The sequence below is a fragment of the Medicago sativa genome, chromosome 4, assembly GCF_051527215.1.
Source record: "Medicago sativa cultivar Bolivia chromosome 4, Bolivia_mono, whole genome shotgun sequence".
Taxonomy (NCBI): Eukaryota; Viridiplantae; Streptophyta; class Magnoliopsida; order Fabales; family Fabaceae; genus Medicago; species Medicago sativa.
In genome coordinates, this window is record NC_140752.1 from 62,943,526 (window position 1) to 63,014,886 (window position 71,361).

Consider the following 71,361-nt stretch of genomic DNA (forward strand, 5'->3'; position numbering starts at 1 on the left):
GTTGTTCTTATCAAAGACTACTTCATAACCACCGTTATATAATTGACATATGGTCAGAAGGTTATGTTTCAGTCCATCAGCAAACCAGATATTTACAATAGAAAGAGAATATGAGTTACCAATAATACTCATACCAATTATCTTTCCTCTATGATTTTCTTCAAATCCCACACTTCTGTTGAACCAAAATCTCTTTTAATGTTTTAAGGATTACAAACATATATTAAATAAATCATCTTGTTATTACTAATGACTTTTGTGAGAATTATTTCATCAAAGAATACTCTCAAGATCGATCTTGTACTGTAAGCAAGCTCATAAGCAAGAAACGCAAGAGGACAAGGTTGAACTTTTTATTTAAGAAGAATAAATCATGAGGATCAAGAAATAAATGTTGTTTCACCATTTTAAGGAATATCTCATGTATTGATTAGGACACATTTATGGGCTTTAAAGGCTTTTGATCCATTAAGGATAAAGACCCATAAAAAGAAATATCTCTTATGACATACACATGATATCATGTCATTACATCACTCAAGATACTTCTCATGAGCTGTACAATGCAAGGCAAACACTCACAGCTTGCAAAGCGTGTGATCTTTCTTTGTTGCACATGCTGAATTGTTTCAAGATCAATCTGGACAAAGCAAGCTCAATCTGGTAGTGCAAATGCTCATGGTTTCTCTCAAGCAAAAAGTTTGGAGCGCAAATGGGATTTGAATTAAAGCAAAGACAGCTGTTTCTTCAAGTGTGGGCAGCAAGCATTTTACTTCTATAAATAGAGGAAGGCTTTGATGTTTAAGACCAAGAGTTTGAAATACAAAGCATACAACTTTCTTAAAGCAAGAAAAACTATCAATCTCTTCATCATCTTTAGTTCTACATCTTTAGTTCTACAATCACAAAGCAAACTCCATAAGCTTTCACTATATTTATTTTCCTTATCTCTTTGAGATAACATTTTGAGTTTGTGTTTGTAAAAGTCTCTTTTGTTTGAGACATTTAGTTCTAAATCATCATCCTACAAAAGTGTAACTTAGATCTCAAGTCTATTGGGCTTAATAGTTTGAGATAGGTGTTCTGGACTGATCTGGTGTGATCAAGACCTTATAGTGTTGGTTAGAAGTTTCTACCAACTGTATACTATAGTGGATAATCTCACACGAGGTGTGTGGGGACTGGAAGTAGCCGGGTTTGGTGAACCAGGATAACTCTCCTGTGTTATTCTTCTTCTCTCTATCTCTTTTAATTTACACAATATACACACACTATCACACGTATTTATTTTTAACTATCTCCAGAACATTATGGTCCTAATTAACTATAATCATATTAATCCAGAGTTCTCTGGTCCTAACTTAATTCGTACTTTACAAATTAAACTGCCTCCAGAATATTCTGGTCCAAGATAAAACAACTGCTTAAATATTTAACTAAAGTTTAAATTCAGTCTATTATATTGTTTTATCATTCTCCAGAACAATCTGGTCCTAACTAAATTAACGTTATAATTCAGCTTAATATCATTTTTCTCATTCTGCTTATATTATCACTCTCCAGAACATTCTGGTCCCTTATATAAAATCAATTAATTATCTATCTATTAAACTAATATTCACCAAGAATTTTTTCTTGAGTATAACTTAAAGTTTCAGGAATAAATTAAAAAGGGTCACAATTCAAACCCCCCTTTCTTGTGACGTTCATTGCTACTTCAATTGGTATCAGAGCCTGGTCTCTGAAAGAAGAAAAGCATTTAACACGTGCTAGAGGAAAAGATTCAGGAAGAAGAAATGTCTTACATACCAGAAGGTCTTTCATGCACAAAACCACCATTGTTCAATGGAAAGAATTATTACTTCTGGAAAGGGAAAATGAAATTATTCCTAAAGTCTCAAGATGTAGATATGTGGAAAGTTATTACTGAAGGTAACTTTGTACCACAATCCACTGATGCAGTCACAGCAGTTGTAAATATTAAACCTGAAACATCTTGGACTGACACTGACAAAAAGAAAGTACTCCTAAACTCTAAAGCTCAACTGTTTTTACAATGTTCACTAACTATGGAAGAAAGTGAAAGAATTTATGAATGCAATACGGCAAAAGAAATCTGGGATACATTGAAAATTCATCATGAAGGAACAAGCCATGTTAAAGAAACAAGGATAGACATTGGCGTACGAAAATTCGAAATTTTCGAGATGAATGAAGAAGAAAACATTGATGAAATGTATTCAAGATTCACTTCTATAGTAAATGAATTAAGGTCATTGGGAAAAATATATTCCCCTCATGACAGAATTAGAAAAATCTTGAGATGTCTTCCAACTACATGGAGACCTATGGTAACAGCCATAACTCAAGCCAAAGATTTAAACTCCTTAGCCTTAGAAGATCTCATTGGAACACTCAGAGCTCATGAAGTCTTACTTCAAGAAGACAAGCCAATTAAAAAGGGAAAGATGATTGCCCTTAAAGCAGCTCAAGAAAATCCAGACGAAACATCCTTACAAATGGAAGAAAACAAAGAAATAGAAGAGGAACAAACTGTTCAAGAAGAAGCAGAAACTGAACTGGCACTCATCTCAAAGAAAATTCAAAGAATGATGAAAAGAAGAGATCAAATAAAAAGATACTTTCCAAATAGAAAAGATAATTCAAAAAGGGAAGTTGATAAAAGTCAAGTAACATGCTACGGATGCAACAAGCAAGGTCACTACAAAAATGAATGTCCACTAACCAAACGGAATCAAAAATCTCCTTTCAAGAAATCAGCACTAATCACATGGGATGACCTTGAAGATTCAAAAGCAGAGGAAGAAGGAGAAGCAAATGTTTGTCTCATGGCAAACTCAGAAAATGAAGAGGTAATTTTATTTGATACACCTTCCTCTAAAGAACTAGAAAACACTATTGATAATCTTTTATCTGATTCAAACTTTTTAACTAATAAATGTTATTCTCTTCAAAAAGAAATTAAAGAATCAAAAGAAGAAAAAGAGAAACTTCAAACTATGAACAATGATCAAAAGAAAATTATTCAAAGTTTGCAAGACTCATATTTTCAAGCAACTGAAAAATTAAAAGATTATAGCCAGACTCAAAATCTTTTAAAAACAAATGAAAATGAATTACTAAAAAAGGAAGTCAAAAATTTGAGAAATGATTTGACTCGCTTTATAAAATCAACTGAAACCTTTCAAAAAATTATAGGATCTCAAGTAGGAATTGGAGATCAAACTGGAGTAGGTTTTGATACCTCTAAACATCAAATTTATGAAAACACACTTATACCAAAAAGGATAAGATGCTCATTCTGCAAAAAAGATGGACATACCGAGTCCTTCTGTTTTCACAAACAAAGGATAGCAGAAAACTATGCTCTAAAAAAGGAACACCCTTTTCAAAACAAAGAACAATCTTTCATAAAATGTGCATATTGTAAAAAGAGTGGTCACTTAGATATAAATTGTTTTCTTAAGAAGAAAGATCTTGAGATATTGAAAACTAACAATGAAGGACCCACAAAATCTGGGGTACCTAAGACACCACTAACTCAAAATGCAGGAATCATCACAAAATGCAAGGAGAAAGCCATGGTATTTAGACAGTGGCTGCTCTAGACACATGACAGGTGACAAACACTGCTTTATTTCCTTCATAAAAAAAGAAGGAGGAGCATTAACCTTTGGTAACAATGACAAAGGTCAAATCAAAGGTAAAGGAATTATAGGTAAAAATGATTCTGCTAAAATAGAAGATGTTCAATATGTTGAAGGATTAAAACACAACCTACTAAGCATAAGTCAATTATGCGACAGTGGTTTTGAAGTAATCATTAAACCCAACATATGTGAAGTCAAACAAGTTTCTACAGGAAACGTTTTCTTCACTGGATCTCGAAAGAAAAATCTTTATGTTTTATACTTAGATGACATTCCAGCTGAAACTTGTTTCATGTCCATTGACAAAGATAAATGGATTTGGCATCAAAGAGCTGGACATGTTAGTATAAAAACTATTTCAAAAATTTCACAACTAGACTTGGTAAGAGGTCTTCCAAAAATTAATTTTGATAAAGATAAAATATGTGAAGCATGTGTTAGAGGAAAACAAGTCAAAAGTAGTTTTAAATCAAATAACATTGTCTCCACTAAAAAACCTCTTGAGCTTCTTCACATAGATTTATTTGGACCTGTTAGAACTGCAAGTCTTGCTGGAAAACAATATGGTTTTGTTATAGTCGATGACTTTTCCAGATACACATGGGTTTTGTTTTTGAAACACAAAGATGAAGCGTTTGAAGCTTTTGAAAATTTTTGCAATCTTGTTCAAAATGAAAAAGAGTCAAACATCATCTCCGCGAGAAGTGATCATGGAGGAGAATTTGAAAACTTATCATTCAAAACATTTTTTGATAAAAAGGGAATTTCACACAACTTTTCATGTGCAAGAACTCCTCAACAAAATGGAGTTGTTGAAAGAAAAAATCGAACTTTACAAGAAATGGCAAGAACAATGATAAATGAATCAAATGTTGAAAAATATTTTTGGGCTGAAGCCATTAACACATCTTGCTATATTATAAATCGAGTTTCAATCAGAAAAATTCTCAACAAAACCCCCTATGAACTCTGGAAAAACAGAAAACCAAACATTTCTTATTTTCACATTTTTGGTTGTTTTTGTTACATTTTAAATGATAAAGAAAATCTAGGAAAGTTTGACTCAAAATCAGACAAAGGAATATTTCTAGGTTATGCAACAAATTCTAAAGGATATAGAATCTATAACTTAAAAAATCAAACTATGGAAATAAGCATGCATGTTGTATTTGATGAGTTTGATGATTTAGTTGTCAACAAAGAAGATGATGAGGATATTTTGAAAAATCAAGAAATTGTAAGTAATACAGATCAAGTTTCTCCATCCCAAACTCCTCCAAAAAGTTGGAAGATTGTTGGAGATCATCCTCCAGAACAGATCATTGGAAATACCTTTGATGGAATCAGGACAAGATTGTCCTTCAAAGAAAATGACAACAACATGGCTATGATATCACATATTGAACCAAAAAATATACATGAAGCTATGTGTGAAGAATCATGGGTAAAAGCCATGGAAGAAGAACTTTCTCAATTTGAAAGAAACGAGGTATGGAATCTTGTTTCAAAACCTCAAGGTCAATCTATAATTGGAACCAGATGGGTTTTTAGAAACAAATTAGATGAAGAAGGGAAAGTCATCAGAAATAAAGCGAGATTAGTTGCACAAGGCTATAATCAACAAGAAGGTATTGACTATGATGAAACATTTGCTCCAGTGGCAAGGTTAGAAGCAATACGTATTCTTCTTGCATATGCATCTCATAAAAATATTAAACTTTTTCAAATGGATGTAAAAAATGCCTTTTTAAATGGATTCTTAAATGAAGAAGTTTATGTGCACCAGCCACCAGGCTTTGAAAACTCTACCAAACCTAATCATGTGTTTAAACTTACAAAAGCACTGTATGGTCTTAAACAAGCTCCAAGAGCTTGGTATGATAGGTTAAGTACATTCCTACTCAAAAATAATTTCTCTAGAGGAAAAATTGACACAACACTTTTTAGAAAAAAATGATAAATCAAATTTTTTTGATTGTTCAAATATATGTTGATGATATCATCTTTGGATCAACAAATGAAAAAATGTGTGATGAATTTTCCGGACTTATGCAAAGTGAATTTGAAATGAGTATGATGGGAGAATTAAGATTTTTTCTTGGTTTACAAATTAAACAAGAATCAAATGGAATATTTATTTGTCAAGAAAAATATATTAGAGATCTTCTCAAAAAATATAAAATGAATGAAGCCAAAATAATGGCAACTCCCATGCATCCATCTACCAGTTTAGATAAAGATGAAAATGGGAAAATTATTTCTGAAAAAGAATACAGAGGTATGATTGGATCTCTGTTATACTTAACTGCCAGCAGACCTGACATTGTTTTTGCTGTTGGTTTGTGTGCACGTTTTCAAACTTCTCCAAGAGAATCTCATTTAATTGCAGTAAAAAGAATTTTCAGATATCTAGTTGGTACTACTGATCTTGGCCTTTGGTATAGCAAGGGTTCTTTTTTTGATTTGATAGCTTACTGTGACGCTGACTATGCTGGAGACAAAATTGAAAGAAAAAGTACCAGTGGAACATGTCAGTTTCTCGGGAATGCTCTAATCAGTTGGTCATGTAGAAAGCAAAATACTATCGCTTTGTCAACTACTGAAGCTGAATATGTAGCAGCTGCCAACTGTTGCTCTCAGGTATTGTGGGTAAAAAATCAACTTGAGGATTTCTCAATAAGGTACGAAAATATTCCCATATTTTGTGATAATACAAGTGCAATCAATTTATCAAAAAATCCCATCCAGCATTCAAGATCAAAACATATTGAAATTAAACATCATTTTATTAAGGATCACGTAAATAAAAAGGAAATTGAATTAATTTTTGTTGATACTGAAAATCAACTAGCTGATATTTTTACTAAACCTTTAGTTGAAGATCGTTTTAATTTTATTAAAAATAAACTACATATTATTCGAAAACCTTGAATATTTATTAATCTTTAGATCAATCTAGAAATTTCATAAGATCACTTGTCTAAGCTTGATCTTCACGTTTCTTTAATACAATGGTAATTACCATTTTATTTTTGAAATTCAAATTAAGAGACAAAATCTCTTCAGCTTCTGCGCATATCTTTGGTATAATACAGCTAATTAATGAAAAAGCATCATTAGTCTGGAAAACCACCCATCAAAAATAAACTTCTATCAATCAAATCAAAAAAACCTCTCCTCTTTCTCTATTTTCGTTTCTCTCTCTCTCTTTCTCTGTACTCAGACTTTTCATTTTCTCTATAAACTCTATTGTTCTTTCTCTAAGTTAACCACAAAACCCACAAACATGGCTAGAACAAAAGGCAAAGGTTCCAAAGCCACCTTTCATCGCTATTCATCTCCTTCCCTATCACCTCCGCCGCAGCGCTCGCCGTCACCACCATCTCCACCATCCAAACCAAACTCTCCTTCATCTTCACTCTCTGCACCGTTGCTGACTCCTCCTTCATCATTCATGAATGGTAGTCCAGAAGCATCTCCAAAATCGGCACATGTATCATCTCCAGAACACTCTTCAGTGTTAAAAGACTCTTCTGAAACCCTAGTTGAAACCAACCCCTTAGCCATGATCATTCATCCTCTCTTTCCAATTCTTTCTTGGAAGAACGAACCCACTAAGGAGGATTTTCAAAAAACTCAGTCTGGTGATGATAATATTGAGTCTGCTGAAGTCGTTTTTGAAGAAAATCAGGTTGGTCAAGGTGAATCAAAGTTTACTGAAGCTGTTAATGAAGAAACTCAGGAGCATTATGTTGAAGGTCAAGATGTTATTATGGAAAAAACTCAAGAGGTCTCTGCTGAAAAACAATCAAAACCTAAAAAACAAAAAGTCTCAAAGTCTGATCCTTCTCTGTCAAAATCGAAGGTTAAGGTTAAAACAAAAAGGTCTCAATCTTGTCAAAACCGTAGAAGATCTACAAGACTTATGTTTGGATTTGGAAAGAAGAAGAAACCTGTCATAGACACCACTGTGTATGATATTTCTGACTCTGACAGTAGTGAAAACTCTGATAGTGAAGATTCCACCTTCATACCTGAAGAATCACCAAAGAGTGATCCAGAGATTGTTCCTCAAAAGGTTCCTATAAAATCTCCTCCAAAGAAGGAAGTTCCTAAAAAGGCTCCAACAAAACAGGAAAAAGGAAAGGGAAAAGCTGATTCCTCAAAGATTCCTGTTGAAAAGGAAAACTCTCCTCCAAAGAAAAACAGAAACATCTCTGGAAACCTATCTCTCTCAAAGCACATCCCATTGATGGATTCTGTTCATTACAAAATTTTTAAAGAAAAATGGAGCAGTCGCCCAATCGTTCCTGGAAGATATTGTGATTTCGAAGCCCTCAAGACAGATAAGATCATTCTTCAAAAGTACACAGATGCAATGGGCTGGACAAAATTTCTTCAGATACGTGAGAAGATTATCCAAAGCTTGTTCGAGCATTCTTCTGTCGTGCCAAGGTATACCCTGATAAGGCTCTTATTGTTTCTAAAATCAAAGAAATAGAAATTTCCCTCACTCCGGAGGAATTAGGAACAATTCTTTCATTACCTACTGATGGAAACTGTCTGTTTGGTGATAACTGGAATGAGAAATTAGGAATAGACATAGAATTTATAAACAACAATGTTTTTGAACCAAACTCCTCTGAACTCAATTCAGCCAATCTCCAAAAAATTTCAAAGATGCTTAACATCATAACTCAGTATAACATCCTCCCTAGGAAAGGCAGTTTCGATATAGTTACCAAAAATGATCTTATGGTCCTATATCACATTTTGTTTGGAGAAAGACTAAACCTTCCTTTTGTACTCATCCAACACATGATTGCCACTGCTCAAAACACAAATAGGCAGAGTTGTGTACCTTATGGAATGATGCTAACCAAGATGTTTCAGAAATTCTTAGTGCCTTTACATGATGAAGAATCTCTTCTCATAATTAAGAAATTCTGCCCTAAGAATGTTAAGCACATGAAAGACTCTGAAGATGTGTCTAAAAAGAGAAAAAGGAATGATGATGATACTGGAAAACCGAAACCAGAAAAGTCTAAACTGGTAGATCATCCTTCAGATCAATCTCCTGTCTTGGAAGAACATGGAGTTTTGCTTTCAAATTTTCAAACTCAGGCTTCTTCTATGATTAAGGCTACTGATGTGCTACAAAGCTTTACATCAAATGTTGTCAAAGCCACCAAAGTGTCCAAATTCTCTCATCTTTTTATTTCACCACCAAAAACTGATTTCTCTGCTCTTTTTAAATCTGATGATGTTAGCAAATTTTTCCATCCACCTGCATTTGAGTCATCTGTGCCCATGAACTCTTTACATTCTGTCCAGTCTGCGTGTCCCTCAAAATTCTCAAACAAACCATCTTCTGATCCTAAAAGCGGGTCCAAAGAAGAAAGGCCACCAAAGAAATCAAGGTTGGAGAAAAGTTCAGACAAAACCCGTGATGCTATGCGCAAACTCTTTGAAAATCAAGTCTACATCATGAATCATCTCTCTTACTATACTCAACACAATCAGGTTCACCAAACTTGGCAAACAAGTGCCTTGAGCATTAGTCTCAACTTGCCTCCACCAACTGACCTTCCAGTCCAGCCACCAATATACAATCTTCATGTTCCTGACATTTCATCTTCATCAGATGCTTCCTCCCCAACCGCACCTTCTGGAACGCCTCCTAGAGAGTAGCTGCTGGTTCCTTTTTGCGATGACAAAGGGGGAGAAGAAAAGAAGAAACTTATTTTGCTATTATCTTGCTATGTTTAACTTATTTTGCTATTATTATGTTTTTTTTTCTGTTAAGAACTTGCTTATGAATTCTGCTGCTACTGCTACTATTTGTGCTGCTGATATGCGCACCTTTTTTTGCTAACTGCTAGGTACTATTTGCAAAATTGCCTAAGTGCAAATCTTTTGTATAATGCTACTGCTGATGCTTTGCTATTTCTAAGTTTATGAAATATTATGTTTCCTTTTTCTAATCAATGCAGGGTTATAAAAAACACATAAATTGTGTTGTGTTTTTAAAACATGAATCATGTTGATATTTGTTTTTGATATACTCAATCATTTTCAATTAAAGATATTGAATGCTGTGATTGAGGGGGAGTATTTATAAAATTATTGACTTATAAAAATAAGAATTTTCGTATGCTTAAATTGAGGGGGAGCAAATCATCAAAAAGATTATTTCCTCAAAAATCAAAGGCAAAATATTTTAAATGTTTGTCATCCTCAAAACGGGGGAGAATGTTGAACCAAAATCTCTTTTAATGTTTTAAGGATTACAAACATATATTAAATAAATCATCTTGTTATTACTAATGACTTTTGTGAGAATTATTTCATCAAAGAATACTCTCAAGATCGATCTTGTACTGTAAGCAAGCTCATAAGCAAGAAACGCAAGAGGACAAGGTTGAACTTTTTATTTAAGAAGAATAAATCATGAGGATCAAGAAATAAATGTTGTTTCACCATTTTAAGGAATATCTCCTGTATTGATTAGGACACATTTATGGGCTTTAAAGGCTTTTGATCCATTAAGGATAAAGACCCACAAAAAGAAATATCTCTTATGACATACACATGATATCATGCCATTACATCACTCAAGATACTTCTCATGAGCTGTACAATGCAAGGCAAACACTCACAGCTTGCAAAGCGTGTGATCTTTCTTTGTTGCACATGCTGAATTGTTTCAAGATCAATCTGGACAAAGCAAGATCAATCTGGTAGTGCAAATGCTCATGGTTTCTCTCAAGCAAAAAGCTTGGAGCGCAAATGGGATTTGAATTAAAGCAAAGACAGCTGTTTCTTCAAGTGTGGGCAGCAAGCATTTTACTTCTATAAATAGAGGAAGGCTTTGATGTTTAAGACCAAGAGTTTGAAATACAAAGCATACAACTTTCTCAAAGCAAGAAAAACTATCATTCTCTTCATCATCTTTAGTTCTACATCTTTAGTTCTACAATCACAAAGCAAACTCCATAAGCTTTCACTATATTTATTTTCCTTATCTCTTTGAGATAACATTTTGAGTTTGTGTTTGTAAAAGTCTCTTTTGTTTGAGACATTTAGTTCTAAATCATCATCCTACAAAAGTGTAACTTAGATCTCAAGTCTATTGGGCTTAATAGTTTGAGATAGGTGTTCTGGACTGATCTGGTGTGATCAAGACCTTATAGTGTTGGTTAGAAGTTTCTACCAACTGTATACTATAGTGGATAATCTCACACGAGGTGTGTGGGGACTGGAATTAGCCGGGTTTGGTGAACCAGGATAACTCTCCTGTGTTATTCTTCTTCTCTCTATCTCTTTTAATTTACACAATATACACACACTATCACATGTATTTATTTTTAACTATCTCCAGAACATTCTGGTCCTAATTAACTATAATCATATTAATCCAGAGTTCTCTGGTCCTAACTTAATTCGTACTTTACAAATTAAACTGCCTCCAGAACATTCTGGTCCAAGATAAAACAACTGCTTAAATATTTAACTAAAGTTTAAATTCAGTCTATTATATTGTTTTATCATTCTCCAGAACAATCTGGTCCTAACTAAATTAACTTTATAATTCAGCTTAATATCATTTTTCTCATTCTGCTTATATTATCACTCTCCAGAACATTCTGGTCCCTTATATAAAATCAATTAATTATCTATCTATTAAACTAATATTCACCAAAAAAAATTTCTTGAGTATAACTTAAAGTTTCAGGAATAAATTAAAAAGGGTCACAATTCAAACCCCCCTTTCTTGTGACGTTCATTGCTACTTCAACTTCCCCCCTCTTTCAGAGTTAGGGTTTGGAACATATGTTTTTCTCCTATAATGTGTTGTGAGCAGCCACTATCCATGTACCATCACTGGAGCCTTAACTTTGTCGTAAAGCATATCTGAAACAAAGAAAATTTCATACTTAGGTACAAATTTTAATGGGTCCTTTGGAGTTAGCTCTGAAGGATTTATTCTTTTCCATGGCTTTAGCCTTAGAAGCTTTTGGCTTTGAATAAGCATTTGGATTTGAACATGATTTCATGTTTTGTCATTTATTTAGACATTTAGAACATGTAGTAGTCTTTGATTTTACCATATTGTGAAACTTTCAATGGGTTTATTTTTTGTGTATCTAATAGATTCTTCCTTGTTCCTACTTACACCACAAATCATGGAAGCTATCTTACTTCTCTCAATAACATTAATGAGAAACTCTTGAAGAGCAATTTCATGCTTTAAGATTATTTCAGAATCTGATTACTGACTTTGAGATCCTCCATCTCGTTGTCCAGACCTTTAGCTTTATCAATAAGTACTTTCTATTGTTTTTGCAAAATCTTAAAGTTTATTGATTTACTCCGATAATTTATAATTAGCTCCTTAACAACAATGATTAACTCTGCATGAGTAAGTTCAACAAATACATGATTACCATTATTTGCATCAACATCTGAAGATGTGCATGCCATCCGAGCCAGATTTGGTTCTTCCTTATCAAAGCTGGCATCTAGATCTCCCTACATTGTGATGAAATTTTCTCGACTATGTTTTTGAATGCCTCCTTCTTGGAACTGTCCTTCTTAGGTATGTCCTTTCGAAGGTCAAGACAATCACCAACAAAGAGTCCAGGCTTCTTACAATTGAAGAAAACCTTTGGATCATCCTTCTTATCTCTGAATCTGGATCCTCTAGCATCACTACTTCGTTCATGAAACCTTTTCTTCTTGTTCAAGTATTGAAACCTCTTAGACAGGAAAGTCATCTCATCTTCATCAGAATCTTCTGCAAGATCTTCTTCTTGAGTGTATTCTTTAGACTCTACAACTTGAAGTGATTTGATAGATTTACCTTTTGACTTGAGAGCAACAAACTTAGACTTTTTTGGATGGATCATCCCTTAATAGCTTAATCTCATGACTTTTTCAGAGAGCTTATCAAATTCTCCAAACTCAGTTTGTTTAAGTCTTTTGCTGCCTAAATGACAATCGCCTTAGGTCTCCATCTAATAGGAAGACTTCTCAGAATCTTCTTGACATGATTTGTTGTAGTATAACTTTTATCCAGAACTTGCATACCATAGACTAAAGTTTGAAACCTTGAGAACATAATTTCAATAGCTTCATCATCCTTCTTCTTAAATAGTTCATATTAATGAACAAGAAGATTTGTTTTTCCTTCTTTCACTTGTTGATTTCCTTCATAAGTTGCACAAAGAGATTCAAAGATACTCTCAGCCATGGATTTATCAACAATTTTGGTATATTCTGAGATGGGGAGAATTCCCACGAAGATGCCACGAACTCTGTGATGCTGCTTGTAAATATTTTTTTGTGCATCTGTTAAACTCTTTCTATCAATAGCAATTCCTTCAGAGTTTACTGTAATATCAATACTATCTTCAATGATATCTCAAAACTATTTAGCATCTCCACTAAAAGATAGAGGTCTAGCTGAGCAAGAATTTTTTGAATCAAAGATGGAATTGTTATAATCATGAGACACAACATGATTAGAAGTGGCAGTGGAAGTGGGATCACAAAAGTTTTTATCAGGATCTTATATTTGTTACACGGTTAAGTGTTGAATCAACAGATCATGAGATCTAGTGCCAACCAAAGGTGAGTAAAACACAAGGGGGTTAAATTGAGTTGACTTTTCTGAAAATCTTTTTCTAAGAGTTTAAACAAAACAGATTAAGCAAGATAGTCATAGAGAGACAACATACACGATTATCATGGTTCGCCCCACAATCCGAGGTTAGTCCAGTGTCTTTGCACTTCCAAGAAATTTTTCACTATAATCCCAGAAGATTACAATTACTAAGACACAAAAATCTAAGATTTCTTTACCTCACACAAGAGGACTTCTACTCTCAGAGTTTACGAATAAATTTGTATGTATTTACACTTTCTACTCAGAGAGTGGTAAACTAAACTTAGAGCTTAGGTGGTTTTTGACACATAAGAAATTCTAAGATATAAAGTTTGTAAGAATTTTTGAATTCTGCTCTTTACCCAAACGGTTCTGCTGATTCCCAAAGTAATTGTCGAAATTGCCCCTGCGTGAGTTAAGTCACGCTATGTACTATTTTCGTTCAAAACTCAACAGACAACCACATAGCTCCATTTTTTCTTCCCCTCCACCTCCAAAAACCCAAAAAGTGCGAATTTTTGGGTCAAAATCTTCATTTCAAATCATTGCAAATCGTCAGGAAACAAGTTTCTACGCTCATCAAGCATCAAAGAACAGGTAATGTACCGTCAAAACTCTTTCATTTTTGCTGGTTTTTCTGGTAGTTAAGTTTTTTATTTCAGTAGGTGATAGGGCTGAGCGTGAGTTAACTCACGCTAGCTGTAACTGCTACGTGAGTTAACTTGCGCAGGAAGATAACACTAGCGTGAGTTAACTCACGCTCAGCCCTATCAATTGGAGTTTAAAGTGAAAATTCCTTTTCAAGCTCACATAGTTCACAACCAAGCAAAACCGGTACCTACCGGTAACTTTGAAGAGAAGCCTAAACCAGTACCTACCGGTGTTCGTGTTATTGAAGTAAACATCGAGTCATTTTTTACAACAATTGAAAGGTGGAGAGATCGTGAAGAATTACTTGGTTGGGTTCGTCGACAAGCGGCAAGGGCCGGATTTACTATTTCTATAGATAAATCTATTACAATAACGCCATACATGATGATGCAATGTGAAAGGAGTGGTGAATACAAGCCACCTAAGATGAGGAAGAAACCAAAGCTTGAAGGCACGGGCACAAGGAAATGTAATTGTCCGTTTAGGTTGAAATGCTTCTTTGATAAAAAAAAACACAATATTGGTGGATTGGAATGCTTTGTGGAACTCACAACCATGACTTGGCGCCAAAGTTATACGACCACCTTCTTGCTGGTCGACTAAAAGTGGAGGAGAAGCAAAGAGTTATCGACATGACAAAGATCTTGGCAAAGCCTAGGAATATTCTCACGAACTTGAAGGAAAGAAACAAAGAAAGTGTGACACTCATCAAACAAGGGTATAATGCGCGAACTAGATGACGCAAGGAGCAAAGAGAGGATAAGACGGAGTTGCAATACTTGATTTCAAAGTTAGAGAAGCATAAATATGTCTATTTCACAAGAGCAAATAGCGAGGAAACCACTCTTGAAGATTTATTCTTTGCTCATCCGGATTCAATTGATATGCTTAACACTTTTCCCACCGTTTTGGTCATGGACTCCACTTACAAAACCAATACCTACTGAATGCCGTTATTTGAGATTGTTGGTGTCACCTCTACCAAAATGACCTATTCGGTTGCGTTTGTCTTTCTTTCCTTTGAAAAAGAGAATAACTTCATTTGGACATTTGAGATGTTGGTTGGTCTTTTGACATCAAAACGCAACATGCCTAAGGTGATTGTCACCGATAGGGACCCCCCTTTGATGAAAGTCGTTGTCGAAGTTCTCCCTAAAACGGACCATGTACTTTGCTATTTTCATATTGAGAAGAATGTCAAATCTAGGTACATCACAGATTGTAGTGTCAATGCCAAGCCTTCGAAAGCAAAAGTTGTTGGCAAAGATGCAAAGGAAGCGGATGATGACAAACATTGTGAGCTTGTTAAGAAAATAGTGAGGGCTTGGAGAGATGTGGTTAACTCTCCTACGGAGGATTCATTTGCAATTGCATGGTTGACATTCAAAGATGAGGTATGCGGACCGTTTCCATTATTTGTTAAATATGTTGAGGAAACTGTTTTGCCCCTTAAGAAGCATTTTATGAGGGCATGGACGAATAAATACTTGCATCTAGGGTGTTGGACCACCAACATTGTTGAATCGGCTCATGCACAATTGAAAATATACTTGAGGAGTAGTGTTGGAGATTTGGCATCATGTTGGGATGAAATTGACAAAATGTTGAAAAACCAATTTGGTGAGATACAAGGGAGTTTTGGGAGGAGCATAACCTTCATGGTGCAAAAATACAAAAAAAAAAAAACAAGTTATTCTCTGAGTTGGAGGGGTATGTCTCTAAGGCCGTTTTGGGTTTCATCGATGAAGAATTTGAACGCTCTAGGAGATTCGGCTTTGCTAAAGAAGATTGTGGTTGTGTGCAAATGACAACGTTTGGGTTGTCTTGTGCTTGTATTCTTGCCGAGAAGAGAAAGAAAAAATTGCCTATTCTTTTGGTTGAAATACACCCTCATTGTTAAGTGTAATTGGAGAAGAGGTTGATGCCAATTTTTCCGTTATGGAGGAATGGAAGGCCATTCAAGAACATCTCAGTAGGGCCCCTTACAAGATGAAACTCTTCATCAAAGAAAAGTTGCGTGAACTAGGATTTCCGGAGGACACAATGTTGGAGCCACCTTTGAGAAAAGTGGCCACCAAGGGAGCACCTAAAAGGGTGAAGTCTACACCGAAAACGAGGTCCACGGGTCGAATCCCTTTTAGGTGGGAGACTATTGATGCTCAAAATCCCGATAGTCAATGCTCACATGCCAAGAGTAATGTTCCAAAGAGTAAAGGTTCACGTCTTGGAACTTGCTCCCGCTCACAAGCTTCGACTCCTACTTCAAAACCAAAACCTTATTTGCAAATACCATACATTTCACAAATTCCACATCTCATGAGACCTTACATTGAAGACATTGTGAATGTTAGAGGGGATGGTAATTGTGGTTTCTGGGTCGTAGCTAGGCACATGGGATTGAATGAGGAAGATCGTGTTTTGGTTCGTCATGCACTTATTAATGAGTTGAAAAATCACAAGAGTGACTACTTGCCGATATATGCTACCGAGAGGCGTTATAAACTTATCTTGGATGGTTTACACCCTCCAACAAGTAAAAGTGGTATTGCGCCTCAAGAGAAGTGGTTGACCACTCCGGATATGAGTCACATTATTGCTAGTTGCTACAATAGAGCGGTTGTTCTATTGACTTTGCCCGAAATGGGTGGTTCATGTGAGACATATTTTTCAATCCGGAGTGTTCCACCACTTAAGCCACATTCCAACATAATGTGCCAAAAGTCAAGGAACAATAGATAGAAATATCAACCATTCATGAAAAGTCAAGGAACGAAGATAATTCAAAGAAAACATCACACAAAGAATTAACGTTTGAAGCTATTCACCAAAAGAAGATTCTCAAAACAACTTCACCTAACAAAGATTGGCCCTAAAACTCAAAACATGCTCAGGAGCTTGAGTAGTATACTTCAGCAAGTAATTTTCAAGCTGAAACTCCCAATAACAGGCAAATATATCATCTATGCTCCAATAAGGCACATTGATAAAATAATGACATTGCAGCAAAACTCTACAACAGAACCAAGTTCGCCCACTCCCCACAATTATATATAATAGTAACAAAGTGCATAAAGTTAAGATCCATGTGCATTGTCCGCATAAACAATTATGAAAAAATGACTAAATGGTTAGTCATCATTTAATGGTACCATATGTTGTGGCCTAAACCATGCAAGTTCAAGCTTAATCTTTGAGTTGCTGAAGGAATGTGGCACAGCATTACAGTCTCAAAAGTATGATAGAATTCAGACAGAGGGTCTGATTGCTAAAAGTATGCTAAAAATCTTTGAGTTCAAGCTTCATTTCTATCATTCTCTACCAAAACACTTTCAAAAAATGTGGAAGATTTATCTATTTCCCTCAACTCCCTTCCCCACAAAGCTCTATCTCCCCTCCCTTCCAAACATTTATAATATTCGCAAAATTAATTTTAAAGAGAGATTTATGGGTAATTTAAACACATTCATATATTCCAGCCTACATGTTAACTTTTTTCTACCCCTATATTCTTGGGAAGAAATGTTCCCTATTCTTATATTCCACAATGTTGTCCATCACAGATCACGGAAAATAGCGGTTTTTTCAAAGTCCGCTATACTACCACGCCATAGCACCGCAATAGCGGCTGACCACACTTGGTACTACAGCGGATAGCGGAACAATACCGGTTTATTCAAATTCAGTACTACCACGCTATAGCACCGCAATAGCAGCTGACAACACTTAGTACTACACCGGATAGCGGAACAATACTGGTTTATTCAAATTCAGCTATGCAATAGCACCGCTAACAGCTGAATTTAAAAGACCCTAAAACAATAATGTTTACATTAATCCAGAACTTCAATATTTAAAAGACACTCTAGAGTAATTGAGCAGAACAAGAGAAGCTTCCATACATCATGAAAATCATTATTTAATTACAATTTTCAGCTATTACAGAGAAAACCACAAACTTTACAAACTATTAACTACATTTTGACATATCAATTAACTCTCGTCTCAGCTTACCAAAGCATACCAAATATAAGTCCGAATTTCATCAAATTAATTCAATAAATGTTTTATTTTCCTTCATAGGAGAATATAAAAGAGACGTTGTTTGAAGAGATGTCAGCTCATCAAATCGTTCTTGAGAAGCTTTGATCAAGTTTGAAAACTTTGCCTCTAATAGATAATTTCGTTGAATCGTACTTATAGAGATCCTTTCCTTCTTTTGAAATGATCTGCTACATTCCATTTGTCTTTGAAATATTTGTTTGTTTCTGCACATGATTAGAAGAAGACAAACAATGCGATCAGAACTTGAAAGCGACGTTAATTCAGAAGAAGACAAAACTGATTAGAGTCTCCCAGACCACTAACATGTCCATCAAAACTTGCTTTCATCGGAACATGTTTCTATCAAAGTCTTCATGTTTGATCCTTTCTTTGATCAGAGCTTTGAATTATTGTTGACCTTCTTCAAAGTTTTGCTTGAGTACCACCAATATGCTTTCCTTTGCGTTCAAAGCTTAATGTTTCAGCAGCAATAACTTGACTTTGATTGAGGTCAGAATTTAATTTTATGGTCTTACACACTTGAACACGCATTAGAGTACTCAATTGTTCTTTCTTACATTGTTGTCATCAAAACCGTGGAGACGTTGATCTAAAACCCACTTTTGTTTAACATAAGGTTGATAATCAAAGTCCCCTTTTCAGTAAAAAAGAAATAAACCTTACCTCAGCCTCATCCCAAACCATCTTCTTGCACCACGTTTAGCATTAGCATTAGGTGTTTAATATTTTTTTTTTTTTTATAAATATACTTCCATGTTAATGTAAATGAACTATGAAAGATATAATCTATTAATAATATGAGAATATGATTCATTTTATCTCTTTACAGTAATTTTATTTTTGGAAATTTAGTCATGTCTTCTTAATATTATGTCATGCAAATTTGGACAATACAATGGCGCATGGTTTAGATCATATAATGCGAGCAAAGAGTATTTTGAGAAGAAAAAAAAGTGCGCATGAATTACAAATAGGGTGGAAAAAAATAGTCTTTTTTTTTTATTTCATTTTGAAAGACAAACATAATACGATCCAAATAGGTATTCAAAATTCTCTAAAAAAGGTATTTAAAATTAAAAAATTTACACAAATTCATCATACTTGTTAATTACTATGACTAATCAAACCAATGAAAATGTTGAGCTTAAGTCTTTTAGATTTCAGTTCAACAATTCAGTTAACGGTCTCTTTCAACCAAAAAAAAAATAAAAACAGTAAAAGGTCTTGTAAATGAACTAGTTAAAATAAATTAAATGAATCGAAATGCATGTAAAATGTAATAATGGGCAGAGGCTGAAGAAGTCACGTTGAAAACATAGGGGTTCTAGATAAGTCATTCTAGTTCCCAAACCATAAGTCATTCATTAACGATCATACTTGCATATATTATGATGCGACTATTTGTATATTAGTGACGAATTATAAAGCAAACAAACAGTTTAAGCATTAAATAATCTGAAACTGGAATGAGAAGAAAAAAAACACAGAACAAGTGTACTCATAATTCCATTTCATGAAGATAATAAGTTAAACTCAAAAGGAAACAAAATTAGAACACAACACCAAATATTTCTAGAACATTGTCCAACAACAAATCGAAATTCATGCAAAATAAAGGGTCCAACATTACGCCTTAATGGCATACTTTCTCACTGGGAAGTAGATTTCCTTCTTCTTCTCACGCTCTGTCTTCAAAGAGAGCTGTAAGAAATACCAAGTAAATTCATTCAGCCATTTTATTAAGAAAGCTTATATAACAGAAATATCAACCATTCATGAAAAGTCAAGGCACAAAGATAATTCACCGAAAACATCATAAAAAGCTATTCATGAAAAGAAGATTCTCAAAACAACTTCACCAACAAAGATTGGCCCTAAAAGTCAAAACATGTATGTACGTGCTCGGGAGCTTAAGTAGTATACTCAAGTTCTATAGTAAACAAAAAGTTTGCACGAGTCATCTGATACTTCAGCAAGTAATTTTCAAGTTAAAACTCCCGATAAGAGGCAAATATATCACCTATGCTCCAATAAGGCACATTGATAAAATAATGCCATTGCAACAAAACTCTACAACGAAACCAATTTCCCCCAATCCCTACAATTATAATTGTAACAAAGTGCATACAGTTAAGATCCATAAGTATTGTCCACATAAACAATTATGAAAAAATGAGTAAATGGTTGGTCCTCAATTAATGGTACCACATGTTGTGGCCTAAACCATGCAAGTTCAAGCTTAATCTTTGACTCGCTGAAGGAATGTGGCACAACATTACATTCAAATCTGCCACGTTCCAAGCTTAGGGAAGTGTTTGTCTCAAGGAGGGGAGGGCTGTAGAAAAGAGGAAGGAGCAAGTGGAAGTAATAGAGGACTTCGGGAGGAAAGGGCTTTGCGGAATATTGTGAAAAAACCACTATTCTTATATTCCACAATATTGTCCATCGCAGATGACGGAAAATAGCGGTTTTTTAAAGTCTGCTATACTACCACGCTATAGCACCGCAATAGCGGCTGACAACACTTTGTACTACAGCGGATAGCAGAACAATACACAGGTTTATTCAAATTCAGCTATGCAATAGCGCTGCTATTTGACAACACTAATATTCCCAAAAATCTACAAAGATAACTTGAAACAAACACACCCTAAACCAATAATGTTTCCATTAATCCAGAACTTCAATATTTAAAAGACACTCTAGAGTAATTGAGCAGAACAAGAGAAGCTTCCATACATCATGAAAATCATTATTTAAATACAATTTTCAACTATTACAGAGAAAACCACAAACTTTACAAACTATTAACTACATTTTGACACATCAATTAACTCCCGTCTCAGCTTACCAAGAATAAGTCCGAATTTCATCAAATTAATTCAAAAAATGTTTTATTTTCCTTCATAGAGAGAAAAACTTACTACAAAACGATAAAACATGTACCTGATGCTTAGTGAGGCGTCTTCTAATAGCTCTTGTCTTCTTGGGACGGAGATCCAAAGGCAAGTACTTCTTGCCCTTATAAACTTCCCTCAATGCTGTCTTTTGTTTCTGTGAAATCACAGTCAAAACTTGAGCGATGTTGAGCCGAACAACCTTGCTGCATCCAAACAATAACAAAAACAATCAAATTCATATATAAAAAATAGCAACAACTTACTCCCTCCGGTCACTATTATAAGCAAAAAAAAACTACTTTTCAGGTTCATTGAATGAATGATGTATGTGGCCATTAATATAGACCACATCCATCATTTATTCAATGTAGTTTTTTTTTTTTTTTTGCTTATAACAGTGACCGGAGGGAGTATATCATCTATAGTAATTTTGATTGGATCTTTTTATGCACAAATTTGTTCTTATAAAAACATACAACATGAATATACAATACCCAGCCGCGTATTTAAATTAAAACAAACATTATACAATGAAAACAACAAAATACGTATACAACTAATTAAGTGCAATAGAATAGCGGAAAATGCATACATCTTGGAGAGCTTATTGGGGGCGCCGCCGGTGACTTTCGCGACGCGAAGGAGAGCAAGTTCTGCTTTAAGATCTTTCAATTGATTGAGAAGATCTGCTTTTGTTTTTTGCCTCAGCTCATAAACCTTGATAGCTATTGCGTTCAAAAAAGAAGAAAGGATTCAGATTCAATTAAAATGAGTACAAAAAATGATGTTGGAATCAAATTTAGAGAATAGAATAAAGGATTGGTTTTGTTCTTACCCATTTCGCAGATCTTGAATCGCCGCGAGAAAACTTGTTGGTAGAAAGTGCAAGTTTTTGTAATGGTTTCTACCCAAAACCCTAATAAACTGAGAGAAAAGGCATGGGTCTGGGCCTAGCTTGGGAAATGAAATGGGCTATGTTTGTTTGGGTTAGTTTATTTATAAAGGATTACTTTTTAGGCCCCTACTAATTACTCTCAGACACCAATACTTTTGAGATCGGTTTAGTCATTTTTTGAATCGGTTCACCTGATTTAAAAAGTATTCTAAACCGTAGTTAACTATTGTTCATATTTCTTGGTGGTAAATAGCAATTGTCTTATTTTCATGGGACATTTTCTTAAACTTTATTTTTTTTTATAAATTGCTATTCTAGTCCCTTCATTGCTCATAGGCCACGTAAAATTTTGTTTTTAGCCCTAAACAAGGTGTACGAGATTTATGAAGTATGAACCAATTGGTCCAAGAGATAACTCCTAAACGTTGTAAGTAGGAGGAAAAACAGAATTCTAGAGGATCTATAAGCAATGAAGGGAGACAAAGAGCAATATTTTTTTTTCCTACCTGAGACGACGTTTAACTGAAATCTAATATTTGATTTCACCAAAAAAGCTAAAACTATTTGTTGGCAAAAAAGAACTAGAGTCTCGTTTGTTTAAGATTTAAAAAAAAATTCATTTTTGAAGTTTTAGTTAGATTAGTTTGTAACCATTTCTTAAAAATCATTTGTAATACAAGAGAAAGAAAATCATAGTTTATGGTATTTATGCATTTCAACCACATTCATGGAAAAACTACAATAACATGTATAGTGTCATGTTGAATATTTTTTATGCTTTTCTTAAAAACCTCTAAAGAAAATTTTTCAAATTATATATTTCAAAATCACATTTATTTTAATCTATGTCAAACGGGCATAAAAGAATCTAAGAAAACATTTTTATATTTAACTTCATTTTAGTTTTGTCTCTTCATCTTAGTTTTTTCATCTTGCTCTTCCATTTTTATTAAATTTCATACTAATATTTCTATAGATGAATTATTATACATAGTTTAACATATAATATCAATTTGGTATGAAATTTAGACGTATACATTGTTTAAATTTCATACTAATATTTCTATGAGTCATTTATAAGTGCATGTTATATCCTTTAGTTAGATTAGCTTGGTTTTTCATTAGATGTCAAAAATAGGATTAAGTAGAATCATTCTTCAATTTGGGGAAATTTGGAACTTAAAAGGAAAAATTCACCTCCAAAGGGTTTTGGGGATTTTTGTTCTTGAGATTCAAGCGAAGTTGCTAGTGATTGACAAAGATAGTTCAGAATCAAGGGTTTGATTGGTCAAGATCAAGAAATTGTGCAAGCTCAATGAATTGGTGGATTTAAGGGTTTCATGGTGCCAAGAAACAATTGTTGAGGTTGATCAAGACAAATTGAATGCTAGAGGATTCTAGGGTTTGAATAACTCGGACGAGGGGTTTGGTTTTCGATTGTAACATTTCAACAAAGACTTTAAAGTCAGTAATTGGAAGAAACTCTAATGTCTATGACATTAGGATATGATTAGTTCACTAGCGAGAACGATGTGAGAAACCTATAAGTCTCGACTTTCATCTTTCTCTTCTCCTTTATCTTTCAATTTCAATTTTTTGTATTGATTCAAATTTAGATTTGTGAAAATTGTTAACAAAACTTCTTTTCTTTAAAGAAGGTTAAGAATCCAGCTAAACCTTGAATCTTATTGAAGAATCAATCTTTTTTAAAATGGGTTCTCAAATTCTTTGTGAACAAATCTATGTCAAGTTTAAAATTTGATTAGTTGTTGTGTTTGAGAAATTTAGGTTAATTGATTCAGCAATTCATAATTCATAGGTCATTAAGTGTATTAATTTGACAAATAATCAGTCAATTTGTTGATCATCTCATCCAACAAATTAATTGAATATTTGTATCTTTCCTTTTCTCCACTTTTGTTTTTTCGCTGTTATATGATATCTCGATTCTCATAATCTTGAAAGACGATTTCTAAAAAACTACGTTGGAAAAGTTTAAGACATATGATCCAACATTCTCATATTTACTTGACTCCTGATAAACTCAATATTGTAAAACTCATGAGTATCATAAAATAATATATATTTAAGGGTGCATTTTCTAAAAGTAAAAATTTAGTGTATAAAGAAACAATATTTAAACCTTTCAAAATTGAATGCAAATTTAGGGACAAATTATGTTGGAAAAGTTTTTTGTGTCGTTCTTGTTGACAAAGAATCAAAAGATATTGGAGAAGTTTGATACTTTGATTTAAGACTTTCATTTTTCAACTGGTATATGACCCACATCTTTATACGCGTGATTATATAAAAATCCAGGCTTGAATTCACTAAGGCTTTGTGTTGCGAGTTGAGTTTTGGAGGGGAGGGAAGGGGAAGGAAAGACTTAAGAATCAAAAGATATTAGAGAAGTTTGATACTTTGATTTAAAACTTTCATTTTTCGATTGGTATATGACCCACATCTTTATACGCGTGAATATATATAAAAATCCAGCTTGAATTCACTAAGGCTTTGTTTGCGAGTTGAGTTTTGGAGGGGAGGGGAGGGGAAGGAAAGGCTTATGAAGAGGAAAACCCTTGTTTGAGAGTTTTAAAAAAACAGGGAAAAGTTTTGGGGGGTTAAACATACAAATTGACAATTTTATCACATAAGCCCTCCATCTCCTTTCTTTGTTGGTTTCTTTAACTCCCAAACAAAGGGAAAACTTTCCCTCCTTTCTCCCTTCCTTTCCATCCCCCCTTCCCCTCCTAAGTCTTTCCTTCCCCTCCCCTCAAAACTCGCAAACAAAGCCAAAAAGGATACCGAAAGGCTGACACGGGTAAAACAATATTGGATTTCAATTCAAAGTAGGAGTAACTAAGCATCACATCGTTGAATATACAATAGAGGTGGTTTATACATCTAATGTCTTAATATTTTGGATGAATGTGTGATATCTCTATCTTTTATGGTACTTGAGTATTGATCCGTTGTTTCTCCCGTGACCCCAACTCTCCAACAAGCTAATTCATTTTAAAAATGAATCAGATAAAGGCTGTTTTAATGCAATCAGATAAAGGTTGGCAAATAAAAACCTCATATCGCGGTTAAATGGTGTCTTCATTTTGCATTAATTCCCACATGTGCAGTTGAATACATACGTACTGAACTTATTTGTCATAATGTGCTATCTTCACTCCGTTTGATTTCAGTGAATGAATATGAGTGAGTATTTATCTATGGACATATATATGAGGAACATAAAAATCACAAACAAGGAACCATGTTCATTAATTGGATCATGCATAAAAGGAGAGAAACATTTATTAAGAAGGCAATGTTTGACACATCTACAAGGCATTTGAATTTAAAAATAATTAGAAGCTATTACGAAGGTGAAGAAGAGAAATAATAGAGTGAATTGCATAAAGTAATAAGTTTAAAATATCAAAGAACATTAATTTTGGTACTAGCACAAGATACCATAGGTGGCTCAATTTCAGAACATTCTTAAAGATGTATTCTCTTCACTAGATAATAAGCAGCAAGATGTATTTTCTTCATTAGCTCAAAAGAGAAGCAAGAGATAAGTACTTTTTTGACAAAAAATGTTATCCTTGTTTCTAATCTAACCAATAAATTTGGACCGAACATGAATAACCTTTTATGCCCTCATTAATACTCATGACCACCTTCTCTGAATAACCTTTTGATACAAGAGAAAAACTTGTATCAAATGAACATGTTCCTCAAAAGGGTTCAGTCATTTTGATTGAACAAGTGAAAATCGATTTGTCAAATATTTTGATTCTACCGTCATTTTGCACGTTTCATGATTTTGGTTAAAAAAGTTTAATTTAAACGTAGTTATAGTAAAAAAAAAAAAAGTTTAAAAGTAGTTCATAAACCGTTTTTCTATTTAACTTTGGGTATACCACCAAATTTATCTTTGTCCTCTGGCTTTGTTAATATCTCAAACTAGTTACATTATTTGCCAAAAGTTTTTCAATTAGGTCGCTCATTATGTGACAAAAACATAAAAACAAAGATTTAGTTGAAAAACTTTTGACAAAGACAATGACTAATTTGAAATATTAACATTATCAGAGACTAATTTGAGAATGACTTACATAGATAGCCTAATTGGCTTAGACTTTTTTTTGGTGTAGCACGTGGTCCAGTTTATCGATATGGTTCATTTAACCTTCTATATTGCACAACCCTAAACATGATCAAATGCGGACAAGAATAATCAAAAACCTTTTTTTTTTAATTATTTTTTTTTTTGGTATTGATTAGAAACAAAAATATTTAACTTCTAACCTATTAAAGATTTTAGTTAACAATAAATAATTTTTTTCATCTAATTAAAAATAGTTATATTCTCAAACTTTCATTCATGAGAAGTTGTTTTCTCAAAATAAAAGTGTCATTCAAAATAAAATATATATTAATTGAAGACTATTTTTTATTCAACATTATTAAAAAAAAGTAAAATTAATTAATATCATTAATATTTTCAACTGAGGCATACGTGGCGGGAGGCAAATGCCACAGCTGATTTCATGGCGAAGATGGGCGCTGATTGTAACGAAGCTTGGCAGGAGTTTGTAGAGCCACCTGATGGAATCTTGCCTCTGCTGCAGGATGATGCTCTTAGAGTTCAGTTTGCTCGGCACTAGAAGCTGTTTAGCAACTCTGTAGCTGTTTTTTTTTTTTTGTTCTTGCTTTTTCTGTTCTTTTCTTTTTCCTGTTTTTTTTTTCCTTGTATCACCAAAAACTATTAAATATCGATACCATTTTTGTTTGAATTTAATTTTTTGTGTCCTAAAAGGGTAAAAAGTTATACACTGCCAACACATTATAATCAATTGTGTGTGTGATTCTATAAGTTGTTATAATAATAAAAAAAATAAACATTTGTTATGATTGATTGACGTTGTAAATTCATTTTTTTAACAAGACAAAATAAAATATATTAATATGAACACATAATTTTCACCTGCACAAGGTGTGTCAGATAACGTTAACAACAATAATATGTATGAGTTAAATCATTTTTGTTTATAATGAAAGATTGTTAGGTAATGAGCATGCATGGCTTGCTGATGTAAAATAATACAAATCATCATTTTGCTTTTACAAAATTCCTGCGGCTAAATAAAAAAATTTCCAACTTTTATCTTTGTTGAAACTTGAGTGGTGCTTCATAACCAACCTTTTGACCTATTATTTGTCCTCTCTCATCAAGCATTCCCCAAATTCTGGCAAAAGATATTCATAGATGTTCAAGGTTCAAAGAGATAACTATTTTTATTTACAAAATGACGTCAACAACTTAAAAACATCGCGTGTAACATGAAAACTTTAGTAATGAAATTTAATATGACTTCATTGTTGAAGTTTTTTTTTTCATTTGAAATGTCAAACAAGTAAACCTATTGAATTTAATGAAATGTTACACATCATGTATATATGTCGTTTAGTTGTCTTCTTTTTTGTAAATTCCAAAATTTGATCTTAAACATGTCTTCCTAAGTTTGTTGGTTGAAAATGCACCAAAACATGACTTGTTAATTTATAGTCTCATATCCACGGCGCACCCGGCCACAAATTTCGTCCAAAATATGAAAAGTAATAAGAATACAATTAATAAAATGAAATGTGGAGCCTAGTGTTTTGTAGAAAACATAGTCCTCTATGAAAAACAATGATGCATCAATAATAGAAGAAGTATACAAGTCGGTAGTCATCCCTAAACTTTTGTTAATTCCACAACTAGTGGTAGTAATCATATCACAGCAAAGACTAGCTAGCACACTTTCTAATTCTCTAACAACTAAAAAAAACATAATAATGAGTAAAAAGTTATGCTAGTAAAATATTTCTTTGCACCTTCTTCATCTTTTAGTCAAAATTCATTTAGTTGTTAAAGTTTTAATAAGATATTATAAATTCATCCTTTTACCTACAACAAACAACATTACTCATACCGTATATCTATATGCTCCTTTTTGACTATATTTGTATTGAAAAAAGAAAGGAGAAAGAACAATAGCAACATCAAATTCTAACAGAAGAAAATAAGTGGCAGTATATCACAAATCCTATGTCTAAACTTTAAAAAGATGAATCATAATTTGAATTAGAGATTTTCGAAAAATGACACTCATTTTAGTGATTTTAGAAGAATATGTTGACATGTTACTCACTATAAAAAGGGGTTTCATTTGGATGACATTGAGTTTTGATGATAGTGATTAATCAATCATTCTCTTTCATCAAAATAATTTATTGTAACCATTCATGTATCATTCTCTATCATGAAAGATACACTAAAGTCATCAATATCACCTAAGTATTTTCCCACGAAAAGCCAAGTGTGATAGATATTCCACGACTAGTTCAACCGGCGGTAAGAACCAATTTAACAAAGATGAATAAATAGATGAATTTGCATATGAGTGATGTTATTTGAACATAAAAAATGACAATGTATTTCAACATCATATAAAAAAAACAAGACTATGAAATTGGAAAAGAGAGAATTTTTTTCAACCATATCCAAGTATAACATTTTTAGTGTCCACGTAATATTTTTATTTGTCCATATAAAGTTGCAAAGATTTTTTTTTTTTTAATAACAAGCAAAAGATAAATATAAAGGATAAAATAATAATTTAGACAAAGAATTAAGGATTAAAGAGAAATACAACTTTGAAGATCGAGATTAATCCCAAATCTTCCAAGACATCATTACAGTGGGACCTAATAATGCATTATCTCTCCTTTTCCCTCCCTCAATATTAGAAAGATCTTTCAATTACACTCCCTTTAGCCTTCATTACCTTCAGCTACTACTACTTAAAAAGCCATTGCTTCCAACAATAACTCATTCTCTCTATTTCTACAAACCAAACAAATTAATCAACTTAACTTCAATTCAACTTATATCCATGAAAGGAATGGACATGTTTTGTTCTTCCCCTTCTTCAACAGCAATAATACATAGTAGTATAGATCAACGTTCTATACTAAGAAGAAGCAGAACCACCAAAAACTATGATCATGAAAGAAGGAAAAATCAACTTCATCATGTTCCTTGTTCATCTCAATTACCTATCAATCCTATGCCTTACTTTGAGAAACATAGAAAGAGTTCAGCAGATAAACAAAAACAAAACAGTAGTACCGAGATACGTAGAAAAAGCTCCAGTCATGTCAACGACATGTCGTCGACAAGATATCTCCTCGATGACGCGCCTGCGCCATTCATCGATTGGATATCTGAGTCCAGCAAAATGGTTTCTATGCATGATGTTAAAGACATGTCCATGGATATGAAACGAAAAAACGATTCTCATGCCCTAATTCGGACCTCTTCTTCACCTCTTGCTTCCAAGAACCAGGTTTTTGTTTTGTTTTAATTCTGTTTTATGTTTGTTATTGTTTCTCAAAAGAATGTGAAAATAAGAGTAGATTTGTTTTTTTTAATAGTAGTTCTATTTCTAATTAATTGCGGTATGCAACTGTAATTGTTGTCGCAATATAAAAGTTTTAGAGGTCTCCACAACGATATCACAATCGCAGTTGCAGTAATATTGGTTGTAGTTGTTCTTATTTTGTCGCAATATTAAAGTTCGCAGCGTAACTTGATCATAATTCATAATTGCATACCAAAACCGTGCTTATGATATATAATTATATATAGGTTTTAATTACTTTGATTTTGGTTACATGTTGTAGTAATGATCTATCTTTATGAAACCTTAGGTTGTGGTTCTAAGGGTGTCATTGCATTGCAAAGCTTGCGAAGGAAAAGTTAGAAAACATATCTCAAAAATGGAAGGTGAGTTCTTGTTATATTAAATCATGAATAGTTTACTTTCTCCTTGTATTAAGTGTATAAAAATTTATGTTAAACACAAATTATTTGGGTTAATAATGTTGTGTAGGAGTGAAATCATTCACCATAGAAATGGAGACAAAGAAAGTAACAATTATCGGAGACGTGACACCATTAGACGTACTGGCGAGTGTATCTAAGGTGAAGAGTGCACAACTATGGCCGTCTACAACATCTTCATCCTCATCATCATCATCTTCTACTCTAGCATTTCCGCGATTGGCACAATGAGTTACTTATATAAGAAAACATTTGATCAATAAAAGTTGATATATTTGGATCAATTTTAGACCAAATATATCAACTTTTATTGACTAGATTTTTCTTTTATATAAACGTAGATTTCCCTCTCAAGTTTACTTTTGTTTGGTGCACCTTTAGAAATGTGTGTCTTTGTATGATAAGAAGCAAAATGCTATTTGGTATGTAGAAATTGTCAAGAATGTGAGTACAAAAAAGTGAAAATGCATAATAACATGGTGGGGTCATAACTCTAAACCTCACTTTCAGTTCCTCAACTAGATGACTTATCAATCTTAATGTATGTTATGTAAATGAATAGTACTATTTTCGGTTAGATGGGTCACCATTTAACTTGTAATGCAGGCTTTCTTTCCTTATTTACCGATGACTCCTCCTCATTGAAGTAGAAGTGCTTGCAAGTTTTTTAATTTGGTCATGTAATATTATGAATTTGGATTGTTCGATCAAGATCGAAGGATCTATATTTCAGTGCAAATTCTGATTGATTTTTAAAAAAATCTAAAATATGAGTTTAAATGTAAATTGTCTGTTAAATAGTCTCACATCAAACAAAATATGACATGAATATGTGTTTATAAGTGGGGATAATCTTCGCATCAGAAGTTAGTTTTGTGGGGTTGTATTAGGTCCAATCACGATTTCTAAGACGAAATTCAAAATAAGTGACAGGACCAGCCATTTCAAACATGAACAACAAGAGAAGGAGGAGTACATAATTATCAATACCCTGAAATTGATCGGCACTTGAAATTAGCAATCATATGGTTCTTCACTAAGCATGAGAACCTTAATTTAAAAATAAATTGAGGAGACAATGTAATGCATGCGAGACTGACAGTGGTAGCAGGGAGCACTTAAGGACAGGCTGGTTTGGGACACATTCTTTTACAGCAAACTTTTTCATTGTATTTTCTTTTTCACCTAATGATCAATGTTTGCTACTAAATGCTTGTGGGTCATACCAAAGGGACCAATTTTTCCTGCACTCTTCACTGATCACAATACACTAGTCGAGATACCCGTGCTGAGCACGGGTAGCGCGGCTTCGCCGCGCTTTATGGCCGCGGCTCCGCCGCGTGTCTTGTCTCGGCTGTGCTTGGCACAGTATTTGTTTGTCCATAGTGAAAATATGTAAAGTATTTAAAGCATAATAATGTATAAATTGATCGGTAGTAATGAAAGCATAATAAGCATATTTATGTAAAGTATTTAAAGCATAATAAGCATATTAAAATTTGTTAATTGAGTACACTAATATGTGCAAATAATGTAATATTATTTGTCATTGTTATAAAAACAATATAGTTTACTATTATTTCCACCATCCTATTTATACCTAGTAAGAACAATATATATTAGCTAGTGTAAAACGTAGAAATGTGTTAACATAACATAAAATTTTAATGAATTAGTAGAACTAAATCATACAAACTTGCCATAAATCAATAGACAGTTTTAGTACAAATAGTGCAACACATAAATGAAAATAGTACATATAATGTAATATAATATAAACAAACAATTGCCATACTATGAACTAACTTCTATTCTGCTATGCTATTTCCTGAAATTGTCAAAGTAGAAAAGTTTGAATTTCAAATTTTCAAACTGAAAAATAGGCTTCCCCCCAAACAAAGTTGAAATTCAAATGAAATGATAGAAGGTAAAATAGGCAATAGAGGTAAATAAAAACATAGATTTTTGTTGAACCAAAATGTGACATCTATTGCACATAATTGACCAAGATATAATTTTTGATTCACCAAGACACATTTGTTCATTCGAGCATAATTATCTCAGTAGAGGTTTAAACAAAATACTGAATATTCAAGTACACCAAAGGATCAGCTGAAGTTAGTAATCATCAGAAGGAATTGTTTCAAAATACAAATGTTTAACATAGTTCGGTTAATTCCAAAAAAAGGCATCATAGGTTGGGCATGAAGATCAAACATAACAACTTATTAAAATTATGTAACAACAAACATCTAGCACTCCAGCTTTGGAGTCTTTGCATTCTTTGGATTCTTTACCAGTTTAGTTGTTGACAGTTGAGTTGGCTGAACTTCTATTGGAGTTGAAGGTATGATTTCAGCATCAAGGTCATCTAAGGAAAGTCTTTTGGCTGCTGGAGTAGAAGAAGTTACATTGGGATCATATTCACCACAAAGCGACTCCTACGATATAAGCAATGATTTATCATCATATATTGCAAGCTGTTACATTCAACATATAGACTATAAATCTGAATATAATCAAGTTACTTACAACAGGATCCATTGAAGTGTCCTTGCTTTCTGAAATGATCTCAAGTCCAAGAGGTTCTATACTTGAAGATGTCTTAATTTTAAATTTATGAGATTAAAGGTAATTATATAGATAAAGAGTAATGTGATTGTAGAGTTGACCCATATACAATACCTCTAACAAACCAAACTGTGTTTCAAGATTCTTCAGAAGAAGCTCACTATCACTGATCTGGATTACAAAGGATGGATTTTCTCCTGGATGTGCTTTCACTTGAAAAACCTTATTTTCACACAACAATTGATCAAGTACTTTCGGGTATTTCCGTGGCTTGGTATGAGCAGCCTACATTATCGGAGCAATGACAGTTCAAACATATAGTTTAAAATTGAGTGAAATCAAAAGTGGGTGGTAGGAAATTAACGCAAAGGACCACAAACCTTAATCATATGTGCCCTCAAATCAGCAACATATATCTTCAAGATCTTAGCACATTGTGCATCCCAGAACAGGAATCTTGATTTATCAGAGTTATGAACTTCAACCTTGTATCTAAATGTTATAAACAATTTGATGAAAGATATGTAATATCTCTGGGAATGGATTCTCATTTGTACAATTTGAGTCAAAATATAAAGCTTCATACCTTGGCAATGGCTTTTCATTGACATGATCACTCGTACACTTTAACTTGCCACCGTCCATCCTGACACTCTTGGTGCATTCGTTATAGCCATCATACAACCATCTGTGTCTGGTAGCATTCAATTTTTTAATTTCTGCTACGGTGACACATAAGGTTTCCTGCAATTAAATATTTAAGAGTAATGAAGGTGTCATGAAACATAAGGTATCCCATTCAAATTGTAAAGTAGGTGTGCCGAAGTGTGTAGAAAAATATCCTTTTTGATTTTATTAATCTCAGCAAGAGTCATGAAGGTGGCTTTAGACATAATATCTTGATTTTGTGAATACTGGGAACTTTGACTGAATTGGGAAGCACTCTGACATTCCCCAACAACATCTGCTGGCAGAGCTTTAAATCTGTGATGAAAAATCCATAAATAAATTTCATAGTTAATTTAATAAGAAATCAAGATTGATGTAAGAAACATGACAAATTTACACTCACGTCTTGATAAACTCAGCAACATGGGGCAAATATGTATTGAACAGAACTTGAGTGCCATCCTAAGTATTTGTGAAGCAAAGTGGATAAACCCCTCCATTTATGTGTGTGGCAATATATTCAAAATTGAATATGAAGTAAACCATTAGGACATTTGTATTTACCTAGCATCTTTAAGAGTGAAAGTTATTGTTCTTAATCTACCAGAACTCTTGTTTGTATTTTTTTTTTTTTAGGGAGCTCTTGTTTGTATTTGTTACTTCTTGGAAGGCTTCAATAGCATCTGCCACACATTTAACAGATAATCAAAGAATATGACAAAAATAAATTTTAAAAATTAATTGATATCGAAAGAATCACTCACCAACCAACAAATCTCGTCTGTATTTACCAGCCAGAACTTCACCAAAGTCCTTGAAATAGAGGGTTGCCATAGGAATATCATGAAAATATTCAGACATAATGACGGTGGAAAAATAATACAATGAGTCGATGATCACAAGCCTTCACAACCAAGTCATTATTGACTACCTTGAAGTTCTCCATTTCATAAGTTTTGTTGAAGTGCATCATATCTTTAAATGGTGCAAGGTCTTATTTTGGAAGAGTAATATGAAAGTTGTCACCCTGGGAAAGGTATCAATTATGTGAGTGTGATTATCCATATCTATAACAACCAAGCATAACCTCAAGTACAGAAATAAACAACAATAAGAGATCCAAAAAAGAATCAGATTATTTAAGTGATTGTGAACACATTAGAAGTTAAAAACAACTGAAAAAACAATATCAGTAAAAAAGGGTAGCATAACATAATCAAATGATCTACAAACCTCATAACAGATCGAAGATAAACACATCTAAACTAAAAACAAACAAATGAAGAGGACGAGTTAACAAAGGTTTCATCTAATGAAATGATCTGAACAAACAAAAAAAAACACGGTTTTGGTATAAAAATGCAGCAACATATGAAGAAAAACACATCCTTTAAATGAATCTAAACATATCAAAACTTCAAACCAACAAATCTTGCAGACGAGTTGATAATGGTTCCATCTAATGGAATGACCTAAACCCAAAAAAATTGAATTTTGGCATAAAAATATAGCTACATTAAAACACGAGACATTAAAACAAACACCTTGCATGCGAAATTTAATACAGTTTTGAAAAACATTTTAAAATTATGGAATTCCATACCTTGAAGAATAGATGGTTACTAATAATCACATAGATTTCTCCTTATTTTACATTTCAAAACTGAGAAAAAACAGATTATGCATGAGAAATCAATCATATTCCAATCGAATGACAAATAAAAAAAATCGAAATACATACAAATCAAAACAAATTGAAACACATACTAACCCGTTTTCGATTTGTTTTGATTTTACATTGAGATATGAAGACCAGAAGTTTAATGGGAGAAATGAAAGAAATTTTTGGTTGAGTTTTTTAGTATGAAAGAAGCGTGCTTGACAGAGAGAGAAGAGTAGAGATAATAGCTTTGTTTTGGTTGCAGAGGGATAGAGAAAAAAGGAATCTGTTTTTGAATTAAAGTGATGACAATTTTTTGAATTAAAGTGGTCATGTGACAAATATAACATTGATTTATTCTCCCTCTGTACTTGCAAATTTGGTAGGCATTTTTCATACTTGTTACATATGTACCCTTTATTAAATTAAATCAACAGTGTAATGAAAAGGGTATAAAAGTCAGATTGTGGTAAAAAACTCAGGAGTCTCCCATTTGAAAATTTGTTACCATCTTACCCTTCAATAAAGTGAAAATACAGTGAAGTTAAAAACTTAGTGGCAAGGACAGTTGTGAGATTTTGATAGGCATTTGTTTTCTTATATAGTTAATAGAATACACAAGGTCATCTACCCTTAATTTCCCCCCTAATCAACGCGATCTTGTATTTATACCGATCTGATCTGATCAGATCAGAAAAGTGGTGATTCTGCTTTTAGCGTAATTTCATTCTATCAATACTTTTGGGAAAATGTTAACTAGTGCCCCCGGGGCACTGGTTAAAGAAGCCAAATGTAGTAATGTTACATTGTAACTTGTGCATTCAAGGTCATAAAAGTATAAAAAGTGACATTTTTAATTTAAAACTTTCCCTTTTAACTTCCTTAACCAGTGCCCCCGGGGCACTGGTTAACATGACCCATACTTTTGTTATGTAAAGGTTGATGTAGTTTTTTTAATTAATCCTCCTATCCTCACGCTCCTTTAATTAGTGAGATTGTCCCGTTGCAACATCGAGATTGAACTGTTAATTTTCATCATACCCTCTATAAAGGCAATACGAGTGCGGATTAGCTTATTAAACATGATGCTTTTCTTCAGATGTTCTAAAGTTTTTTATTGTTTTCCCTCCTCAATTCCATCATTTTTTTCTGGATGATGCTTTTGGAGTTGCTCGCCTGAGATTTTAATTTTGTTTTTGTTTTGTCCTTTTTTCTTGTTAAAAAAAACTAAGAGATAAATAAAGTTTGATTTTCAAACGGAGGGGTAAAACTAAGATTGTAGTTTTTTTTTTTTTTAAAGATGATGTACATGTTAGATATATATACCTATAATTTATTTATGAATGAAGTGCTATAAACATATTTTAGTAAAAAAAATCAGTTATGTACTACATTTTGTGTATTATTTGAGAGTTTGGGATTGTAATAAAAAGATAATTATTACACGACAAGAACAGCCTCTTCATGGTACCAAATAGATAAAAAGCCTCTTCATGCCTTTTGTGTGTACACTTCATTTTGCTTTAATTTGGAAATCTACTCCTTCTGACCAATTTATGAGAAGAAAGGTAACCATGTGAAAGCAACGAGAATTCTATGCACTTCTCTGTGTGTGACTGATTTACTTTAATTGTTACTGGTCAGCTAGTATTGCTTAATTTCTTTGACTAAATAATCGTGGACGGCTGTGAAAAAGAAAGCACCAGAGCAATTTTTTTACGAGAAAGTACCAGAACAAGTTCAAAAGTAAACAACTATGAGCAATTGAAATCTTTTAGGTTGGATCGGGACACAACATAGAACCTGTTTAGTGCACATGATATGATATAGATAGAATATAATATAAAAATGGATAAGGATAGAAAATGATATAGATGGGATGAACATTTATCCTATCTCATGTTTGATGCGATAATAAACATAATATCATATATATCACAATTAAACGACAAAATTACCACCGCAATTAATTATGTATATTTTATCATTTTTGAATTAAATATAATTAAGTTATTATTAATTATGAATTGTCTTCTTCCTTTGTTTTAGGGGTGCCGTCTTCTTCAATTTTCCAAAGTACAATTAAAAAAAATTAACGGCTTCTTCAATTAAAAACAAAATTGTTTCTTCAATTACAACAAAGTTTTTTTTTTTTTGACAAGTACAACAAAGTTCTATCAATTAAAAAATTTACAATCACAGTCCAAACTCTTAACCAAACCAATTGTTGTCTCTATTGAAGATAATACGAAATTCATAAATTCTCTGGTTCATCACTTTTCAAATTTGACTTGAATACAAAATAGATAATCAAGAAAGAAATAGACAAAAAATTAAGTAGATGGAGGAAAAAGTGATTGTAGGATAGAATTGGGGTTATATATTTGACAAATAGAAGAGATGGCGTTGAAGAGTTATGGAGGAAGAGGTAGAGGTCGATGTATGGAGAGCAGAGAGAACATGAACGATGAATTGAGAGAGAGGACAAAATAAGGATTTTAGTGCTAATCATGATAGGATAATTCTAACCCACCAAAACCTAAGGATAAAATTAACAAAGAGTGAGTAGAATATGATTAGAAATAGGTTTAAGTTATCATTTCCTTTTAGCGCACCAACCAAACAGTAGATTAAACTTTTATCATATCCTGTCTTCGTATCTTGTCCACCAAATGGACCCTTAATTTCAATTCAAGAAATGTTATTTTGACAACTATTTAGTTGTCCAACAAAGTATTAATATGAACTTGAAAATATAAACTCTATATATGACAACTCTATATATGACATCATTTATGTTTATCTCTAACTCTCTTACTTTTTATCTTCTGCAACTTATACACGTTTTAAAGATACGCATAAAAACCAAAGTACACACTACTTGACATCAAAATACTGATGTAAATTATCATTTCTTAAAATTATATGCCATTAGCTACTCCACTTTTGAAATCTGATTTGGTGAGCAACAACTCCAATTGAAAATATAGTCCAACCTCAATGCAAAATAACCTGCCCCATTCCAACTCCTTTACAATCTCAAAATCTCTCCTATAAACTATATATACAAATGTTGCTAGTACATCCTTACAATTATCTCCTTTCATCATTCAACACCAATAATGAATCCCATCTAATCAAGACTAAAAATCAAATGGCCATAAGGTTCTCACTCACTTCTTTTTCCTTAAAAATCATTGTAATCCACCTTTCCCTCTTTAGCATCACCCTAAAGTATGCCAAAACAGAAGAGGATACTCAAACTAAGCCAGCCTTTCCCTCTTCAGCACCACTCACTTTCTACATGCATGACATTCTAGGTGGATCAAACCCTTCAGAAAGAATTATGAATGGCATAATTGTCAACACACAACAACAAACCACTAACATTCCTTTCTCAAAACCAAATAACAAAATGTTCCCTAATAAAGGTAGCATACCAATTTTTGACACTAGTATTAGTACAAATGGTTCTCCCTCAAGCAAAACAATTATAAAAAACATTGACAAAAACAAGGTTGTTATAGATAGTAACTCTAACCAACTTCCTTACGTTACGCCGAATCAACTTCCACTAGGAGCAACTCTACAGAAGCTTTTATTTGGAAGAATAACAGTGATTGATGATGAAATTACAAAAGGTTATGAGTTGAATTCAGATGTTATTGGTAAAGTACAAGGATTTCATTTGGTTAGTTCATTGGATGGAAGCAGTCAAACCATGGCATTTACTGCTTTGTTTGGTGATGAAAGTCATGATGATGATGATGCTATTAACTTCTTTGGAGTGCATAGAATGGCTACACATGAGTCCTATATTGCTGTTGTTGGAGGTACTGGAAAATATGAAAATGCAAGAGGGTATGCGAAAATTGAGACGTTACAGTTGCCTTATCAGCACAGAAGTACTAATAATGGAATGGAAACACTTTTTCAGATTACTGTTTATTTATGATTATGATAGGGAGTTCTTTTTATTCCTTTGTTTTATAGCAGAGAAGATCTCATTATTCTTTGTAGGAAAGATATGTAATACTAATATGTATCTGAATGGATGAATGAATGAAAGTGTAAATATATTTCTTTACGTGCTTATCGTTGCAATTCTTTTTTGTTGATAAAGTTGTTACGAAACATTTACTCACAAAAAGCGATGAAATATCTTGATTGGTTGTTTTATCCACCATTGCGTGATTTCTGCAAGCAAGACATGTTAAATGGTTTATGTAACGATTGCAGAGTTAGAAGTAGCTTACTGAAAAATGAAAATCACCAACTAACTTATCTAGCAAATTAGTCATTAAAGCTTACTGTGCAAAGATGAATATCAATAATTTCAAGCTTGCTGTGCAAAGATGAAAATGACTCAGGATGGAGACTTGGTGGGGATATTTGTCACTTGGTCCTTGGATAGGATAGGCAGCAAATGTAACAAACTGGGCTTGGATCATGTCTCGGACTACAATGTACAGGATTGGCTGCAATGTACAGACCAGATTTGTCATTACAGTGGACAACCACACGGGTGAAGGGTTAGGAATCTGCAAGTATCGCATGAGAAACAGAAACCAATGAGCTTCACAAGCAGGAGCCAGGGTCCTGTATTCTAGTTCAGAGGAGGACCGAGACACGATGGTTGCTTCTTTCTTTTCCAAAGATACCAATGAGGAGCCAAGGAAGAAGCAAAAACTAGTGGTAAGCCTTCTTGTATCAAGGCATACTCCTCAGCCAGAATCATAAAATCCTGGGTAAGTGGAGAGGGAGGATTGATTTTTTATTTTTTATGAATTAAGTACACACATAGCAGCTAGTAGGTGAGAATCTATGGGGCATCCAAAATTGGCTAAGTTTACTAACAACATAGGATATTTTAGGCCTAGAGTGTGAGGTAGAGGAGATCCCAATTGTGTAACTCAACTCTACAAAACTGATTTGTAAAATCAGAGATGTCTCCTAGTTACAAACTCATTTATAAGTCATATCTCATCCTATGTAAGACTAGTAACACACCCCCTCACATCCACAATTGGACATCTAGATCGTGACCCGAGTGGCCAAATAATGGATGAACCATCTTGTCTAAGAACCTGTACGAGTAACAATTATATTACTGTAAATGTCATGATGGCAAAACATGTTCCAGTCTCAGGAAGTGTTTTAAGGCCTGCAATTCTAGTTTTGGAATTCATAAAACAGAGAATACAATTTACAAGCAATGCAGTTCAATCATGGTTTGTGGTAAAGTCAAATTCAGGCATAACATATTTTGTTTCCTTTTCAAAAGTACAATACAATCACTAATTGATATTCATTACACAAAACACAAATTTTTTGCAATAGTTTTGTAAACTGAAAACATAAAGTTCATTCACAACACATAAATTAAAAGACAATGCTACTAATAGGAAAGATAGGCAGTAAGGTGCAAGAGAGTTTCAAGTCCATCAGTGTTATGTTGCTGACCGTTGACCGGAAATGTCTTAATAATAGCAAATCCATTAGCATTCACATACTTTCCAGTTCCTCCAATGATTGCAAGTTGTGATTGTGAAACTTGTGTTGTTCTATGGACTCCAAAGAAGCTGAGACTATCTTCATAACCATTCTCTTCAAACTTTGCAGTGAATGCCATTACTTGACTTGTTCCTTCCACTGAACTTGCTATATAAAATCCTTGTGCTTTTCCAACTAATCCTGATCCCAACTCTTCACCTTCTGTCAGTTCATCATCAAACACTGTCATTGTACCAAACATCAGCTCCTGCACCGTAGTTCCCTGCGGTATCTGATTCATATTTGTCACCGGGAAATTGTTGTTCCCATTATTATTGTTATTGAACACGTTTCCTGTGTTTCCACTGAGTCCTGTTAGGAAAGGAAGGTTGTTGTTGTTTAGAATTCCGTTGTTGTTATTGTTCTGTGGAACACCGTTGTTTAGAGGAAGGTTTGCACCATTTGGCTTTGCAAATGCAACTTGAGCATTGAGGGCCGGATTTGTAACGACTCCGGTGACTGCTCTTGCTGTTGGATTGGAGCCGCCTAGAATGTCATGCATGAAAAACGATAGTGTGTGGTGCTGATCGGGAATATCAGTACTGGTTGTTGTGGCTGTTGTTGGGGCGGGAAGTGGAGGGAGAATGGCAGAAACAGGGGACTCTGCAGAATCAATAATTGGCTCTTCTGGTGTTTCTAGTTCATTGAGAATTCGACTTGAAGTTGTGGAAGTGACTATAACGAATATCAATGCCATAAACATTACTGCTTTGAGGGGCATAGTGGTAGCAAGAGTTTCAAAGCGTGCCATGCTTGTCAGTGTTTGATAGTTTGCTGTTGTGTTTTGATGAGATGATAGAGTAATGGGGATCGGTATAAATAGCGAGACATGAAACAGCACAAGCAATAATATATTATTAACTTATTTTGCAATAAAATGATATGGAGTTGATGAGAGGAGTTGTTGTGTATACATGGAGCTGATATCTATCTCGGAGTGGTTAGAACTAAACAACATCAAATATTATATATGAACTTACAAATTTAGTTGGCTTATTGAATAAAAATAAAATACTTAAAAAATCCATTCCTTTAAATAATTACTACAAAACTGTATAACAAGTTTACACCAGTATCATTCCTTTCTTATTTGGTAGATTACAATTCTATAAAGTGCTGAAATTTCAAAATTTTAACTAGAGTATGGTGTACATGATCGTTACGGATTCCAAACAAAATAGAACACAGAATTCAACCTGCAAGTGTAGTCAAAAGCATACTGCCACCCTTATCATCCTTACTGCAAGCATATTTTATCACAGCTTCCCAGCTCTCCAAATCAAAATCTACCTTTCTCTTCACCATCTCTTCTAAAACAAAGTATCCACCATCGATATTCCCAGACTTCAATAACCCAACAACCAAACAATTAAACGTATCTGATCGCGGGCAATGTCTACTCGCAAACATCAAATTCAAAACACTCAACCCACTCTCAAAATCCCCATTCCGACACAAACCATCAAGCAACATCCTATACGTGGCCGCATTCGGCTCACAACCACCAATCTGCATCTCAACCAACATCTTATAAGCTTCCGCCGTCTTCCCTTCCTTACAAAGATAATTCACAAACACATTATACGTCACAACATCCGGCTTAATCCGTCTCTTTCTCATCTCCCGAAACAAAACCATCGCCTCATCAATCTTCCCTCTCTTCCCAAGATCATTCATCAAAACAGAAAAATTCACAAGCTGAGGTTTACACCCACGATACGCCATATCAAACATCAACTTCTTAGCTTCCTCATACTTCCCCAAACTACACAAACCCTCCATCAAAAGCGCATACGTCACCCCATTCGCACGTTTCCCTTTCCGTCTCATATCCTCAACCAACCTCATCGCTTTATCCAAATCACCCTTCCTCGACAAAAAGCCAATCAAACTATTATAACTAACAACACTAGGCTGTACTTTCCTCTCAAGCATTTCATCAAACACCTTACACGCATTCTCCCATTCACCTTTCTTCAACCAACCCTTCATCATAATATTAAAAGTAACAGTATTCGGACGAAAACCCATTTCATAACACCTCTCAAAAGCATCATTAGCCTCACAAAACATACCATGATCAACTAAGATATTCAGAAGTGCGTTAAAAGACTGCAATGTACGAACACAGTTGAATTTCGGCATAGCCCGAAAGAGTTCAATGGCTTTTAATGGGCCATAATGTTGAAAAAGCGCGATGAAAACCGTTTCATTGCATTGAATATCGGTGTTTTTCATTTGGGTGAGGATGGTTTCTACTGCATGGAAGTTTTTAGAACGGGCGAGTTTGTAGAGTAATGCGGCGTAAGAAGGGTAATAGTGTTTGTAACCGAGTTCGTTGTAATGATTAAAGAGAGATAAAGCTTGTTCTGAGGTTTCGATTTGTTTGATTTCGGTTATGAAGGGAATGTGTTTGCGTTTGTGATGGTTTGGTTTTGGTTTTTGGTTTTGAGGTTGATGTGAGTGTGTGTGGATTAAGGATTTTGCATGGTTTTTAGTGGAATGATGATGATAGTGGGATAATAGATTATGATTAATCGATTTTGCTCTATGATACATTGTTCGATCGTGGAAGAAGAAATCTTTTCCAGTGTGTTATTCAGTTCAATCGTGGAATCCTTGTTGTCTTGTAAAAGCATTTTTTAGGTTTAATTAAGTTTTTAGTCCCTATAAATATTCATGGTTTTGTTTTTAGTCCCTATAAAATAAAATCACATTTTTTAGTCCTTTTGACATTTTCCTTAAGCATTTTAGGGACCAAAAATGTTGATGGAAATTTTTTACAGGGACTAAAAATGCTAATGGAAAATTTTTATAGGGATTAAAAATGCCGATGGAAAATTTTATAAGGAGTAAAACGTGTGATTTTATTTTATAGGGACTAAAAACAAAATTCTGAATATTTACAAGGATCATTTACTTAATTAACCCCATTTTTTAATAGTTGGATGAGGTTACCGCATTTTTATTTCTATTTTTTTGGATTTTTCTTGCTGGGTCAAATAGTATGCAACTAGAGATTAAGATGAGCTTAACTCAGTTGGTATAGACAGTGCATAAAATATGCATGGTCTGGAGTTTAAACTTCGGCCACCACAAAAAAAAGACTAAGATGAATAAGTTAGATGTTCGATGTTCAAATCCTGACCCTACAAGAGGTTCATGGAGGATAGATTTAACGTTGTGTACGTGTTAGGGGTGGTAGGGGTGGCCATGCTATGCAATAGTTTTATGACTATGTTGTAACATTTGGATAATAATAATTTTTTTAAATTTTTTTAGTTGAATTTGGTTGTAACCTTTGGATATTGGCGACACTATTTTAATTTTATGTTACACGTGCGTTGTTTCATATGCTCTCATTAAATTTTTTGGTTATAATTTTCTTGTATGCATGTTCAAATCAACCTGGTTTCCTCATTTTGCCGAAAAAATAAATGTGTAAGCTAAACAACACTGACTTAGTCTCTGTGCTGACACAATTCAGATTATATAATTTGAAACCATATTTTCACGAATGATGATTTGAGTCTACATAACATTGACTTTACGTGAACTCACAGGTTAAATACTTTGATATCATCAAAACCTAAGGTTACTGCTCTTAATCCATTTTGGTTTAACACTCATCACTCACATGCTCTCGAAAATACCCCTATACATAATTATCAACAATTGCATTTCAATCCTTTTGAAAGTTACGTTCCGATGTTCTCGAAAATCACATTATGATATTCTCAGAGGTTGTTTTCCGATGCATGAGTCAGGTCAAGTAATTGACCTATTCCATGCGATATGAGTTCACAATATCTGCACCAGTTGATATAGTTGTCTAGCACCTTTAAGAAGACTTCATTGATTGTTTTCTTGCCTTCCTGTATGTTCCAAATGGACTATTTTCGAAATTTTGAAAGACGCATGAGAAGATAGTAGAGTGGGAAAAGAAACAACCATAAAATATTAATCTACCAATCACTTTTGCAAGAAACCTTGTCTATATTATCGTATGTCTTTTTCAAGTTTGCCTTGTAGGCTACATCCTCCTAGCTCTTCTTGGACTTGAGTTAATAATCTAGAGTGACGAAATTTTCGAAAGTTCCGCTCCCACATTAGAAAATTCTTTGAAGATGGTCTATATGATGGTATCTAAAAGAGGTCTAATAAGTTTGGCAAATAACCTAGGGTAAAATATGTTTTTGGTCATGGTCCCTATAAAATTGGGACCTTTTAAGTTTAGTCCTTACTTAATTTTAATAGTTCTTTTAGTCCCTAATTTTTTTCTGCACTCAATATTAGTCCCAACTCAATTCAAATTTGTTTAATTTATGCTTAAACTTTTGAGCTTTTGAACAATTTTTTTTGAAGACGTGTTAAGAACATTACTAAAAGCTCCTCTGCAAAAAATTGTCGTAAAATTTGATTTCTACGTCCAGATTTTGTTAATTTTATCTTTAACTTTTGTTGTTTTAAAAAATTCATATTTAATTCGTTTCATGTTAAAAAATTCTAAATTTTAGTAAATGAACATTTCATAGTGTTCTAAATGTGTCTAAAAAAATCGTTCAATAATTTAAAAGTTTAAGGATAATTAAACAAACTTTGTTGTAATAGGGACTAAAATTATAAGTAATTTTTTTTGTAGGGACTAAAAAATCTATTAAAATTAAGTAAGGACTAAACTTAGAAGTTCCCAATTTTATAGGGACCAAAAACATATTTAACCCAATAACTTAAGTGATGACTTAGAAGTTCCCAATTTTATAGGGACCAAAAACATATTTAACCCAATAACTTAAGTGATGATTTTGTAGACAATTTCGCACATATTTTTAAACCTGAATACTTTGATTAATTTTGTAGACAATTTCGCACATATTTTTAAACCTGAATACTTTGATTAAAAACCCTTCGACCGTCCATTTTAGAATTGAGAGCAGTTAAAGTTTATGATAAAGGCATGCTAACAATTTGGTTATGAGAGTTGAATCATTTTCTGATTGGTTGTTTCTAAACTATGAGGTGTTATGTTCGTTTGCATCAAAGAATTTCTCAGCCTCTCAGGAGTAGCTGTTGAGAACTCTCAACAAGTTGGTTATGAGAGTTGAATCATTTCTCCTAAATAGAGATAATAATGTATAAATAAATTTTACTTAACTTCATTTTATTAATTTAAAATAAACATACAATAAATAAACTTATCTTATATTAGGCCCTTGGCCCTGAAAAACAATTTGAAAGAAATTTTCACAATACTTTATTACAATTGCTTTAACTACTCTTGAACTAAAGGAATCATATCCAATCGTGCAACTGGAATGCACAAAAGATCATTGGCTCTAGGAGCGGTCAATCCAGGTCGTTCATCCATATCGATTGTATTGCCTTGATCTAATATTTTACTTTCGGAATCAAGCATCTTCCACTCAAAGCATTGTACTAAAGCTCCAATCACAGTCGGCAATTCGCGCATGGCCAAAGGCATACCAGGGCAACCTCTCCTTCCAGAACCAAATGGCAACAACTCAAAATGATGCCCCTTGATATCTATATCACTCCCTTTTTCAGATTCTAAAAACCTTTCAGGCCTAAACTCTAGGGGGTTTTTCCAGGTCTTTGGGTCCCTTCCAATAGCCCAAATGTTCACACAAACTATTGAGCCTTTTGTGATCATTTTCCCATCGACCACACAATCTTTTGTTCCTTTCCTAGCAATCATTGGTAGTGGTGGGTGAAGCCTCAATGTTTCTTTTATAATGGCTTGTATATAAGGTAGGTTTGGAATGTCTGCTTCACATACTAGTCTTTCCTTCCCTATTACTCTCTCCACCTCTTCTTGTGCTTTCTTCAGTACCATTGGATTGTTGTACAGTTCTGCTATTGTCCATTCCAATGAAATGGCAGTTGTATCTGTAGCTGCTGTGAAGTAATCCTGAAAATTATTAATAATAAACAATAGATTTAAACGTTAGAATATAGTTGCTCACTTAAAGTTGGTATAAAAGTCGGTGAATATAACTCAATTGGTAAAGACATTGCAATGTATAAGGACCTGGGTTCGAACTCAGGATTCACCACTTATTCAGCTTAAGAAGTAAAATTCTTGCCACTAAAGTATTTGAAAAAAATAGTTGTTCTAAATGTACGAGAGTTAGTTTTATTAATAACAAAAAGAAATATTAGCAACAACTGAATAATCTATTTTCACACATTGAATATAATTCATATGCGTCTCACTAAACTTATATGTGATACATGTGATTTGGTAGGATCCATAGTCAAAATTGTGGAACATTTATAAGTCCCAACAATATAAATAAGAAAAATTATCAATGGACACTCATACATCTTGTGTATATATACCTTCAAAGAGAAAGAAATAGAGATTGGTTAGATATATGTTATAAATTATGATGTGATAAGATGAGAGTGATAGATAGAAAATAAGATGTTGAATGAATGTAGAAAAAAAAAATAGTCTCTACATATGATTGTTGTATATATAATCCTAGGAGTGTATAAAAGCATGAGAGAATGTATATATACACGTACCAAGATCAACGATTTGATATGGTTCCTCGTAAAGTCGACCTCACATGCTTTGGCCTCGGAAACATCAAGCAACATATCAAGAAAATCCTTCACTTTTTCGTCTCTATCCTCACAACCACCCTCAACCTTGGCCTTCCTTCGTGATTCCTCGCGATCACAAATTAACTTCTCCAAGAAAGCATCATACCTCTTATGTATATCCAATGCCCTCTTTTTGAGACCTTGCAAGTCCAACTTCTTGCAAAATCCTATAAAATCTGAAATGTTAAATTCCCCGAAAGTTTGGGTCACGTCTCGAACCAACATCCTCGCCTGTTCAGCCTGACTATCCGTTCCTGAGCTCTCAATGCTCAACATCATTCGCGATATTATGTTGTTGGAAAGCTTCAACAAAGCTTGAGTGAGGTTCACGCTTTCTTCAACCTTGGATTTATTTGCCAAAGTTTGAATGAACTCGTTGAGTTCTCGAGTTCGAATTGGTAAGAATTGTCCAATAGTCCGGTTGCCTAAGAGCTCAAAGGTACTAAGCTTTTTAATGAATTTCCAATATGTCCCATAAGGGGCAAAGGCAAAAGTAGCATCGTCGTAGACAACCGTGTTGATGGCAATGTTCATTTTACGGGAAGAATAAACAAGTTCATTTGTTTTGAGAAACTCTTTTGCGAGTGATGGGGAACTAACAACTATAAATGGAACGGAGCCAAGTCGAAGGGATATAAGGGGTCCATATCGATCAGAGAGGTCGCGAAAGGCTTGATGAATGAGGGGTTTGACGAGATGAAGATGACCAATTATTGGTATTGCTGGTGGACTTGGAGGGTAAGGTAAATGCTCCTTTGGTTTGTTGTTTCTCTTAAACAAAAAGAGTTGGATAAGGAAAAGGAGGAATAGAATCAAAGCTAATAAGATTGGCTGAGAAATCATCTTGGTTATTGTCTTTATATTGGAAATGAAAACTCATGAGAAGAGTTAAGAAATGATTGTGGGTTTTTGGATTTCCTCCTAAAGCATTTTATAGTGTATACATTACACTAATGAAACCCTCTCTAGAGAGGAAAGTAGTGGTAAGCACTAACTACGCTAATGAAACCACCTAGGGGTACAAATAAAATAGACCATGTGAGGTGCACCGTCCAACAACATTTCTCCAATCTTCGAGTAATTATAGACTTTTTTTTCTTTTCAACTTGGTCATTTAAGATTGATAAAAATACATATACCATTAACGGTATATATGATGTAACACAGCTGACAAATCATTAAATAATTAAATCCTTTAAATATGTGGATTAGGGTTCGGTCTTTGGTTAATAATATAGAAAAACATGCTTGAACTTCATGAAGGAAGATAGATAGATTTTCAAGTATAGAGACTAAGATGAAAATAGTTGCATTAACAAATCTAATTTATACACTGCGCAGTGATAGAATTATTTATATCGAGCCTTTGTATCTCTAACTAAGGGTAGTTGCATATCATAACTAACTCCTAGTAAACAGTTAGAAAACTAAAAACTAGTTATTCAACTGGTTTCTAACTAATGTGTGCTTCAAGTAATCACACTTTGTCCTTCTCATTTCAACAATAACAAGCTGGACAAAAACATATATACATACTAAGATACTAGACTGAAGACGAACACCGGTTTGTCCTTGTGTCAGTTTTTTTTTAATGATACACTCCCTCTAGTCCTATTTATAAGAGATATTTAGGTCAAAAAAAATTGATATATTTGGTTTAAAATTTGGACCAGATACATCAACTTTTGTTGACTTAAATTTCGTCTATAAATATGATTGGAGGGAGTGCTATAGTTGATATTCATTATAAAGTAAACTAGTTTTGAACTCTGAAAAAAAAAGTTGGTGTATACTTAATACTCGTAAAATTAATAACAAAGGAAGTTAATTTTGTACTTATTTTGGAACTCAATTTTTTTATATGCGTAAATAAATTTAAATGGCAACTTACTATGAACGTACGAAGTATTATTATAGTTGATAAAAAAGATTTTATAAAATTGTAATATTCGTATATTTATTTTCGTTTTTTAAAATATTTATTTTGTTTTTCATAATATATGTGAGCCAACTTAAAATCAATTTACAATAAGTTTTTTCAAAAAAAAAGTTTCTCTCTCTCTCTCTCTCTCTCTCTCTCTCTCTATATATATATATATATATTATGAAAAAATAATCGAGTTCCAAAAAAAAATTTTATTTACAAATTTATAAAATCGTTTTTTAGCATATAAAATCATTTTTATCAACTATTACAATATTATATATTTACCTCCTTAAAAAAAAACTATATACTTGTTAAAAAAATAAACTATTTAGGATACTTCCTTCCTTCATTTTAAGTTGCCATTTTAAATGGTGTATATTCAGTGACGGATCCAGAAATTTTAATAAATGGAGTCAAGTTATATCATAAAAAATTTATAAACGCGTAAGCGTGCGAAAATTATACAAGTTATATTTATAATTGCCCTAAAATGTTGATTTTTTTTTAAAATATTTGTCCATTTCTAGCAGGGTATAAATAATATAACCATAATTAATTATTTTTTCGCCACCAACGTAGCGTCAGTCACAACCTTTTTCAACAAATATAAGAATAGTTTATATTACAATAATAGGTGTATGATCTTGCTAACGATATGCTCTGAGATAAGTGGTTAAAGATTTCATAAAATAAAATTTTATCTTAAAAATAAGCATTATTTGTATTGATATAATAATTATAACAACTTTTTATAAAAAAACTACTTATTCTGATTTATTAACTAGTGCTCTTAGAACACTCGTTAGGATCCTTCTTAGTTTTGTAATATTTTATATGTAATAAATAGAGTATGCAAAAACAATAATATTATATAAAGAGGGGTCAAACTAGATATATATTTAAATTTGGGTTAAAAATACAATACATGTGTGGAGGCAAGTGGGGTCGCTTGACCCCATTGCCCCCACACTAGATCCTTGCATGTGTATATTACATTAATGTACGGCTACGTCTAAAGTCACACCTAGAAAAATCAATTAATTTTGAGCTCATTCATCCACTTTGACTTGAAAATTAGAAACCCATATTGATGACAAATTGCTAAAAAATTCAAGAGTAGTGATATTTTGATATCTATTTGATGACAACTTTGTTGACAACCTTGTTTTTCTCACTTTTTATTGGTCAAAAACAATGGAGAGAGAAAAAGGAAGAGAGAGAATAACAACATCATGTGAGTATGAGAGAGAAAGTTGTCCAAAAGTTGTCAAAAAGTGGTTGTCAGAATATCATTTCTCAAAATCTAAGGTAGCTTCCAACTTACAAATTCTATATATAAAAGTGAAATATAGATCTATGATAGCTTCCAACTTACAAATTCTATATAAAAGTAAAATCCAGCTAAGCGTACACATGTATCTCTGTATCATGTCTACCAAAACCAACCAATTGGACATTATTTTAAAGAGTTGACCATCAAAATCTCAACTATGTTCAAAGCAAAAAACTATATCCTTTAATCTATTCATTTTTTTTTTTTTTTGGATACTAATCTATTTTTAGTTTCAAAAGGAAATTGTTAAATTAAGTAAGATAGTAAAGTCAAGGCGAGCCTGACTTGAGCAGTCATGATGATCACACCATTTTAGTGAATTTACCACCTATTCTATTCAATTTCTCCTCTCCCCTATTCTCAAAAACCTTCCAAATTATAGAATTTACCATCCCTGTCCATGTAAGCCTGACGAAATTTTTTTGGATTCTATAATCCGAAGGTATCTTATATATGAATCAAACCCTCCATTCCCTTTTTTCTTTTGTTTTTTAAAACTAAAAATCTCTCAAACATCTTTTTGGATTCTATAATCCGAAGGTATCTTATATATGAATCAAACCCTCCATTCCCTTTTTTCTTTTGTTTTTTAAAACTAAAAATCTCTCAAACATCTAGATTGAAAATGAGTCTAGCTGAGTCTAACATGGTTCAATTCGACTCGATAATAATTGAATTGGCTTAAAACTCAACTCGAGTTTGTCCCAAACATTTTTTTCATACTCGAAATCGACTGGATTCAAGTTCATGAACAACTTAGTCCAATTTGATAGGATCAAATGAACCAAAAGAGAACGGGGAAAAACACCGCATGTTTTTCTTCAATTAACCTCAAATTATGGGTCACATAATTCAAAATAGGCTCAATGATCAATTTTCTCATTACTTTGCAATATGTCTTTCTGTAATAAATTATGGCTAAACCAATTTTTTTATTTATTGTTAGTATTTTGCAAAAATATAACATGGAAATTATATAATGACATGGATTTATTTTTATCCATCGGGGGCATATCCAGGAATTTTAATCAGTGGGGGCGTCATAATTTATATAAATAATTACACAACAAATATATAAAGACAAGTGATAAAACGACAACATCGATCATTTTCATTATGTAAAATATTGGAGATTACAAAAAAAATTGCATTGAATATATAAAAATTAAAGTCACCTTAACATTCTAAGAATTATATATATATATTGAAAAGGCTAAACGAATATATTAATAAACCAAAATAAGCCCCTCTAGTCCTAGATGTACCAGAGAAAACTTAAAAATCCAAAAATTACAGAAAAGAAACCAAGCTACAACAAGTAACCAAAAACTCAAATATTACAAAAAAACAAAAAAAAACAAAAAAAAAGCGAGAGAGCATGTAAACACAACAAAGGGTTCAACCTTCAAGTAGAGTAATCAAAATCATATAAAATGTAATACGATATTAACCACTAAAAAGTTTGGAGTTTAACCTTTTCATATAAAAAAAAGAAGTATTTCCGTCTTATTATAAAAAATCCTCTCGTTGCGGGCCTTCGAAATAGTAAAAAGCACCGAAATCCATATAATGTTAAAAGTCAGATGAGACTTCTTGGAAAAAACCCCCAGCCCACCAAACCGAAGATAATGATCTATTAAAATATCATGAAAAGCCGTTGAAATTCCTAACCAACTAGAAATAAAGAGCCAAAGTCGGCCATATAAGTCACAATTAACAAATAAATGGTCCTGAACTTCCACTAAACCACAATCAACCGAACAAAAAGTAACAAAATTCACCAAAATATGCCATCTAAACAAGTTATCCTCTGTTGCTAAATGATTCACAAAACAAACTCTAGATTAAAAATATTAACCTTGAGCGGAACCGTCTTGAGCTACAACACATGATTAAAACCTTCATTGTAAACAACTTCAACATCAGTGAAGTTATTATCAGCACTTTTGACCGTATACTACCGTTGTGAAGAATATGAAGTTTACAAACCCCCTGATCTGCCACTCCAACATGTAAAAAAACATGAGACAACCGATCCACACACTCACTCACCAATCCCTCCTCCCACACAAACAGCCTCCTTCGTCATTTCCACGCCTCACCATTAACCTCCCAACTCAAAGAGTGCATCTCTGCAACAATGGCTAATTTATTGTCAGCCAAATCAAAAATCCTACTACTACAATGAGCTTCTAAAGTGGATCCATCAACTCAAGGATCCTTTCAAAACAACGTAGACATCTCATCCCCCACCTTTATAGTAATATTATCCAACAACCAACGCTTGTCTAACACGCCACCCTCCATTCTAATTAGATTCCAGTTTTGCCACTAAATTGATCCTCCCCTCCTCCAAAACATAACCCCCCACCATATCTCGCACAAAGCACTTTATACCACAAACTCTCCCTTTCCTCCAACACCCATAAAACTCATTTCCCAAGTAAAGATAAATTAAACTCCTTCAACCTCCTCACCCCCAGACCTCCATTCTCCCTTTGTAAACATAAAGTATCATATTTGATCCAAGACAACTTCCTAAAATCCTCACAACCTCTCCAAAAAATTGCTAAAAATAGAATCAATCGAAGAAATGATACCTGAGGGAGCTTTGAAGAAGGAAAGAAAATAAACCGGTATGAAGGACAATACAGACTTGAGAAGTATCGGCCGAACTCCCAAAGAAAGATTTTTACTCTTCCAACCAGACAATCTACTATGAATACACTCAAATAAAGGGTACCAAACTGAAGCTTTCTTGGATCCCCACCAATGGGTAACCCCAAGTTCAAGAAAGGGATTCAACCATGATTACAATACATTACCACTGTCACCTCATGTAACCACGACTCAGCCACATTTACCCCAGACAACATGCTTTTTTGAAAATTCACTTTTTAACTAGAAATCTGTTTAAATTAATTTTTTTTTGTCAAAGCAATGAAAATAAAATGCAAACCAGGATTAAGGTCTGAACCTGTATACACAAAAGAGAGAAAGGAAGCCAAAGGCTATCCTAAAGTAACAAAAACAAAGGGAAACCTACCATGAAAAGTATAGGGCTGCACATGCCCCCTAAAGAAAACTAATCAGATATAGCATCTGTTATGCAAAATATATGAGTATCAAGATTGCCTATAATCCTATAATCACAATATCTGAGATTGCTTTTGATAACACCATGTTTGGATCTGGTATTCACAGTAACAGAGCTAGTCTCAGTAAGATCCGTAGAAGTTTTGTGTTTTGATTTGGTGCAAGAAAGTGCTTTGGGGAAAATTAAAAATGCCTTCAACGCTCTAAGAATTATATTTGTTTTATATGTCACTTCATATTTTTTTAAAGAGTTGCAAGATTTTTATTTTTAATATTATCAAGGCTTAAATATGACAATAGTCCCTGCAAATATCTGACATTTTGGTTTTAGTCCCTGTAAAAATATTTTTTTGGTTTTAGTCCCTGCAAATATAAAAAATTTGGTTTTGGTCCTTGGTATTTTGTTTTAGTCCTTTTAAAATTGATTCATATTGGATTTGGTCATTGTAATATGTAGAATATTTGATTTTAGTCCCTCAAAATGAGGACTAAAATGAATATTATAGGGACCAATTTCAATATGAAATGATTTTACAAGGATTAAAACAAAATACCAAGGACCAAAACCAAATATTCTATATTTGCAGGGACTAAAACCAAAAATATATTTTTATAAGGACTAAAACCAAAACGCCAGATATTTGCAGGGACCATTTCCAAATTTAAGCCTATTATCAAATATACACTCTCTATCAACTTAGAAGGGAGACAAGTAGAAGGGAGTTCGTGTTAATTTCTTAACGTAGGTGTGGTGCATGTACGAAGTTCATTTTTTTAATTTCATTTGCTGCACCAATTGAAACCTCCTCCACTAACCTATTTCTCTCTCTATAATTTTTAGAAAGAAACAACAATGGTTTCTGTTGAAATTTGAAAACATTTTAATCCCTTGAGGCAAAGTCGTTGATTTTTCAAAGTATACACAACCCCAATATTTCAACATGATATTAGTTTGTTTAGGCTTTACTAGGGCCTTTGGGGTGGAAAATTGCTTTTCAGACATTGAAAACTTCATAATGACACAAGTAAAATACTTAAATGCCCCTAGCGGTAATTAACTACCGCTGAATTCATCCTCCTCACAACTTTCTCATTTTTTCATTCCATCTTTTTCCTTCATTTTTCTCCAAACCGAAACTCTTTCAATTCAATATCCACAACAAAAACTTTATGCATACAAAATCAAAATACAAAGAAACCACAATTGGATGTGTTTCAACCATATTTTTAATTTTAATCTATCATCCTTGGTGTCATCAAGGAAACCGTAGAAATTCTGTTGAACCAGCAGAAATTTCTAGAACTAGAATTCATAATCACATGCCAAGTGTCTATCATCAATTAGAACGAGGTAGTAACAATAACAATAATTCTCTATTTTGTAGTAATGTTTATGGAAAAAGAACAACAAATTTGTTTAGCTGGATTGAAAAAGAACCTTTTTCAATTGAATCACAAATAACATAGCCCATATTCTTTTCCACAAATTGTACCTTCACTGTACCATGAGGAGTTGTTGATTACTGAGTTTGTTGAAGTAATTTTGTTTCCAGATCTTAAGTGGAAAAGGAAGAGGAAAAGAAGACCGAAAAAAGGAATGGTACAGGCAAACATACTTAGATTGTATTGTAATGAATTCAGCGGTAGTTAACTGATGTCGGGTCCTCAACGGTAGTTAACTACCGCTAGGGGCATTTAAGTATTTTACTTGTGTCATTGTGAAGTTTTCAAAGTCAGAAAAGCAATTTCCTTTGAGGTGGGGGCTTAACATAACATCAAAATTTCATATTTTATTTTTTTACAATATCATATTATTGGTCAACAAGATATTGAAGTTTTTGTGTCGGCCCAATATCTATAGAGTAGATCCGGCCTTGATCGTGCCACATCATAAAAAATTTTGGGGGACCAGAAACATCTCAAAGAGGTTGTTAAAATGGAAAGACTAAAATTCCAGTTTAAAAATTTAAAAAATGAGAGAGCTAAAAGTTAATTTTTATACAAATAATATGATCAATACCGTAATTAAACCTAATAAATTATACCAAAAAGAAGAAAAAATATTTTATATTATGTAAGCATAAAAGCATTTGAAAATAATTTTTTCAACTCATACAAACAGTGTCGAATTTTGTTGGGGAGATGGAATGACCATGGCCACTCCAAGTTTTTCTTGTTAATAGATAATAATTATATATGCACGTAAAACTAAAGCTAAAATACCAACTACACCAGTAAATGATTTACAATGCGCAATTGAAATATATATTTATTTATTTATTTGTGTGTCTCAGATTGATTCTTCCGGTTGTCAATTTAGGTGGATCCATGTGTTGTTGCACAGCATACAAAATCAAATTCAGTAAATTGCATGACTTTATTTTTGACAGCATAATAGCCATTGTGATTTTACATCGTAAATTCCTCTATAATACAAAACAAAGCAGAAAAAAGAGATATTAATTGAACTATACATCATAATTTTTTTCTGGGGAATTAGTCACTTTAGTCCCTGAATGGGGAACGATTCGTCAATTTAGTCCCTGAATGCAGATAAATTGCAAAATAGTCCCTGAATGTAGACTTTGTTAGTCAATTTAGTCCCTGAATGCAGACTCCGTTAGTCAATTTAGTCCCTGAATGTAGACTTCGTTGGTCACTTTAGTCCCTGAAATTGACCATGCAGGGACTGTTTTGCATATTATCTGCATTCAGGGACTAAATTGACGAATCGTTCCCCATTCAGGGACTAAAGTGACTAATTCCCCTTTTTTCCTTCTATTTGTCATAGGTTCTCTACATGGGAGATAGTCTTTTACGCAAACTGCAAGACACTACATATTGACACATCTCCCACTAGGATGCTACATTAATTGTAGGAGAATAGATCCTTCCGCCAAACATAACCTTTGTTACATCTCTAAAATGTCACAAATTCCCTTTTACTAAAGCTGAAGAAAAGTATTTGAGTTCATTCTTGAAATCGGAATACAAATAAGATCATTGGCTCTAGGAGCTGTCAATCCAGGTCGTTCATCCATATCGATTGTTTTGCCTTGATCTAATATTTTACCTTCGGAGTCAAGCATTTTCCACTCAAAGCATTGCACCAAAGCCCCGATTACGGTGGGCAATTGGCGCATGGCCAAAGGCATTCCAGGGCAACCTCTCCTTCCAGAACCAAATGGTAACAACTCATAGTGATGCCCTTTCATATCAATATTGTTTCCTTCTTTTTCTAAAAACCTTTCTGGCTTAAAATCTAATGGATTTTCCCATATCTTTTGGTCTCTTCCCATAGCCCAAATGTTCACACAAACCATTGAGCCTTTTGGAATCATGTTACCATCAACAACACAATCTTCATTTCCTTTCCTCATAATCATCGGTATCGGAGGGTGAAGCCTCATAGTTTCTTTTATGATGGCATGTATATAAGGAAGGTTTGGACTGTCTTCTTCACACACTAATCTTTCATTTCCTACAACTCTCTCTACCTCCTCTTGTGCTTTTTTCAACACCTTTGGATTGTTGAACAATTCTGATACTGCCCATTCCACTGATATGGCAGTAGTGTCCGTTGCTGCTGTAAAGTAATCCTGAAATATATATTAAAGATAATCATTAATAGATAAAAATATTAGAAGTGATATGCTCAATATATACCTATGGTCTTGTTTTGTACAATTGTGCGGTTTTGTCTTAAGAACACATTTAAAATATTTATTTTTCTATTAAAAAAATAGTGGTATTGGCTTGAGACCTGAGAGTGTGTTCATCCTCGAGATCTCAGGTTCGATTCTCTCTGTTGCTAATTTAGGTGGACTAATTTAGCTTCTTAAAAAAAAATAGTGGTGATGGTAACTCCATAACTATGTCACTAAAAAAATCAGTTGAGGAAATCTATAGACAAAAAACTGTTCTCAACGGAAACCTTTCAAAAGGAGCAATACTTTTGTAGAAATAGTTTTTTAAAGAAATTATTTAATAACAATACGTAAACAATCTTTTTGAACTATATATAATAAAACAATATTTGTGTGGTTTACAACTACAAACAAGAATAATTTAAGCACACTCACAAATCGAAAAATGAAGAAATAAAAAATTAATTTATTGTTATTATTATTGAAAATATTGGTTTAAGTGTACTTTTGTTTGTATTTCTAAAAAAAGAGTTGGATTTGTAGTTGTGACAATATAAAAACATAATAAACATGAGGAGAAGAAGATATATATATGTACCAAGATCAATGATTTGATATGACTTCTAGTAAAATTGACTTCAAGGTCTTTCTCCTCAAAGACATCAAGCAAAATGTCAAGAAAATCTTTGAGTCTCTCTTCTCCATTCAGAGAACCACCCTCTATTACCTTGGCTTTCCTTCTTGATTCCTCCCGATCAGAAATTATCTTCTCCAACAAAGCATCATACCTCTTGTGTATGTCTAAGGCCCTTTTTTTAAAACCTTGCAAGTCAAAGTTCTTGCAAAATCCTATAAAATCCGAAACATTAAATTCTCCAAAAATTTGTGTTACCTCGCGAACCAAAGCCCTAGCTTGTTCTGCCTGGTTGTCTGTCCCGGAGGTCTCAATGCTCAACATCATTCGTGATATTATGTTGTTGGAAAGCTTCAACAAAGCTTGTGTGAGGTTCAAACTTTCTTTGGCATTAGATTTACTTGCCAATGTTTGAATGAATTCATGGAGTTCTTGGGTTCGAATCGGTAGGAATTGTCCAATGGTTCGGTTACCCAAGAGCTCGGTGGTGCTGAGCTTTTTAATAAATTTCCAATATGACTCGTAAGGGGCGAATGCAAAAGTGGCGTCATCATAGACAACCATGTTGATGGCTATGTTCATTTTACGATGGGAATAAGCAAGCTCATGTGTCTTGAGAAACTCTTTGGCGAGTGATGGGGTGTTAACCACTATAAATCGAGCAGAGCCAAGTCGAAGGGATATAAGAGGTCCATATCGCTCAGAGAGGTCGCGGAAGGCATGATGAATGAGTGGTTTAAGGAGATGAAGATGTCCAATTATTGGTATTGTTGGTGGACTTGGAGGGAGGGGTAAATGTGGTTGTGATTTCTTGTTTCTCTTAAAGAAGGAGAAAAGTGGGAGAAGGAAAAGAAGAAGGAGCACAATCATAGCTAATAAGAAGGAATGAGAAATCATCTTGTTTTATTAGCTTTGAAAATAATATTTGGGAAGTGCCAAACTATATATATGCATGCATGGTATATATTTTGGATTACCACTAACAGCTTTTATAGTATGTAAACGCGTTGACATTTGCAATCAAATAAATCTTTTCAAAAATTGTAGGTGCATTTTGGTATAGAAGATAACATAATGAAGAAAAACTTTAAGAGGAACATGAATGTAGGCTTCGTGTATTAATTAGAGTTTGAAAAAACGCAAGGATCGCTTGACATTTTAAAAAGCTGGTTGGTACGTAGGAACGTGATATCCCACGTTGTAATATTAGGGATATCACTACAACATTAATAGGAAAATGCTATCAAGTGTCTTTAGACACTTTTTAAACACCTAAAATGATAAGATTTTATGAGAATTTTTTATATTTAATGCGTTGGAAACTTTTATTGTTACCTCTTTTTTTTTTTAGTGGGGATATCACTACAACATTAATAGCAAAATGCTATCAAGTGTCTTTAGACACTTTTTAAACACCTAAAATGGTAAGATTTTATGAGAATTTTTTATATTTAATGCGTTGGAAACTTACCTCTTTTTTTTTTTAGTGGGGATATCACTACAACATATGCGTTGGAAACTTACCTCTTTTTTTTAGTGGGGATATCACTACAACATTAATAGGAAAATGCTATCAATTGTCTTTAGACACTTTTTAAACACCTAAAATGGTAAGATTTTATGAGAATTTTTTATATTTAATGCGTTGGAAACTTTTATTGTTACCTCTTTTTTTTTTTAGTGGTCGGGGTTTGAACCTCGGACCTTTTGCATATTTTTTATGCTTGTCCAACCAACTGAGCTAAGCTCACGAGATGACTTTTATTGTTACCTATATTATTATTGTTTGTAGGCTTAAATATGGTATTGGTCCCTGCAAAATAGGCCAATTTTGGTTTTAGTCCCTGCAATTTTTTTTTTATAGTTTTTGGTCCCTGCAAAAATAGGTCAGTTTTGGTTTTAGTCCCTGCAAATTTTTTTTATAGTTTTTGATCCCTGCAAAAATAGGTCAGTTTTGGTTTTAGTCCCTGCAAATTTTTTTTTTATAGTTTTTGGTCCCTGCAAAAATTCTGGAAAAATGAAAAATTAATAAAAAACTAAAAAAATTTTAAAAAATTCTGGAAAAATGAAAAATTAATAAAAAAATATTAAAAAATTCTGGAAAATTGAAAAATTAATAAAAAATTAAAAAATATTAAAAAATTCTGGAAAAATGAAAAATTAATAAAAAAATTGAAAAAAATATTAAAAAATTCTGGAAAATTGAAAAATTAATAAAAAATTAAAAAATTCTGGAAAAATAAAAAATTAATAAAAAAATTGTAAAAAATATTAAAAAATTCTGGAAAATTGAAAAATTAATAAAAATGGAAAAAAATTAAAAAAATACGGAAAAAAATTAAAAATTCTGGAAAAATTAATAAAAATAAAAAACGATTAAAAAAATAAAATAATCTAATAAAATGAAAAATAATGCTAAATTCTGAAAAAATAAAAAGATTAAAAAATTCTGAAAAAATAAAATTTTGAAATTTTCTAAAAAAAATTAAAATTCTGGAAAAATTAAATTTTCCAAATTTTAATAAAAATTCTGGAAAAATTCTAAATAAAATTTTAATGAAAAATAAAAATTCTGAAAAAATTCTGGAAAATATCTAAAAAATTTCAAAATTTTCTAAAAAAATTAAAAAGATTAATCATTTTTAAAAAAAATGAAATTTTTGAAATTTTCATTAGTATTTTTCGAAATTTTGATTAGTATATATTCGAAATTTCCCTTATTCTCGATTTATAAATACACAAAAGTTCCCGGTTTATAAATACACAAAAATTCCTGGAAAAAATACTAATGAAAATTTCGAAATTTCGAAAAATACACAAAAAACCTAAGCTCGGTTTATAAATACACATATTTTTTCCCTTATTCTCGGTTTATAAATACACAAAATTCCCGGAAATTTTTTTGGAAATAAATACATTGAAAAAACTTAAGCTCGACATATATACTAATTAAATTTTCCAAAATTTTTATTAAAATTTCGAAAATTTCATTTTTCGAGAATTTTAATTTTTTCCAAAAAATTTCGATTTTTTTTTTCAGAATTTTATAATCTTTTTTATTTTTTTTCAGAATTTATCATTATTTTTCATTTTTTTAGATTATTTTATTTTTTTAATAATTTTTTATTTTTATTCATTTTTCCAGAATTTTTTAATTTTTTCTTATTTTTTTTCATTTTTATTAATTTTTCATTTTTCCAGAATTTTTTAAATTTTTTATTAATTTTTCAATTTTCCAGAATTTTTTAATATTTTTTTCAATTTTTTTTTATTAATTTTTCATTTTTCCAGAATTTTTTTATTTTTTTATTAATTTTTCATTTTTCCATAATTTTTTAATATTTTTTTATCAATTTTTCATTTTTTCAGAATTTTTTAATATTTTTTTATTACATAACTGGGTCAGGGACTATTTCCAAAAACAAAAATTTTGCAGGGACTAAAACCAAAACTGACCTATTTTTGCAGGGACCAAAAACTATAAATTTTTTTTGCAGGGACTAAAACCAAAACTAGCCTATTTTGCAGGGACCAATACCATATTTAAGCCTTGTTTGTATCATCAACTTGCAAAGCAACGGTATGTATGCTAGCCAACCCAATTCTATATATACAAACTTTTCAGGACCGAGCTAAGGTCCGTCTGAACTGGACACTAGAGGCTCAACAATTACGTGCAATACCCTTATGTAGAGGAATTGGATGTGAATTGAACGGTTCAGATTTAATGTAAGTTTATTCTTTTATTAACATTTTACGTAGAGTTCAAGGGTCATGCATAACAATGTCATGTCTTCTAGGTCCATAAATGTTGTGTTTACGATGATTGATTTTGCTATCCAAAAAGGCTTAGCGGCACAACTTGTTACCGGCTTGCCTTTAAAATCTGAATTGTCGAATCTTCATCAAACAATTGAATGACAAATGTTAATAGTTATTTGTTAGGTTAGTTTTTTCTTCTTCGCCCGGGTTTGAACCCGAAACCTCAAACTTATTTTCCCTTAGCTCAAATTAGTTGAGCTACCCAACTCCCTTCATCACCCCACCTTAATTGCAAGTTGCTTTCAAATAATAAATTGATGATATAATTCTTCTCAAGGTCTCAGGTTCGATTCTCCTCGAAAGTCAATTTGAGTGGACTAATATAGCTTCTTCAAAAAACAAAAATTGATGATATGATGTGTACATATACATTGATGATATATGATGGAAAACTGAAATAAATTTATCTTCATGTCCTATAATTAATCAAAAGGAACATGTTTCGTGTACACTCGTATGGTTGTATACACCTTGAGAGAGAAAGATAAAGAGTGTGATTGGTTGAGATGTTGTGATATTAAAAAGTGATATAAGTAATCATTCATTTGTCATCTTCATATTAAGTGATTGGTTGAGATGTTATGATATAAAAAAGTGATAGAGATAAAGTAAGACGTTGCATAAGTGTAAAAATAAATTATGAGATGTTCAAATATCATTGTTAAGTAACCATTCATTTGTCATCTTCATATTAAGTGATTGGTTGAGATGTTGTGATATAAAAAAGTGATAGAGATAAAATAAGACGTTGAATAAATGTAAAAATAAATTATGAGATGTTCAAATATCACTCTTAAATAACCATTCATTTGGCATCTTCATATCAAGTGACAGACCTACTTAGAGGACCAAGGTCTTTAACAACTTTAAAGAGTTACAGCTATAATTCTAACTTTTTTTCCATACTAGAAATATGATTTCGCACCATTCTTGATTTTTTTTTAAGCTAAAGAAAAATTATATTAAATAAAATTCTAACTTTTATTTTTCCACCACACTATATGAAAATGAAAATACTCTCCGGGTAAGTAGGTTTTGTTTTTCAAAAAGGCCAAAGAGTGATTTAGGATTTTATTACATCACTCTTATTTTTTTTTTCCAGTTGCTTCAATAATAAAAACAAAAACATACACAGAAATAACATATACCTGCAACAAAAATAAAAAGAGATAACATATAGCACGCCATAAAGAAACTTTCTGATAGGTTCATAAGTCCTAGCTCAATTAGCAAAAATGTCAAAATTGTTAGGCCATACATCATGATCGGGGTTTGAACCCCAATACTTCCACTTTGTGTGTGTGAGTTTACGATGGCTTTGTCATCTCGTCTATCTACAAAAAAAAAAAAAAAAACTTTCTAACAAACACATACCATAAATAAAGGCGAGTTCGTTTATTTTACACAACCCATATTAATGAAATTTCAATAAAAATGGTGCAAAATAAACAAACAAACAAACAAATAGCTAACGAGTGATATGCTCAATATATCTTAATGCGTTGCAAATTGAAGTATTTGAATTTTATAAGAAATAATTTTTAAATTTAAAATTCTTAGAGTGCTTTAAAGACGTTAGTTAGCAAGACCCTGATTAATATTACCGTTAATTCTTTTGATTATTTTTTTTCTTAAACTATTTGTGTATTATAGACCAAGGAAAACAAATTCACTTGTGGGACTAAATTATACACGGGGAAAACATATAAATGGTGTGGGGGTGACCAAGTATAGCCTACCTCTCTATTATTATTGTTTGTTTCATCAACTAGCCAACCAAATTGGACCGAGCTAAGGTTCATCTGAACTGGACACTAACGTCAGAGGGTCAACAATTACGTGCAATGCCTTCCAAGGTTAATCACAGTGGATACGTGGAATGACCAACATATTTGGGTGAATGTTTTACATCTCTCTCGTCATAGAGCTCATGTTGTTATCCTTTATCATACTTCAATGTTATCGATCATCGTCGGAGATCTGCCTTAGATCAAGAACTTATATTCTTAGTGTTATTTTTATATATGTCAAATTAAATATTAATAAATTAAAACTTTTATGGATTTGTTTGATGGTGTAAGTTTGGAATCTTGCGGTATGTTCATTTTAAGATTTTTGGTTCGATTTCTTTCGATGCCGATTTTTGTGTTGGACTGATCCATAATAACTTTATTGAATCCCCGCTAATGGACGGTGAAATTGGTCCGATAAATTAGTCGGTACTTAGACTGAGACTATATATGTTTGGTAAAAATAAGCTATAAACTATCTGATAACTTAAAACATAGTTTATAGCTAATAACTTATAGCTGAAAAGTTTGCTTATTAAAAATAATGTGTTGATAAAATTAGTTGTTAAAGTGACTGATACATATAAATGACATAAAAAGACATGTTTGTTTAATTTTTTTTATAAACTATATACATAAAAAAAAAATTACTTAATTTATTTCTTTTTAAATATTTAAATTTATTTCAAATTACCTTCATCTCCAAAATGATAAATATGTTTTACGAATTAAAATAAAAAAATTATTTAACTAAACATTTGCTTAATTATTTTTTGTCTATTTTGTTTAAAATTATAAGTATATTACATGAATTAAGAGCTAAGCTAACAAGAAAAGGAACAAAGAAAATATAGAAAAACTACAACATCAGCGGTGGTATTTTGTAAAAAAAAAAAAAAAAAAATCAGCGGCTGTACATGCTGGTTGCACCAAAATATAAAAAGTGTGTAGTTATATATATTTTTTTTTATTAAAAGTGGATACTTACTTATGAATGTGGGAAGTATTTTTAGTGGATACTTACTTATGAATGTGGGAAATATTTTTTAATTAAAAAATAATAAAATTAAATTAATAAAATGTATTAAATTAACAACTTAAATGACCTATTTATAACTTAAAAAAATTAAAGATCTATTGAAAATTTAAAAAAACTTAAAAAGATTTATTTGAAACTTAACATATTTAAAAGGACCACTCTAGTATTTTTGTCAAACTTAAAGAATTAAAAGCGGTATTTTTCCTAAAATTGTTCATGCTCATCCAAAACCTATAAATATACAGTTTGGAGTGTATTTTCCGAAACCTCGCAAAATTGTTCGGTAAATAGAATTTGAAATATGTCAAACCCTCCAGAAGACCATGTTTAGAGGCGAATTACTGCGTAAAAATTGACACAATTTAAATTATATTTGCCAAACCTTTAGCGAAGAGTTCAAATTATATGATTTAAGTTGTGTCAGCACACAGAGACATGTGTTCACTGCTTAAAACCTTTTTTTTTTTTTTTGGCAAATTGACGAATAAAGATTAATTTAAATATGCATAAAAAAAAGTTATAAAAAAAAATTAACCAGACCATATGAAACAACACGTGTAACATAAAGTTTCAACAGTTTCTTTCTAGTTCGTACTATGAAGAGAACATAACAAATTAACTTGAATCGCTTCAAACATTCAAAAGAAAAAATTTCTTAAAAAAGAAAATGATATTAAAGAGCAATACCTAAATAAATTTCAAAATAGAAAGTTAGATGAAAACAGCTACTATTTCTACCATTAATGATACCTTGGTACCAACCATTTGGTCTTGGATAACAAAGTTTCTCAAATTCAAAATTATATATATATTTTTTTGTCAAATAGTTTAGTGGCTATAATTCACATTTTTCAAGGTGAATAATTCAACGATATATTACTGAAAAAAAAATGAACAATATCAATTAAATTGATCAGTCATATATGTGTGTATATAATATTATATACTAATAATCTAATCTAATTAACAACATGATGAAACTATATCAATAGGAAAATCACTGAAAGATTTGAAAATGAACCTGTGCAAGACATTGAGCGGGAAATATAGGTTGTGATCAAGTGGCTCATGGCCAAGGGTAAAGATATCCGGATAACTTTATCTTGGGGTTATCAAGAGCTAATATAAAACAAATACTCCGGTCTTAATCACCTATGACTTTTAACTATCACTTTTGCTTATATTATACTCCTTCTAGTCTTATTTATAAGAAACATTTGACTTTTTTGATTCATTGTATAAATGATGTATTTGGTCTATATTCTAGACTAGTTACATCAATTACTCAATGAATCTAAAAAGACAATTTTTTCTTATAAATAGAATCGAAGGGAGTAATAACTAAGATCCCAGTAGTTTAAGAAATGATTTCGATAAATCCACAATTTGTGTTATGAGAGCTCACCATTCAATGGAAGCTATATTGTTGGATATTCTCCCGATAAAAGTTATAATATGGTTCTTATAGGCGGTTTAACAAAACATGCGCCAATTACAAAAACCGCTTTTTTAATAGGTACACTTTATCTTTGTGGTATTCCACCTTATTTAATGGTTAAATAAGTTTTTCGTCCATTAAAATATAAGATATTTAGATTTTAGTCCCAAAAAATAAAAATTGGATGTTTTTTCCTCCAAACAATTTCCATTTCATTTTTGTACCTAATGGTCATAATTTTGACATGTCTTTGACATTTCTTGAACATAATAGATGGACAAAACTTAGACACATCTTGAAAATAAAATGGTCATAACATTGACATTAACATGATCATAAAGATATCATTATGGTGAAAATATTGAAACAGAGAACTTTAGGAGGACGAAAATATCCAGCTTTACTTTTAAGGACTAAAATCAAATTTGTTAGACTTTTAATGATGAAAAATTTATTTAACCCTTTCTCCTTAAACTCTTAAATTTTAAAATTATTTTTTGCACACATGTTTAGAACATTATAAAAAGTTCATTTATGTAAAATTTAATTTTTTTTAATAAGGGATGAATTAAATATGAATTTTTAAACGTCAAAAGTTCAAATTAATAAAAATATGGACCTAGAAATCTATTTTTGAACTTATTCTATTTGAGAAATTTATTTTTTTGTCAAAAAGTCTAGTGGTTAGAATTTCACCCTTGAAGTGAATAAGCAGAGAATCCAGAGTTCAAACTCTGACCTTAGATATTTGAATGCATTGCCCTACCATCTTATAGCTATGCTCATGCAGATTGTTGAGCAAGTTTTTATGATATTTTAAACATACTTACATGAAAATCATCAAAACTACATGTTGACTTAACAATATGAGACTAATCAACGTGCGGGAAATATTTTAGAGACTAAAAAAACTACTAAAATTAATTAAGGACTGAACTAAGAGGTTACCATTTTGTAGTGAAACATATTTAACTGTTTTTTATACTAAACTTATATTGTTTTAAACATGTCCGCAGAGAATCATAAGATAATTAAACGAATTTGATTTTAATTTAGCATGGACTAAAACTATGTGTAGTTATAGGGACAACAAAGTGCCACTTTTATTAAGGAGACAAAAAATGAAAGTTGGTAATTTTATCATATAACGAAAATAGAACTTTTTGAGCTGATTTTTTCTCTTTTCAATTATACTTAACCAAATTTGACGATAAGAATTTTTTTTTTTGATGTCATTCAAAAATATAAGAATTTATATTATATTTGTTATATTGTTGATATTATTGAAAAATATAAGTATAATTTGTTACAACATGAAAGTGCAAAATATTGATTATCAATATCTTTTTTTAAGGAATGATTATCTATATCTATAATTTTAATCAAAATAAATAATATAATTTTAATAAAAATTCATAAAAATTATTGATTTTAACGCAATAAAATTCTAGTAGTAAGAAGAAGAAAAAAATATTGAACCCTCATCTTTCTAATGTAAAAAGAAAAACATGTATGATTTTCTTTCTTCTCAGCAACACCAACCATCTGGTCTCTCTACTCGTGTCCTTTTCAAAACGATCGCATCTTTCTTTAAGACCAAAGTATTGTCTCATGAAACTTAACTATGAGCATCGTGCATAACTTCCACACCACGTAATTAGCTTGATTAATAATATCCAGCTATGTGTAAATTCTACCGCCTTTAATTTTAGTAGACATAATATTAATATATTCGTTGAAATTAAACATAGTAGTCATTTTACTACCTACTACTATATTGACATAATCTATAGGTTAATTGAAACCATCGCTAACATAACTAGATTGGTTGAAAACTCTAATTTAGTTTCTTTCATCTGCTTATCTATTCCCTCCATTGCATTATTCATTATTTGGTTTACATTGGACTCTCTTGTGATATAGAATTACCCCCTAAGAGCAGGAGGGTATGGAGTTTCCATCAACCAATGGTGCAAATAATTACTTTACAAGATACGTAAGAACAAAAGGTTTTAGCTTTCTAATGCGTTTTATTATTAAATTAAGAACAAATTATGGCATGGTAATAGGTGAAGAGGTCATTTGTTCGAAGGAGGGGGTTTCGGGCAAAAGAAAATGTGAAAAGAGATAATATAATAATAAATAATGATGATGATGATACGTACATAAAGGGATATTCTCTTTTGAGTTTTTTTTTCTTTTCATTTTTACCCTTCATTTAAACTATTTTATCATTTTTATAATACTATTACAATTATCAATTAAAAAATTAATTAAATTTGATTAAAATAAGAACTATACATAACAATAGGAACATTGAACACTATAAAAAAAAAATTAAAAGACTAAAATGAAATATATTATAACAAAAAGTAACAAGTTCTTTCGGCACAAGTTGTACCAGAAATAACTTATTAACCAAGCAAAATTACATCACAATCGAGTCCAAAAACAAACAGAAGAGAAAACAAACTAACTTACAACAATTATACAAGAAATGAGGTTAAGCCTCCAAACATGATAATCAAAATCGAAAGTAACATATTTCGATTTCAACCACTGAAATGACCGAAGCTTAACCTTTTCACATAAAGAAAGTAAATGATATTCTTTATGTCGGAAAAAATGTTTATTTCTCTCCGTTCAAATAGTCCAAACCACATAAAGTCAAATAATGTTAAGAGACAACTGAACATTTTTCAAATGGCCCTCTAGCCCACCATATTGCACCAAACGATCATGTTAAAATCCTTGAGTCGCCATTGAGAAACCTAACCATCATGATGCAGCAAAAGGGCAGTTTCTACCATAAAAGTCACATTTAACGAACAAATGGTCCATGTCTATGATGTAGCCACTGTTGGAACAAAATGTGTTTAACAATGAACCTTAAAGGGTTTTGATGATAACAAGGTATTAAAAATTGTAAATTGGACTAGCTAATATTTGTTCGAGTGTACAGGACCATAATTATAAAGTTACATCATCATTGGTTCTGAATGAGCAAATAAAGAGCTATGGAAACAACAAAAATTTGAAGCTTGGACGCTCCTGAAGGCAACTTGCTACTGAAGAGAAAAAGCGCTCCTGAAGTCAAGCTGCTCCTGAAGAAATAGCGCTCCTGAAGTAAGCTGCTCCTGAAGAATAGTGCTTCTGAAGACAAGAGGTCCAGAAGCCACATCATCAGAAGCTGCGACATCAGAAGCTGCAGAAGTCATATCATCAGAAGCTGCATCATCAGAAGCTGCCTCATCAGAAGCCATTTCACCAGAAGCTGAATATCAACTGGATTTGCAAAGAATCAAGAATTGAAGAATTATCAATGCAAAAGCTGTCTATTGGATTCGAAAACACAAACAAAGGATTAGTGGAGTTTGCAACGGTCATTTCAAAGGTGTTTGAAGGCGTGTGTTTGCAATTTGGACGAAAGCGTTGACATTGTACTTTGTACGAATTGTACAACCACGTTCTCCACTACTCTGTTTTGTGTCCGCGCTACAGGACAAGAAAACAGCTCCAGAATACGGTTTCGCCTGCATAGATGTTCCTTTGGATAAGGAATGGATTTCAAATTTGTTCTTCATAGGACAACAGCCAAATCAGGCAAAAGATTATTGGTGAAAGATCAAGCTTCAACAACGACTCTTTGGTGTGCTGGCAATTTCACAATGTCTCTCTCACACCTCTATATAAAGGAGTGAAGACCTAGAGAATTGGTAATGCAAGAACGCTGAACGAAAGACTCACAAGATTTTCACAAGTACCAAACCTCTGCTGAAATTGTTCTGCATTCACTTAGAATTTCTGTGTCTCAAAGTCATATCTTAGAAATTCTTAAGTCCATTGAGTCTGTATCTGATTTGTATTGTGAGCACCTCTGATTGTATATCAAGTGTTCAACCTTAAACAATTTTCTGTGTAATTTTGTTTAGTTAGGAAGTCTCTTGCAGTTGTGCTTGAGCAGGAAGTCTCTTGATTGTGTTCTTGAGCAAAGGAAGTCTCTTGCTTGTGTGCTTGAGCATTGGAAGTCTCTTGCTTGTGTGCTTGAGCATTTGTAATCAGATATTACTCATAGTGAAATCTCCTTGGAAGTGCAAGGGGGACTGGACTACTTCCGGATTGTGGAAGGAACCAGTATAATTGCTTTGTGTCGTTCTTCTTCTCTCTCTCTCTCTGTTTTATTCCGCTGCATTTAGATTCTGATTATCACTTCAGAAGCTGTCTCGCTTAGCTTCTGATCAGTGTGTTCAGTTTTTAGGAGAAACGAAGAATTTTTCTAAAACACAATTCAACCCCCCTTCTTGTGTTTTTCTCACCTTCAATTGGTATCTAGAGCCTTGGTCTGTTGTGTAACACTTAACCGTGCAATAGTCAAAGATCTGAGAAAAACATGTCTACTCCTACTCCTACTGGTCCTGGTGATACTAGCTATAAACATGTCTCACATGATTATAGTGATAGTAAGAAAACCAGTATTGGAAAAGTTCCAAAGTTCAATGGAGATGCTGAAGAGTTCTCTTGGTGGAAGACCAACTTTTACAGTTACATCATGAGCCTAGATGAAGAATTATGGGATATTCTGGAAGATGGTGTTGGTGATTTAGTCCTTGATGAAGAAGGAGCTGCTGTGGATAGAAAGAAACATACTCCAGAACTGAGGAAACTTTACAAGAAGCATCATATTATCAGAGGAGCTCTTGTCACTGCCATACCCAAAGCAAAATACATGAAGATGAGTGACAAATCCACTGCTAAAGCTATGTTTGCTTCTCTCTGTTCAAATTATGAAGGGAGCAAGAAGGTCAAAGAAGCAAAGGCTCTCCTGCTTGTACATCAGTATGAGTTATTCAAAATGAAGGATGATGAAACTATTGAGGAGATGTACTCAAGGTTTCAAACCTTAGTTTCTGGTCTACAGATTCTAAAGAAGAGCTATGTTGCTTCTGATCATGTAAGCAAGATACTCAGAAGCTTACCTGCCAGATGGAGACCAAAAGTGACTGCCATTGAGGAAGCTAAAGATTTAAACACTTTAAGTGTCGAAGATCTTGTTAGTTCTCTCAAAGTTCATGAGTTAAGTCTTAATGAACATGAGTCTACTAAGAAGAGTAAATCAATAGCTCTTCCATCCAAAGGCAAGTCATCAAAAGCTCTCAAAGTGGTTGAATCTGAAGAGGAAGAACAGTCAAGTTCAGACTCTGAACCAGATGCTGCAGAAATGGCCATGCTCTCAAACAGACTTCAATATCTGGCCAAGAAGAACAGAAAGTTTCTCTCCAGAAGGGGTAACTCCAGAAGCTCAAGGAAAAAAGATCAGAAGGGATGCTTCAACTGTAAGAAGCCAGGTCACTTCATTGCTGAATGCCCTGATCTTCAAAGAGAAAAGTCAAAGGACAAGTCAAAGAGGTCTACATTCAAACCAAGCAAATTCAAGAAGCAGATTAAGCAGAGTTTAATGGCAACCTGGGATGATTTGGGCAGTGAATCTGGATCTGATAAAGAGGAAGCTGATGAAGATGCAAAGGTAGTTGTTGGGTTGGTAGCAACAGCAACTTCAGAAGCTGGGTCAGATTCAGACTCAGAAGATGAAAACGAGGTATATTCCAAAATTCCCAGAGATGAACTTGTTGAGTCACTTAAAGAACTTCTTACACATTTTGAAGTAAGAACCAATGAGTTGAAGGATTTAAAAGAAAAATATGCTGATTTGGTACAACAGCAAAAATCAACTTTATTGGATCTGAAAGCTTCTGAACAAGGACTTAGGGGCTTTGACTTCATGTGTAAAACATATGAAGATCAGCTCAGGTTCTTATGT

The 71,361-nt window shown here is 32.7% G+C and overlaps 8 protein-coding genes and 2 pseudogenes across 10 annotated transcripts; 4 read left to right on the forward strand and 6 right to left on the reverse strand.

Annotated features, from left to right (window-relative positions):
* The first annotated feature begins 5,882 nt into the window (after window positions 1–5,882).
* Window positions 5,883–6,602, forward strand: LOC146930550 (secreted RxLR effector protein 161 pseudogene; annotated as a pseudogene).
* Window positions 6,603–15,927: 9,325 nt separating this feature from the next.
* Window positions 15,928–16,728, forward strand: LOC146930551 (uncharacterized). Its single transcript, XM_085707570.1, has one exon. It carries the CDS (start codon window positions 15,928–15,930, stop codon window positions 16,726–16,728), a length of 801 nt encoding a protein of 266 aa, XP_085563696.1.
* A 2,803-nt stretch (window positions 16,729–19,531) lies between these two features.
* LOC146930552 (large ribosomal subunit protein uL29-like) lies at window positions 19,532–21,844 on the reverse strand. The gene is made up of 4 exons (XM_085702035.1): window positions 21,787–21,844; window positions 21,544–21,676; window positions 20,998–21,154; window positions 19,532–19,752 (listed from the first exon to the last, which is right to left on the reverse strand). The coding sequence occupies exons 1-4, from the start codon at window positions 21,788–21,790 to the stop codon at window positions 19,678–19,680; spliced, it is 369 nt and encodes a 122-aa protein (XP_085558161.1). The 5' UTR covers window positions 21,791–21,844; the 3' UTR covers window positions 19,532–19,677.
* Window positions 21,845–28,658: 6,814 nt separating this feature from the next.
* Window positions 28,659–30,354, forward strand: LOC146930553 (uncharacterized). The gene is made up of 3 exons (XM_085702036.1): window positions 28,659–29,237; window positions 29,602–29,677; window positions 29,784–30,354. The coding sequence occupies exons 1-3, from the start codon at window positions 28,785–28,787 to the stop codon at window positions 29,963–29,965; spliced, it is 711 nt and encodes a 236-aa protein (XP_085558162.1). The 5' UTR covers window positions 28,659–28,784; the 3' UTR covers window positions 29,966–30,354.
* A 1,370-nt stretch (window positions 30,355–31,724) lies between these two features.
* LOC146930554 (uncharacterized) lies at window positions 31,725–33,595 on the reverse strand. 2 transcript variants are annotated; one of them, XM_085702037.1, is made up of 7 exons: window positions 33,539–33,595; window positions 33,378–33,436; window positions 32,892–33,289; window positions 32,686–32,797; window positions 32,420–32,590; window positions 32,267–32,338; window positions 31,725–32,175 (listed from the first exon to the last, which is right to left on the reverse strand). In XM_085702037.1, the coding sequence occupies exons 3-7, from the start codon at window positions 32,948–32,950 to the stop codon at window positions 31,987–31,989; spliced, it is 603 nt and encodes a 200-aa protein (XP_085558163.1). In that variant the 5' UTR covers window positions 32,951–33,289; window positions 33,378–33,436; window positions 33,539–33,595; the 3' UTR covers window positions 31,725–31,986. The 2 variants fall into 2 exon arrangements, with proteins under 2 accessions (XP_085558163.1, XP_085558164.1); XM_085702038.1 differs by lacking the exon at window positions 33,539–33,595 and having other exon boundaries at window positions 33,378–33,453.
* Window positions 33,596–37,569: 3,974 nt separating this feature from the next.
* Window positions 37,570–38,721, forward strand: LOC146930555 (dirigent protein 24 pseudogene; annotated as a pseudogene). Its single transcript, XR_015008342.1, has one exon. The product of XR_015008342.1 is annotated as a dirigent protein 24 pseudogene (transcript).
* Window positions 38,722–39,883: 1,162 nt separating this feature from the next.
* LOC146930556 (dirigent protein 10-like) lies at window positions 39,884–41,057 on the reverse strand. The gene has a single exon (XM_085702043.1). It carries the CDS (start codon window positions 40,936–40,938, stop codon window positions 40,033–40,035), a length of 906 nt encoding a protein of 301 aa, XP_085558169.1. The 5' UTR covers window positions 40,939–41,057; the 3' UTR covers window positions 39,884–40,032.
* Window positions 41,058–41,202: 145 nt separating this feature from the next.
* On the reverse strand, window positions 41,203–42,746 carry LOC146930557 (Tetratricopeptide repeat (TPR)-like superfamily protein). The gene has a single exon (XM_085702042.1). It carries the CDS (start codon window positions 42,744–42,746, stop codon window positions 41,379–41,381), a length of 1,368 nt encoding a protein of 455 aa, XP_085558168.1. The 3' UTR covers window positions 41,203–41,378.
* A 2,585-nt stretch (window positions 42,747–45,331) lies between these two features.
* Window positions 45,332–47,818, reverse strand: LOC146930558 (cytochrome P450 93B16-like). The gene is made up of 2 exons (XM_085702039.1): window positions 46,737–47,818; window positions 45,332–46,116 (listed from the first exon to the last, which is right to left on the reverse strand). Exons 1-2 carry the CDS (start codon window positions 47,658–47,660, stop codon window positions 45,460–45,462), a joined length of 1,581 nt encoding a protein of 526 aa, XP_085558165.1. The 5' UTR covers window positions 47,661–47,818; the 3' UTR covers window positions 45,332–45,459.
* Window positions 47,819–55,947: 8,129 nt separating this feature from the next.
* Window positions 55,948–58,425, reverse strand: LOC146930559 (cytochrome P450 93B16-like). The gene is made up of 2 exons (XM_085702040.1): window positions 57,419–58,425; window positions 55,948–56,772 (listed from the first exon to the last, which is right to left on the reverse strand). Exons 1-2 carry the CDS (start codon window positions 58,349–58,351, stop codon window positions 56,119–56,121), a joined length of 1,587 nt encoding a protein of 528 aa, XP_085558166.1. The 5' UTR covers window positions 58,352–58,425; the 3' UTR covers window positions 55,948–56,118.
* Window positions 58,426–71,361: the final 12,936 nt, after the last annotated feature.

Excerpts from the sequence above, each read along its gene's own strand:
- LOC146930551 (XM_085707570.1), top strand. The coding sequence starts at position 15,928 with ATGGAGGAATGGAAGGCCATTCAAGAACATCTCAGTAGGGCCCCTTAC.
- LOC146930552 (XM_085702035.1), bottom strand. Across the intron at positions 21,155-21,543 it reads CCCAATAAGCTCTCCAAGAT|CAAGGTTGTTCGGCTCAACA; the intron begins GTATGCATTTTC and ends GTTTGGATGCAG. Across the intron at positions 19,753-20,997 it reads GACGCCTCACTAAGCATCAG|CTCTCTTTGAAGACAGAGCG; the intron begins GTACATGTTTTA and ends TATTTCTTACAG.
- LOC146930553 (XM_085702036.1), top strand. The coding sequence starts at position 28,785 with ATGAAAGGAATGGACATGTTTTGTTCTTCCCCTTCTTCAACAGCAATA. Across the intron at positions 29,238-29,601 it reads CTCTTGCTTCCAAGAACCAG|GTTGTGGTTCTAAGGGTGTC; the intron begins GTTTTTGTTTTG and ends ATGAAACCTTAG. Across the intron at positions 29,678-29,783 it reads ACATATCTCAAAAATGGAAG|GAGTGAAATCATTCACCATA; the intron begins GTGAGTTCTTGT and ends AATGTTGTGTAG.
- LOC146930554 (XM_085702037.1), bottom strand. The coding sequence starts at position 32,950 with ATGGACGGTGGCAAGTTAAAGTGTACGAGTGATCATGTCAATGAAAAG. Across the intron at positions 32,591-32,685 it reads TGAGGGCACATATGATTAAG|GCTGCTCATACCAAGCCACG; the intron begins GTTTGTGGTCCT and ends CCGATAATGTAG. Across the intron at positions 32,176-32,266 it reads ACACTTCAATGGATCCTGTT|GAGTCGCTTTGTGGTGAATA; the intron begins GTAAGTAACTTG and ends CTTATATCGTAG.
- LOC146930556 (XM_085702043.1), bottom strand. The coding sequence starts at position 40,938 with ATGGCACGCTTTGAAACTCTTGCTACCACTATGCCCCTCAAAGCAGTA.
- LOC146930557 (XM_085702042.1), bottom strand. The coding sequence starts at position 42,746 with ATGTATCATAGAGCAAAATCGATTAATCATAATCTATTATCCCACTAT.
- LOC146930558 (XM_085702039.1), bottom strand. The coding sequence starts at position 47,660 with ATGATTTCTCAGCCAATCTTATTAGCTTTGATTCTATTCCTCCTTTTC. Across the intron at positions 46,117-46,736 it reads ATATCAAATCGTTGATCTTG|GATTACTTCACAGCAGCTAC; the intron begins GTACGTGTATAT and ends AATAATTTTCAG.
- LOC146930559 (XM_085702040.1), bottom strand. The coding sequence starts at position 58,351 with ATGATTTCTCATTCCTTCTTATTAGCTATGATTGTGCTCCTTCTTCTT. Across the intron at positions 56,773-57,418 it reads ATATCAAATCATTGATCTTG|GATTACTTTACAGCAGCAAC; the intron begins GTACATATATAT and ends TATATATTTCAG.